The sequence below is a fragment of the Staurois parvus genome, unplaced genomic scaffold, assembly GCF_062004578.1.
Source record: "Staurois parvus isolate SC_StPar_1 unplaced genomic scaffold, SC_StPar_1.0 ptg003432l, whole genome shotgun sequence".
Lineage (NCBI taxonomy): Eukaryota > Metazoa > Chordata > Amphibia > Anura > Ranidae > Staurois > Staurois parvus.
Window position 1 is genome coordinate 22,594 of NW_028321228.1, and position 72,089 is coordinate 94,682.

The 72,089-nt window shown below is 47.2% G+C and overlaps 2 protein-coding genes and 1 long non-coding RNA gene across 3 annotated transcripts in view; 2 read left to right on the plus strand and 1 right to left on the minus strand.

Moving 5' to 3' along the window:
- LOC149428179 (uncharacterized) overlaps positions 1 to 1,217 on the plus strand; it is a 23,522-nt gene extending 22,305 nt beyond the window's left edge. Inside the window, exon 3 of the mRNA XM_089667624.1 lies at positions 1 to 1,217. This exon is cut by the window's left edge and continues 6,484 nt beyond it. The gene's annotated coding sequence lies outside the window, so the exon portion shown is untranslated.
- Positions 1,218 to 27,120: 25,903 nt separating this feature from the next.
- LOC149428180 (uncharacterized) lies at positions 27,121 to 37,608 on the plus strand. The gene is made up of 4 exons (XM_089667623.1): positions 27,121 to 27,328; positions 30,447 to 30,573; positions 35,089 to 35,175; positions 35,250 to 37,608. The coding sequence occupies exons 1-4, from the start codon at positions 27,302 to 27,304 to the stop codon at positions 37,535 to 37,537; spliced, it is 2,529 nt and encodes an 842-aa protein (XP_089523749.1). The 5' UTR covers positions 27,121 to 27,301; the 3' UTR covers positions 37,538 to 37,608.
- Positions 37,609 to 42,168: 4,560 nt separating this feature from the next.
- LOC149428181 (uncharacterized) lies at positions 42,169 to 59,989 on the minus strand. Its single transcript, XR_016310848.1, has 4 exons — positions 59,794 to 59,989; positions 49,295 to 49,411; positions 47,994 to 48,057; positions 42,169 to 42,337 (listed from the first exon to the last, which is right to left on the minus strand). It is a non-coding gene; the product is annotated as an uncharacterized LOC149428181 (long non-coding RNA).
- Between the last annotated feature and the right edge of the window lie 12,100 nt (positions 59,990 to 72,089).

Below are 72,089 nucleotides of genomic sequence, written 5' to 3' on the forward strand. Positions count from 1 at the left end.
ATAGAGTAAAATATATGGAACATGGGAGATTCCTCGAAGAGTTGGAGCAGGTGGGCGGAGATGGGAATCTAGGTGCAGAGATCTCACTATTGGAGTCCCAGGGTGATGGGAAAACCTGGTAGGCGATCCAGCCCTCTGGAATGAAATGTCAATGTTGGAGGTTGTGGCCTCCTAAAGGGTTATTCACTTGCTGCTTCCCATTACATTTTAGGTCCTCCAGTAGTAAGATGTTCCATCTGGTGTTATGGTGCCCAATGGTGCCTCATGGCACACTGCTGTCCCTATTTATAGAGTAAAATATATGGAACATGGGAGATTCCTCGAAGAGTTGGAGCAGTTGGGCGGAGATGGGAATCTAGGTGCAGAGATCTCACTATTGGAGTCCCAGGGTGATGGGAAAACCTGGTAGGCGATGCAGCCCTCGGGAATGAAATGTCAATGTTGGAGGTTGTGGCCTCCTAAAGGGTGATTCACTTGCTGCTTCCCATTACATTTTAGGTCCTCCAGTAGCGAGATGTTCCAATCTGTGTTCTGGTGCCCAATGGTGCCTCATGGCACACTTCTGTCCCTATTTATAGAGTAAAATATATGGAACGTGGGAGATTCCTTGAAGAGTTGGAGCAGTTGGGTGGTGCCCAATGGGGCCTCATGGCACACTTCTGTCCCTATTTATAGAGTAAAATATATGGAACGTGGGAGATTCCTTGAAGAGTTGGAGCAGTTGGGTGGTACCCAATGGGGCCTCATGGCACACTTCTGTCCCTATTAATAGAGTAAAATATATGGAACATGGGAGATTCCTCGAAGAGTTGGAGCAGTTGGGTGGTGCCCAATGGGGCCTCATGGCACACTTCTGTCCCTATTTATAGAGTAAAATATATGGAACATGGGAGATTCCTCGAAGAGTTGGAGCAGTTGGGTGGTGCCCAACGGTGCCTCATGGCACACTTCTGTCCCTATTTATAGAGTAAAATATATGGAACATGGGAGATTCCTCGAAGAGTTGGAGCAGTTGGGCGGAGCTTGGAATCCAGATGCAGAGATCTCACTATTGGAGTCCCAGGGTGATGGGAATAGCTGGTAGATGATCCAACCTTCGGGAGTGAAATGTCAGTGTTGGAGGTTGTGGCCCCCTAAGGGGTTTCATTTGTTTTTGCTGCTTAGTTGGTGAATGATTCCTCTGGTCAGCCCTGACAATAAAAGCTGCATTTATTAGATGTATCCGCCTCTTCACTTCATCTGAGACATAAACCTGTGAGGCACATCCATGTTCTAGGAACTGGAAAAAGGGATGGATTGTAGGTGTGGTTTATTTAATGACCAAGTTAAGCCCCTCCCCTCGTGTGACTTCCAAAACTATTCTCCCCCCATCTCCTGCTGTATATTATCAGAGCAGCTCTGGAGGCTCCGTGATCACCCAACAAGTCCTACAAGACTTGACTCCTCCAGCTCCCCTTCTGTAGGTGTCCTTGTCTCCGTAAATCCATCCCTCTCCCTATGTCTGTCGTATCCCAACCTCCCAAAACCTAACCTCCCAGCACTGGGAAGAAATCGGTGAAAATGTTACAAGAAATCAAGGCAGAGAGCATACTTCTAATTCTTCATTTGGGAAACAAACCTGAACAAGATAAAGTCTAATCACAAACTCCGTAAGGCAGCCTCTCTCAACCTTTACCCCCGGGGAACCCTTCAAATATTTTCCAGGTCTTGGGAAACGCCTAAAATAATATATGTACAGTGCGTGGGACATTTCCCCGATCACTAAATTGTGGAACGTCTTTAATAATATGGCATAGATAGCAAATTTGACACCCTGGGCGGATCTTTTTTTAAACTTTCTTACCCCATACAGGGGAGGGGCCTCTTCCATTGGTGGTCAGTGGAGACAGAAGATCAAATCGCTATTGCTTACTGCTCAAGGGACTCAAGGGTCTCAGAAGGGCATCCTAGTTGAGGGACTCAAGGGTCTCAGAAGGCATCCTAGTTGAGGGACTCAAGGGTCTCAGAAGGGCATCCTAGTTGAGGGACTCAAGGGTCTCAGAAGGCATCCTAGTTGAGGGACTCAAGGGTCTCAGAAGGCATCCTAGTTGAGGGACTCAAGGGTCTCAGAAGGCATCCTAGTTGAGGGACTCAAGGGTCTCAGAAGGCATCCTAGTTGAGAAAGGCTGCCTTAAGGGGCTCATTCAAACCTATGCGCTGAAAAATAAATAATGTACATTACCACACGTGCCTTTGTGCCTAATGGTGCTAGCTTAAGTGCTTAGTTACTATATATATATATATATACACACAGTGAAGGAAATGCATATTTGCTCCCCGGCTGATTTTGAATATTTGCCCACTCACAAAGAAACGATCGCTCTAAAAATCGAATGTTCGGTGTAACACTGAGAGACAGAATACAACAACAAATTCAGCAGAAATGCGTCTAACAAATGATGACGGATCTGCATGTTCATGAGGGAAAGAAGGATTTGATCCCCTTCACAAAACATGACTTAGTACTTGGTGGCAAATCCCTTGTTGGCAATCACAGAGGTCAGACGTCTCCTGGAGTTGGCCCCCAGGTTCGCACACATCTCAGGAGGGATTTTGGCCCACTCCTCTTGGCAGATCCTCTCCAAGTCATTAAGGTTTGGTGGCTGACGTTTGGCAACCCGAACTTTCAGCTCCCTCCACAGATGTTCAATCAGATTAAGGTCTGGAGACTGACTCCAGGACCTTAATGTGCTCCTTCTGGAGCCCCTCCTTTGTTGCCTTGGCCGTGTGTTTTGGGTCATTGTCATGCTGGAACACCCATCCACCACCCATTTTCAATACCCCGGCTGAGGGAAGAAGGTTCTCACCCAAGATTTGAGGGTACATTGCCCCGTCCATCGTCCCTTTGATGCGGTGCAGTTGTCCTGTCCCCGTAGCAGAAAAACTCCCCCAAAGCAGAATGTTTCCACCACCATGTTTCACAGTTGGGGTGGCGTTCTTGGGGTCATAGGCAGCATTCCTCCTCCAAACACAGCGAGTTGAGTTGATGCCAAAGAGCATCCTCCTGGTGCACGATAATGCCCGGCCTCATGTGGTGAGAGTATGCAGGTAGTTCCTGGAGGATGAAGGAATTGATACCACTGAATGGCCCCCACACTTGCCTGACCTAAATCCAATAGAACACCTCTGGGATGTCATGTTTCGGTCCATCTGACACCGCCAGGTTGCACCTCAGACTGTCCAGGAGCTCAGTGATGCCCTGGTCCAGATCTGGGAGGAAATCCCCCAGGACACCATCCATGGTCTCATTAGGAGCCTCCCCCGATGTTGTCAGGCATGCATACAAGCACGTGGGGGGCCACACAGACTACTGAGGACCATTCTGAGTTGCTGTAATGACATTTCAGCAAAATGGGTCAGCCTGCTGCATCATTTTTTCACTTTGACAGTGGCAGGGGGGACTAGAATATAAGGCCGTGGTATGGCATGGATTCAGCCCTGACAGTCTCCAGGGGCCACAGAAGATAAGTCCATGGTATGGTGTGGATCTAGCCCTGACTATGACAGGGGGCCATGGTAAGGTGTAGATCCAGCCCTGACAGTGACAGGAGGGCATAGAATCTTGATATGGTGTGGATCCGGCCCAGACAGTGACAGTGGGAATGGAATATAAGGCCATGCTATGGTGTGGATCCAGCCGTGACAGTGACAGTGGGAATGGAATATAAGGCCATGATATGGTGTGGATCCGGCCCAGACAGTGACAGTGGGAATGGAATATAAGGCCATGCTATGGTGTGGATCCGGCCCAGACAGTGAGAGTGGGAATGGAATATAAGGCCTAGGTATGATGTGGATCCAGCCCTGACAATGACAGGGAACATAGACAATAAGGCCAAGGTATGGTGTGGATCCAGCCCTGACAGTCTCCAGCGACCATGAAAGTTAAGGCCATGGTATGGTGGGGATCCAGCCCCGATAATGATGGGACCATGGAAGATAACGCCATTGTATGGTGTGGATCCAGCCCTGACAGCCTACAGGACCATAGAAGATAAGGCCATGGTACGGTGTAGATCTAGCCCTGACAATGATAGAGGACCATGGTAGGGTGTGGATCCGGCCCTGGCAGTCTCCAGCGGCCATGAAAAATAAGACCATGGAATGGTGTGGATCCAGCCCTGACAGTCTCCAGGGCCATAGAAGATAAGGCCATGGAATGGTGTGGATCCAGTCCTAACAATGATGAGGACCATGGAAGATGAGGCCATGGTATCATGTGGATCCAGCCCTGTCAATCTCCAGTGGCCATGGAAGATAAAGCCATGGCATGGTGTGAAATTATTCCAGCTCTGACAATGACAGGTGACCATAGATGATAAGGCCATGGTACGGTGTGGATTCAGCCCTGACAGTTACAAGAGGACATAGAAGATAAGGTCATGGTAAGGTGTGGATCCAGCCCTGAAAATGACAGTGGGACCAGAATATAAGGTCATGGTAAGGTGTGGATCCAGCCCTGACAATGATGGGGGCCATGGAAGATAAGGCCATGGTACGGTGTGGATCCAGCCCTGACAATGATGGGGGCCATGGAAGATAAGGCCATGGTAAGGTGTGGATCCAGCTCTGGTAATGTCAGGGGGCCATAGAAGATAAGACCATGGTACGGTGTGGATCCAGCTCTGACAATGACAGGGGGCCATGGAAGATAAGGCCATGGTACGGTGTGGAATTATTCCAGCTCTGACAATGACAGGGGGCCATGAAGGTAAGACCATGGTAAGGTGTGGATCCAGCTCTGACAATGACAGGGGGCCATGAAGGTAAGACCATGGTAAGGTGTGGATCCAGCTCTGACAATGACAGGGGGCCATGGAAGATAAGGCCATGGTATGGTGTGGATCCAGAACAAAACAAAAAATGGCAACTGCCCCAGGCTATAACTGGCTTTTGCAGCAAGGATACGTGAACCGGGCGACGCATGTCAAAACAAGAAAAAGAGGAAGGTTCAATGATCAACTTGCCAGCCAGTTTGCCAACAACCGAATTAACCTAACAGTATGCGTTAAAAACGGGTTTAGTTAGCACACATTTGCAAATACATACATAAACCACAGAGCCACATCACTGCACCCTGGTATTCTGTGGTCCTAACTCTACAAATTTTGAGAGCCCCCATAGTAGAGGCACATGTATTTAAAGGATAGATCAAGGGCAGGTGAACCTGAGGGAGCCCACCCCTCTTAAAGGTACAGGAGTGCATTGGACACCCAGCATGAAGCACAGTGGCAGCCAAGGTGTCCTAATGCACTTATTCCCCTAAAATTTAACAATACAAAAATTGGCAACTGCCCCAGTCTATAACTGGCTTTTGCAGCAAGGATACGTGAACCGGGCGACGCATGTCAAACAAGAATAGAGGATCCAGCCCTGACAGTCTCCAACGGCCATGGAAAATACAGCCATGATAAGGTGTGGAATTGTTCCAGCCCTGACAATGATGGGGGCCATGGAAGATAAGGCCATGGTAAGGTGAGGATCCAGCCCTGACAATGATGGGGGCCATGGAAAATAAGGCCATGGTAAGGTATGGATCCAGCCCTGACAATGATGGGGGCCATGAAAGATAAGGCCATGGTAAGGTGTGGATCCAACCCTGAGAATGATGGGGCCATGGAAGATAAGGCCATGGTAAGGTATGGATCCAGCCCTGACAATGATGGGGGCCATGGAATAAAAGGCCACGGTAAGGTGTGGATCCAGCCCTGAGAATGATGGGGGCCATGGAAGATAAGGCCACGGTAAGGTATGGATCCAGCCCTGACAATGATGGGGGCCATGGAAGATAAGGCCATGGTAAGGTATGGATCCAGCCCTGACAATGATGGGGGCCATGGAAGATAAGGCCATGGTAAGGTATGGATCCAGCCCTGACAATGATGGGGGCCATGAAAGATAAGGCCATGGTAAGGTGTGGATCCAACCCTGACAATGACGGGGGCCATGGAAGATAAGGCCACGGTAAGGTATGGATCCAACCCTGACAATGACGGGGGCCATGGAATAAAAGGCCACGGTAAGGTGTGGATCCAGCCCTGACAATGATGGGGGCCATGGAAGATAAGGCCACGGTAAGGTGTGGATCCAGCCCTGACAATGATGGGGGCCATGGAAGATAAGGCCACGGTAAGGTGTGGATCCAGCCCTGACAATGATGGGGCCATGGAAGATAAGGCCACGGTAAGGTGTGGATCCAACCCTGACAATGATGGGGGCCATGGAAGATAAGGCCACGGTAAGGTGTGGATCCAGCTCTGACAATGATGGGGGCCATGGAAGATAAGGCCACGGTAAGGTGTGGATCCAACCCTGATGGAGACAGGAGGACATTTTGGATAGTAAGGAAGGGTTCTAACCTGTCCCTTAGTGAGAGGAAATCCCCGGTTGTCACCAGAACTAGGATCCCCATTGGAAGATGTTCTCTCTATTCTTGTTCTGCTGACAACCCAAAATGTGGGACTTTCCTTCACTCTTGTTAATGACAGAAATATAGAGAGGGTGAGTCTCAATAACAGCGGTACAGACAGCAATAAAAACCTGACAGGGGTTCTCATCCCTCTCCACTCCATCCAAAACGAAAAAACGTTTTACATTCAGATATATTTTAAAATTAAAACACCAACAAAAAAAAAGTCCCTCCGCAGATTAGTCTCGGGTACCAACAATCATGTCTGGATGACCTTTGCGTCGACCACGCAAGCATCAAATCCTCATAAAATCCAACGCAAAAAAAATAGGGAAGTCGCCATCGCTCTTATCTGAGCCCTCGCCAGCCGGACTGAATCCGATCTTCAGGTAACAAGCAACGAAAATGCGTTTGTCGCAGCGTAGCGGGGAATAAAGAAAACGCACCCCTCAATATGCGATGTACCCTTCCCCCACATTGTCGCAGTAATGGAATATTTTATTCCACAGAACTTTCTGTAATATCTGGAGGGAGATATCAGGTAGAAATGTACAATTACATAAATGGTGCATTGGGGGAAATGACAGGAAAATGCATTCTTTCTATTTTATTGCAATTAATCCCAACAAAAAAATATATATGTATAACGAATCAGATAATAAATCAAAACCTGATCTACACTAAAAAAAAAATATAGATAATACGTTCGGGTGACAAAAAAACCTAAAAGATTAAATCTAAAGAACCGAAAGATCACCAATACAGAGAACTGTCTGTGACTACAGAGGTTCAGGACCTGAATATATAAATACAATGAATGGAGATTCCTTCCTCAGAAGAGATACAATGTATAGAGATGATGGGGATACAATGTATAGAGATGATGGGGATACAATGTATAGAGATGATGGGGATACAATGTATAGAGATGATGGGGATACAATGTATAGAGATGATGATGGGGATACAATGTATAGAGATGATGATGGGGATACAATGTATAGAGGTGATGGGGATACAATGTATAGAGATGATGATGGGGATACAATGTATAGAGGTGATGGGGATACAATGTATAGAGGTGATGGGGATACAATGTATAGAGGTGATGGGGATACAATGTATAGAGGTGATGGGGATACAATGTATAGAGGTGATGGGGATACAATGTATAGAGGTGATGATGGGGATACAATGTATAGAGGTGATGATGGGGATACAATGTATAGAGGTGATGATGGGGATACAATGTATAGAGATGATGATGGGGATACAATGTATAGAGATGATGATGGGGATACAATGTATAGAGGTGATGATGGGGATACAATGTATAGAGGTGATGGGGATACAATGTATAGAGGTGATGGGGATACAATGTATAGAGATGATGGGGATACAATGTATAGAGATGATGGGGATACAATGTATAGAGATGATGATGGGGATACAATGTATAGAGGTGATGATGGGGATACAATGTATAGAGATGATGATGGGGATACAATGTATAGAGATGATGGGGATACAATGTATAGAGATGATGGGGATACAATGTATAGAGATGATGGGGATACAATGTATAGAGATGATGATGGGGATACAATGTATAGAGGTGATGATGGGGATACAATGTATAGAGATGATGGGGATACAATGTATAGAGGTGATGGGGATACAATGTATAGAGATGATGGGGATACAATGTATAGAGGTGTAGGGGATACAATGTATAGAGGTGATGGGGATACAATGTATAGAGATGATGATGGGGATACAATGTATAGAGGTGATGATGGGGATACAATGTATAGAGGTGATGATGGGGATACAATGTATAGAGGTGATGATGGGGATACAATGTATAGAGATGATGATGGGGATACAATGTATAGAGGTGATGATGGGGATACAATGTATAGAGGTGATGATGGGGATACAATGTATAGAGGTGATGATGGGGATACAATGTATAGAGATGATGATGGGGATACAATGTATAGAGATGATGATGAGGATACAATGTATAGAGATGATGGGGATACAATGTATAGAGATGATGGGGATACAATGTATAGAGATGATGGGGATACAATGTATAGAGGTGATGATGGGGATACAATGTATAGAGGTGATGATGGGGATACAATGTATAGAGGTGATGGGGATACAATGTATAGAGGTGATGATGGGGATACAATGTATAGAGGTGATGATGGGGATACAATGTATAGAGATGATGATGGGGATACAATGTATAGAGGTGATGATGGGGATACAATGTATAGAGGTGATGATGGGGATACAATGTATAGAGGTGATGATGGGGATACAATGTATAGAGGTGATGATGGGGATACAATGTATAGAGGTGATGATGGGGATACAATGTATAGAGGTGATGATGGGGATACAATGTATAGAGATGATGGGGATACAATGTATAGAGGTGATGATGGGGATACAATGTATAGAGATGATGATGGGGATACAATGTATAGAGATGATGATGAGGATACAATGTATAGAGATGATGGGGATACAATGTATAGAGATGATGGGGATACAATGTATAGAGATGATGGGGATACAATGTATAGAGGTGATGATGGGGATACAATGTATAGAGGTGATGATGGGGATACAATGTATAGAGATGATGATGGGGATACAATGTATAGAGATGATGGGGATACAATGTATAGAGGTGATGATGGGGATACAATGTATAGAGATGATGGGGATACAATGTATAGAGATGATGGAGATACAATGTATAGAGGTGATGATGAGGATACAATGTATAGAGATGATGGGGATACAATGTATAGAGATGATGGGGATACAATGTATAGAGATTATGGGGATACAATGTATAGAGGTGATGATGGGGATACAATGTATAGAGGTGATGATGGGGATACAATGTATAGAGATGATGATGGGGATACAATGTATAGAGATGATGGGGATACAATGTATAGAGATGATGGGGATACAATGTATAGAGATGATGATGGGGATACAATGTATAGAGATGATGGGGATACAATGTATAGAGATGATGGGGATACAATGTATAGAGGTGATGATGGGGATACAATGTATAGAGGTGATGATGGGGATACAATGTATAGAGGTGATGATGGGGATACAATGTATAGAGATGATGATGGGGATACAATGTATAGAGGTGATGATGGGGATACAATGTATAGAGGTGATGATGGGGATACAATGTATAGAGATGATGATGGGGATACAATGTATAGAGGTGATGATGGGGATACAATGTATAGAGATGATGGGGATACAATGTATAGAGATGATGGGGATACAATGTATAGAGGTAATGATGAGGATACAATGTATAGAGATGATGATGGGGATACAATGTATAGAGATGATGATGAGGATACAATGTATAGAGGTGATGATGGGGATACAATGTATAGAGATGATGACGGGGATACAATGTATAGAGATGATGGGGATACAATGTATAGAGATGATGGGGATACAATGTATAGAGATGATGATGGGGATACAATGAATAGAGATGATGATGGGGATACAATGTATAGAGATGATGATGGGGATACAATGTATAGAGATGATGATGAGGATACAATGTATAGAGGTGATGATGGGGATACAATGTATAGAGATGATGGGGATACAATGTATAGAGATGATGGGGATACAATGTATAGAGATGATGATGGGGATACAATGAATAGAGATGATGATGGGGATACAATGTATAGAGATGATGGGGATACAATGTATAGAGATGATGGGGATACAATGTATAGAGATGATGATGGGGATACAATGAATAGAGATGATGATGGGGATACAATGTATAGAGATGATGGGGATACAATGTATAGAGATGATGATGGGGATACAATGTATAGAGATGATAGGGATACAATGTATAGAGGTGATGATGGGGATACAATGTATAGAGATGATGGGGATACAATGTATAGAGATGATGGGGATACAATGTATAGAGATGATGGGGATACAATGTATAGAGGTGATGATGGGGATACAATGTATAGAGGTGATGAAGATACAATGTATAGAGATGATGATGGGGATACAATGTATAGAGATGATGGGGATACAATGTATAGAGATGATGATGGGGATACAATGTATAGACGTGATGATGGGGATACAATGTATAGAGATGATGATGGGGATACAATGTATAGAGATGATGGGGATACAATGTATAGAGGTGATGATGGGGATACAATGTATAGAGATGATGATGGGGATACAATGTATAGAGGTGATGGGGATACAATGTATAGAGGTGATGATGGGGATACAATGTATAGAGATGATGATGGGGATACAATGTATAGAGGTGATGGGGATACAATGTATAGAGATGATGATGGGCATACAATGTATAGAGGTGATGATGGGGATACAATGTATAGAGGTGATGATGGGGATACAATGTATAGAGGTGATGATGGGGATACAATGTATAGAGGTGATGGGGATACAATGTATAGAGATGATGGGGATACAATGTATAGAGGTGATGATGGGGATACTATATATAGAGGTGATGATGGGGATACAATGTATAGAGGTGATGAGGATACAATGTATAGAGATGATGATGAGGATACAATGTATAGAGGTGATGATGGGGATACAATGTATAGAGGTGATGATGAGGATACAATGTATAGAGATGATGATGGGGATACAATGTATAGAGGTGATGATGGGGATACAATGTATAGAGGTGATGATGGGGATACAATGTATAGAGGTGATGATGAGGATACAATGTATAGAGATGATGATGGGGATACAATGTATAGAGGTGATGATGGGGATACAATGTATAGAGGTGATGATGGGGATACAATGTATAGAGATGATGGGGATACAATGTATAGAGGTGATGATGGGGATACAATGTATACAGATGATGATGAGGATACAATGTATAGAGGTGATGATGGGGATACAATGTATAGAGGTGATGATGGGGATACAATGTATAGAGATGATGGGGATACAATGTATAGAGATGATGATGGGGATACAATGTATAGAGATGATGATGGGGATACAATGTATAGAGATGATGGGGATACAATGTATAGAGGTGATGATGGGGATACAATGTATAGAGATGATGGGGATACAATGTATAGAGATGATGATGGGGATACAATGTATAGACGTGATGATGGGGATACAATGTATAGAGATGATGATGAGGATACAATGTATAGAGGTGATGATGGGGATACAATGTATAGAGATGATGGGGATACAATGTATAGAGGTGATGATGGGGATACAATGTATAGAAATGATGGGGATACAATGTATAGAGATGATGGGGATACAATGTACAGAGGTGATGATGGGGATACAATGTATAGAGATGATGATGGGGATACAATGTATAGAGATGATGATGGGGATACAATGTGTAGAGGTGATGATGGGGATACAATGTGTAGAGGTGATGATGGGGATACAATGTATAGAGGTGATGATGGGGATACAATGTGTAGAGGTGATGATGGGGATACAATGTGTAGAGGTGATGATGAGGATACAATGTATAGAGGTGATGATGGGGATACAATGTATAGAGGTGATGATGGGGATACAATGTATAGAGGTGATGATGGGGATACAATGTATAGAGATGATGATGGGGATACAATGTATAGAGGTGATGGGGATACAATGTATAGAGGTGATGGGGATACAATGTATAGAGATGATGATGGGGATACAATGTATAGAGGTGATGATGAGGATACAATGTATAGAGGTGATGATGGGGATACAATGTATAGAGATGATGGGGATACAATGTATAGAGGTGATGAGGATACAATGTATAGAGGTGATGATGGGGATACAATGTATAGAGGTGATGATGAGGATACAATGTATAGAGATGATGAGGATACAATGTATAGAGATGATGGGGATACAATGTATAGAGGTGATGATGGGGATACAATGTATAGAGGTGATGATGGGGATACAATGTATAGAGATGATGAGGATACAATGTATAGAGGTGATGATGGGGATACAATGTATAGAGGTGATGATGGGGATACAATGTATAGAGATGATGGGGATACAATGTATAGAGATGATGAGGATACAATGTATAGAGGTGATGATGGAGATACAATGTATAGAGATGATGGGGATACAATATATAGAGGTGATGATGGGGATACAATGTATAGAGGTGATGATGGGGATACAATGTATATAGATGATGATGGGGATACAATGTATAGAGGTGATGATGGGGATACAATGTATAGAGGTGATGATGGGGATACAATGTATAGAGGTGATGATGGGGATACAATGTACAGAGGTGATGATGGGGATACAATGTACAGAGGTGATGATGGGGATACAATGTATAGAGATGATGATGGGGATACAATGTATAGAGATGATGATGAGGATACAAAGTATAGAGGTGATGATGAGGATACAATGTATAGAAGTGATGATGGGGATACAATGTATAGAGGTGATGATGGGGATACAATGTGTAGAGGTGATGATGAGGATACAATGTATAGAGGTGATGATGGGGATACAATGTATAGAGGTGATGATGGGGATACAATGTATAGAGGTGATGATGGGGATACAATGTATAGAGATGATGATGGGGATACAATGTATAGAGGTGATGGGGATACAATGTATAGAGGTGATGGGGATACAATGTATAGAGATGATGGGGATACAATGTATAGAGGTGATGGGGATACAATGTATAGAGGTGATGATGAGGATACAATGTATAGAGGTGATGATGAGGATACAATGTATAGAGGTGATGATGGGGATACAATGTATAGAGGTGATGATGAGGATACAATGTATAGAGATGATGAGGATACAATGTATAGAGATGATGGGGATACAATGTATAGAGGTGATGATGGGGATACAATGTATAGAGGTGATGATGGGGATACAATGTATAGAGATGATGAGGATACAATGTATAGAGGTGATGATGGGGATACAATGTATAGAGATGATGGGGATACAATGTATAGAGATGATGAGGATACAATGTATAGAGGTGATGATGGGGATACAATGTATAGAGATGATGGGGATACAATGTATAGAGATGATGAGAATACAATGTATAGAGGTGATGATGGGGATACAATGTATAGAGGTGATGATGAGGATACAATGTATAGAGATGATGAGGATACAATGTATAGAGATGATGGGGATACAATGTATAGAGGTGATGATGGGGATACAATGTATAGAGGTGATGATGGGGATACAATGTATAGAGATGATGGGGATACAATATATAGAGGTGATGATGGGGATACAATGTATAGAGGTGATGATGGGGATACAATGTATAGAGATGATGATGGGGATACAATGTATAGAGATGATGATGGGGATACAATGTATAGAGATGATGATGGGGATACAATGTATAGAGATGATGATGGGGATACAATGTATAGAGATGATGATGGGGATACAATGTATATAGATGATGATGGGGATACAATGTATAGAGGTGATGATGGGGATACAATGTATAGAGGTGATGATGGGGATACAATGTATAGAGGTGATGATGGGGATACAATGTATAGAGATGATGGGGATACAATGTATAGAGGTGATGATGGGGATACAATGTATAGAGGTGATGATGGGGATACAATGTATAGAGGTGATGATGAGGATACAATGTATAGAGATGATGAGGGGGATACAATGTATAGAGGTGATGATGGGGATACAATGTATAGAGATGATGAGGATACAATGTATAGAGATGATGATGGGGATACAATGTATAGAGGTGATGATGGGGATACAATGTATAGAGATGATTGGGATACAATGTATAGAGATGATGATGGGGATACAATGTATAGAGATGATGGGGATACAATGTATAGAGATGATGATGGGGATACAATGTATAGAGGTGATGATGAGTATACAATGTATAGAGATGATGAGGATACAATGTATAGAGATGATGGGGATACAATGTATAGAGGTGATGATGGGGATACAATGTATAGAGGTGATGATGAGTATACAATGTATAGAGGTGATGATGGGGATACAATGTATAGAGATGATGGGGATACAATGTATAGAGATGATGGGGATACAATGTATAGAGGTGATGATGGGGATACAATGTATAGAGGTGATGATGAGGATACAATGTATAGAGGTGATGATGGGGATACAATGTATAGAGGTGATGGGGATACAATGTATAGAGGTGATGATGGGGATACAATGTATAGAGATGATGGGGATACAATGTATAGAGGTGATGATGGGGATACAATGTATAGAGGTGATGATGGGGATACAATGTATAGAGATGATGGGGATACAATGTATAGAGATGATGATGGGGATACAATGTATAGAGGTGATGATGGGGATACAATGTATAGAGGTGATGGGGATACAATGTATAGAGGTGATGAGGATACAATGTATAGAGATGATGGGGATACAATGTATAGAGATGATGAGGATACAATGTATAGAGGTGATGATGGGGATACAATGTATAGAGATGATGGGGATACAATGTATAGAGGTGATGGGGATACAATGTATAGAGGTGATGATGGGGATACAATGTATAGAGGTGATGGGGATACAATGTATAGAGATGATGGGGATACAATGTATAGAGATGATGGGGATACAATGTATAGAGGTGATGATGGGGATACAATGTATAGAGATGATGGGGATACAATGTATAGAGGTGATGGGGATACAATGTATAGAGGTGATGATGGGGATACAATGTATAGAGGTGGTGATGGGGATACAATGTATAGAGATGATGGGGATACAATGTATAGAGATGATGGGGATACAATGTATAGAGGTGATGATGGGGATACAATGTATAGAGGTGATGATGGGGATACAATGTATAGAGATGATGGGGATACAATGTATAGAGATGATGATGGGGATACAATGTATAGAGATGATGGGGATACAATGTATAGAGATGATGATGAGGATACAATGTATAGAGATGATGGGGATACAATGTATAGAGGTGATGGGGATACAATGTATAGAGGTGATGATGGGGATACAATGTATAGAGGTGATGATGGGGATACAATGTATAGAGGTGATGGGGATACAATGTATAGAGATGATGAGGATACAATGTATAGAGGTGATGATGGGGATACAATGTATAGAGATGATGGGGATACAATGTATAGAGGTGATGATGGGGATACAATGTATAGAGATGATGGGGATACAATGTATAGAGATGATGGGGATACAATGTATAGAGGTGATGATGGGGATACAATGTATAGAGGTGATGATGGGGATACAATGTATAGAGATGATGATGGGGATACAATGTATAGAGATGATGGGGATACAATGTATAGAGATGATAATGAGGATACAATGTATAGAGGTGATGATGGGGATACAATGTATAGAGATGATGATGGGGATACAATGTATAGAGGTGATGATGGGGATACAATGTATAGAAGTGATGATGGGGATACAATGTATAGAGATGATGATGGGGATATAATGTATATAGATGATGATGTGGATACAATGTATAGAGATGATGGGGATACAATGTATAGAGGTGATGATGGGGATACAATGTATAGAGGTGATGATGGGGATACAATGTATAGAGATGATGATGGGGATACAATGTATAGAGATGATGGGGATACAATGTATAGAGATGATAATGAGGATACAATGTATAGAGGTGATGATGGGGATACAATGTATAGAGATGATGAGGATACAATGTATAGAGATGATGATGGGGATACAATGTATAGAGGTGATGATGGGGATACAATGTATAGAGGTGATGATGGGGATACAATGTATAGAGGTGATGATGGGGATACAATGTATAGAGGTGATGATGGGGATACAATGTATAGAGGTGATGATGGGGATACAATGTATAGAGATGATGATGGGGATACAATGTATAGAGATGATGATGGGGATACAATGTATAGAGATGATGATGGGGATACAATGTATAGAGATGATGGGGATACAATGTATAGAGATGATGATGGGGATACAATGTATAGAGATGATGATGGGGATACAATGTATAGAGATGATGATGGGGATACAATGTATAGAGATGATGATGGGGATACAATGTATAGAGATGATGAGGATACAATGTATAGAGATGATGATGGGGATACAATGTATAGAGATGATGATGGGGATACAATGTATAGAGATGATGATGGGGATACAATGTATAGAGATGATGAGGATACAATGTATAGAGATGATGATGGGGATACAATGTATAGAGGTGATGATGGGGATACAATGTATAGAGGTGATGATGAGTATACAATGTATAGAGATGATGAGGATACAATGTATAGAGATGATGGGGATACAATGTATAGAGGTGATGATGAGTATACAATGTATAGAGATGATGATGGGGATACAATGTATAGAGGTGATGATGGGGATACAATGTATAGAGGTGATGATGGGGATACAATGTATAGAGGTGATGATGGGGATACAATGTATAGAGGTGATGATGGGGATACAATGTATAGAGATGATGGGGATACAATGTATAGAGATGATGATGGGGATACAATGTATAGAGATGATGATGGGGATACAATGTATAGAGGTGATGATGAGTATACAATGTATAGAGGTGATGATGGGGATACAATGTATAGAGATGATGATGGGGATACAATGTATAGAGGTGATGATGGGGATACAATGTATAGAGGTGATGATGAGTATACAATGTATAGAGATGATGAGGATACAATGTATAGAGATGATGGGGATACAATGTATAGAGGTGATGATGAGTATACAATGTATAGAGATGATGATGGGGATACAATGTATAGAGATGATGGGGATACAATGTATAGAGATGATGGGGATACAATGTATAGAGGTGATGATGGGGATACAATGTATAGAGGTGATGATGGGGATACAATGTATAGAGATGATGGGGATACAATGTATAGAGATGATGGGGATACAATGTATAGAGGTGATGATGGGGATACAATGTATAGAGGTGATGATGGGGATACAATTTATAGAGATGATGATGGGGATACAATGTATAGAGGTGATGATGGGGATACAATGTATAGAGGTGATGATGGGGATACAATGTATAGAGATGATGGGGATACAATGTATAGAGATGATGAGGATACAATGTATAGAGATGATGATGGGGATACAATGTATAGAGGTGATGATGGGGATACAATGTATAGAGGTGATGATGGGGATACAATGTATAGAGATGATGGGGATACAATGTATAGAGGTGATGATGGGGATACAATGTATAGAGATGATGATGGGGATACAATGTATAGAGGTGATGATGGGGATACAATGTATAGAGGTGATGATGGGGATACAATGTATAGAGATGATGGGGATACAATGTATAGAGATGATGATGGGGATACAATGTATAGAGATGATGAGGATACAATGTATAGAGATGATGATGAGGATACAATGTATAGAGGTGATGATGGGGATACAATGTATAGAGATGATGATGGGGATACAATGTATAGAGATGATGATGGGGATACAATGTATAGAGGTGATGAGGATACAATGTATAGAGATGATGGGGATACAATGTATAGAGGTGATGATGGGGATACAATGTATAGAGGTGATGATGAGGATACAATGTATAGAGGTGATGATGGGGATACAATGTATAGAGGTGATGATGGGGATACAATGTATAGAGGTGATGATGGGGATACAATGTATAGAGATGATGGGGATACAATGTATAGAGATGATGAGGATACAATGTATAGAGATGATGATGGGGATACAATGTATAGAGGTGATGATGGGGATACAATGTATAGAGGTGATGATGGGGATACAATGTATAGAGATGATGGGGATACAATGTATGGAGGTGATGATGGGGATACAATGTATAGAGGTGATGGGGATACAATGTATAGAGGTGATGATGGGGATACAATGTATAGAGGTGATGATGGGGATACAATGTATAGAGATGATGATGGGGATACAATGTATAGAGGTGATTATGGGGATACAATGTATAGAGGTGATGATGGGGATACAATGTATAGAGGTGATTATGGGGATACAATGTATAGAGGTGATGGGGATACAATGTATAGAGGTGATGATGGGGATACAATGTATAGAGATGATGATGGGGATACAATGTATAGAGATGATGATGGGGATACAATGTATAGAGGTGATGATGGGGATACAATGTATAGAGGTGATGGGGATACAATGTATAGAGGTGATGGGGATACAATGTATAGAGATGATGATGGGGATACAATGTATAGAGGTGATGATGGGGATACAATGTATAGAGATGATGAGGATACAATGTATAGAGATGATGATGGGGATACAATGTATAGAGGTGATGATGGGGATACAATGTATAGAGATGATGAGGATACAATGTATAGAGATGATGATGGGGATACAATGTATAGAGGTGATGATGGGGATACAATGTATAGAGATGATGGGGATACAATGTATAGAGGTGATGATGGGGATACAATGTATAGAGATGATGATGGGGATACAATGTATAGAGGTGATGATGGGGATACAATGTATAGAGGTGATGATGGGGATACAATGTATAGAGGTGATGATGGGGATACAATGTATAGAGGTGATGATGGGGATACAATGTATAGAGATGATGGGGATACAATGTATAGAGATGATGGGGATACAATGTATAGAGGTGATGATGGGGATACAATGTATAGAGATGATGAGGATACAATGTATAGAGGTGATGATGGGGATACAATGTATAGAGATGATGATGGGGATACAATGTATAGAGATGATGGGGATACAATGTATAGAGATGATGGGGATACAATGTATAGAGGTGATGATGGGGATACAATGTATAGAGGTGATGGGGATACAATGTATAGAGGTGATTATGGGGATACAATGTATAGAGGTGATGATGGGGATACAATGTATAGAGATGATGATGGGGATACAATGTATAGAGGTGATGGGGATACAATGTATAGAGGTGATGATGGGGATACAATGTATAGAGATGATGATGGGGATACAATGTATAGAGATGATGATGGGGATACAATGTATAGAGGTGATGATGGGGATACAATGTATAGAGGTGATGGGGATACAATGTATAGAGGTGATGGGGATACAATGTATAGAGATGATGATGGGGATACAATGTATAGAGGTGATGATGGGGATACAATGTATAGAGATGATGAGGATACAATGTATAGAGATGATGATGGGGATACAATGTATAGAGGTGATGATGGGGATACAATGTATAGAGATGATGGGGATACAATGTATAGAGATGATGATGGGGATACAATGTATAGAGATTATGGGGATACAATGTATAGAGATGATGGGGATACAATGTATAGAGGTGATGATGGGGATACAATGTATAGAGATGATGATGGGGATACAATGTATAGAGGTGATGGGGATACAATGTATAGAGGTGATGATGGGGATACAATGTATAGAGGTGATGATGGGGATACAATGTATAGAGGTGATGATGGGGATACAATGTATAGAGGTGATGATGGGGATACAATGTATAGAGATGATGATGGGGATACAATGTATAGAGATGATGATGGGGATACAATGTATAGAGGTGATGATGGGGATACAATGTATAGAGATGATGGGGATACAATGTATAGAGATGATGATGGGGATACAATGTATAGAGATGATGGGGATACAATGTATAGAGATGATGATGGGGATACAATGTATAGAGGTGATGATGGGGATACAATGTATAGAGGTGATGGGGATACAATGTATAGAGGTGATGATGGGGATACAATGTATAGAGATGATGATGGGGATACAATGTATAGAGATGATGGGGATACAATGTATAGAGGTGATGATGGGGATACAATGTATAGAGATGATGGGGATACAATGTATAGAGATGATGATGGGGATACAATGTATAGAGATGATGGGGATACAATGTATAGAGATGATGAGGATACAATGTATAGAGATGATGATGGGGATACAATGTATAGAGGTGATGATGGGGATACAATGTATAGAGGTGATGATGGGGATACAATGTATAGAGATGATGGGGATACAATGTATAGAGGTGATGATGGGGATACAATGTATAGAGGTGATGGGGATACAATGTATAGAGATGATGATGGGGATACAATGTATAGAGGTGATGATGGGGATACAATGTATAGAGGTGATGGGGATACAATGTATAGAGGTGATGATGGGGATACAATGTATAGAGGTGATGATGGGGATACAATGTATAGAGGTGATGATGGGGATACAATGTATAGAGATGATGATGGGGATACAATGTATAGAGATGATGATGGGGATACAATGTATAGAGGTGATGATGGGGATACAATGTATAGAGGTGATGGGGATACAATGTATAGAGGTGATGGGGATACAATGTATAGAGATGACGATGGGGATACAATGTATAGAGGTGATGATGGGGATACAATGTATAGAGATGATGAGGATACAATGTATAGAGGTGATGATGGGGATACAATGTATAGAGATGATGGGGATACAATGTATAGAGATGATGATGGGGATACAATGTATAGAGATGATGGGGATACAATGTATAGAGATGATGGGGATACAATGTATAGAGGTGATGATGGGGATACAATGTATAGAGATGATGGGGATACAATGTATAGAGGTGATGATGGGGATACAATGTATAGAGATGATGGGGATACAATGTATAGAGGTGATGGGGATACAATGTATAGAGGTGATGGGGATACAATGTATAGAGATGATGGGGATACAATGTATAGAGATGATGGGGATACAATGTATAGAGGTGATGATGGGGATACAATGTATAGAGATGATGATGAGGATACAATGTATAGAGGTGATGATGGGGATACAATGTATAGAGATGATGGGGATACAATGTATAGAGATGATGATGGGGATACAATGTATAGAGATGATGGGGATACAATGTATAGAGGTGATGATGGGGATACAATGTATAGAGGTGATGATGGGGATACAATGTATAGAGATGATGGGGATACAATGTATAGAGATGATGGGGATACAATGTATAGAGATGATGATGGGGATACAATGTATAGAGATGATGGGGATACAATGTATAGAGGTGATGATGGGGATACAATGTATAGAGGTGATGATGGGGATACAATGTATAGAGATGATGGGGATACAATGTATAGAGGTGATGATGGGGATACAATGTATAGAGATGATGGGGATACAATGTATAGAGGTGATGGGGATACAATGTGTAGAGGTGATGGGGATACAATGTATAGAGATGATGGGGATACAATGTATAGAGATGATGGGGATACAATGTATAGAGGTGATGATGGGGATACAATGTATAGAGATGATGATGAGGATACAATGTATAGAGGTGATGATGGGGATACAATGTATAGAGATGATGGGGATACAATGTATAGAGATGATGGGGATACAATGTATAGAGGTGATGATGGGGATACAATGTATAGAGATGATGGGGATACAATGTATAGAGGTGATGATGGGGATACAATGTATAGAGATGATGATGATGGGGATACAATGTATAGAGGTGATGATGGGGATACAATGTATAGAGGTGATGATGGGGATACAATGTATAGAGGTGATGATGGGGATACAATGTATAGAGGTGATGATGGGGATACAATGTATAGAGATGATGGGGATACAATGTATAGAGGTGATGATGGGGATACAATGTATAGAGATGATGATGGGGATACAATGTATAGAGATGATGGGGATACAATGTATAGAGATGATGGGGATACAATGTATAGAGGTGATGATGGGGATACAATGTATAGAGGTGATGGGGATACAATGTATAGAGATGATGATGGGGATACAATGTATAGAGGTGATTATGGGGATACAATGTATAGAGGTGATGATGGGGATACAATGTATAGAGGTGATGATGGGGATACAATGTATAGAGGTGATGGGGATACAATGTATAGAGGTGATTATGGGGATACAATGTATAGAGGTGATGGGGATACAATGTATAGAGGTGATGATGGGGATACAATGTATAGAGATGATGATGGGGATACAATGTATAGAGATGATGATGGGGATACAATGTATAGAGGTGATGATGGGGATACAATGTATAGAGGTGATGATGGGGATACAATGTATAGAGGTGATGGGGATACAATGTATAGAGATGATGATGGGGATACAATGTATAGAGATGATGGGGATACAATGTATAGAGGTGATGATGGGGATACAATGTATAGAGATGATGGGGATACAATGTATAGAGATGATGATGGGGATACAATGTATAGAGGTGATGATGGGGATACAATGTATAGAGATGATGGGGATACAATGTATAGAGATGATGATGGGGATACAATGTATAGAGATGATGGGGATACAATGTATAGAGATGATGATGGGGATACAATGTATAGAGGTGATGATGGGGATACAATGTATAGAGGTGATGGGGATACAATGTATAGAGGTGATGATGGGGATACAATGTATAGAGATGATGATGGGGATACAATGTATAGAGATGATGGGGATACAATGTATAGAGGTGATGATGGGGATACAATGTATAGAGATGATGGGGATACAATGTATAGAGATGATGATGGGGATACAATGTATAGAGATGATGGGGATACAATGTATAGAGATGATGAGGATACAATGTATAGAGATGATGATGGGGATACAATGTATAGAGGTGATGATGGGGATACAATGTATAGAGGTGATGATGGGGATACAATGTATAGAGATGATGGGGATACAATGTATAGAGGTGATGATGGGGATACAATGTATAGAGGTGATGGGGATACAATGTATAGAGATGATGATGGGGATACAATGTATAGAGGTGATGGGGATACAATGTATAGAGGTGATGATGGGGATACAATGTATAGAGGTGATGATGGGGATACAATGTATAGAGGTGATGATGGGGATACAATGTATAGAGATGATGATGGGGATACAATGTATAGAGATGATGATGGGGATACAATGTATAGAGGTGATGATGGGGATACAATGTATAGAGGTGATGGGGATACAATGTATAGAGGTGATGGGGATACAATGTATAGAGATGATGATGGGGATACAATGTATAGAGGTGATGATGGGGATACAATGTATAGAGATGATGAGGATACAATGTATAGAGGTGATGATGGGGATACAATGTATAGAGATGATGGGGATACAATGTATAGAGATGATGATGGGGATACAATGTATAGAGATGATGGGGATACAATGTATAGAGATGATGGGGATACAATGTATAGAGGTGATGATGGGGATACAATGTATAGAGATGATGGGGATACAATGTATAGAGGTGATGATGGGGATACAATGTATAGAGATGATGGGGATACAATGTATAGAGGTGATGGGGATACAATGTATAGAGGTGATGGGGATACAATGTATAGAGATGATGGGGATACAATGTATAGAGATGATGGGGATACAATGTATAGAGGTGATGATGGGGATACAATGTATAGAGATGATGATGAGGATACAATGTATAGAGGTGATGATGGGGATACAATGTATAGAGGTGATGGGGATACAATGTATAGAGATGATGGGGATACAATGTATAGAGATGATGATGGGGATACAATGTATAGAGATGATGGGGATACAATGTATAGAGATGATGGGGATACAATGTATAGAGGTGATGATGGGGATACAATGTATAGAGATGATGGGGATACAATGTATAGAGATGATGGGGATACAATGTATAGAGGTGATGATGAGGATACAATGTATAGAGGTGATGATGGGAATACAATGTATAGAGATGATGATGGGGATACAATGTATAGAGATGATGATGGGGATACAATGTATAGAGATGATGATGGGGATACAATGTATAGAGATGATGATGGGGATACAATGTATAGAGGTGATGGGGATACAATGTATAGAGATGATGGGGATACAATGTATAGAGATGATGATGGGGATACAATGTATAGAGATGATGGGGATACAATGTATAGAGATGATGATGGGGATACAATGTATAGAGATGATGGGGATACAATGTATAGAGATGATGATGGGGATACAATGTATAGAGATGATGATGGGGATACAATGTATAGAGGTGATGATGGGGATACAATGTATAGAGATGATGATGGGGATACAATGTATAGAGGTGATGATGGGGATACAATGTATAGAGGTGATGGGGATACAATGTATAGAGATGATGATGGGGATACAATGTATAGAGATGATGATGGGGATACAATGTATAGAGATGATGGGGATACAATGTATAGAGATGATGATGGGGATACAATGTATAGAGATGATGGGGATACAATGTATAGAGGTGATGATGGGGATACAATGTATAGAGGTGATGATGGGGATACAATGTATAGAGATGATGGGGATACAATGTATAGAGGTGATGATGGGGATACAATGTATAGAGGTGATGATGGGGATACAATGTATAGAGATGATGATGGGGATACAATGTATAGAGGTGATGGGGATACAATGTATAGAGGTGATGATGGGGATACAATGTATAGAGGTGATGATGGGGATACAATGTATAGAGGTGATGATGGGGATACAATGTATAGAGGTGATGATGGGGATACAATGTATAGAGATGATGGGGATACAATGTATAGAGGTGATGATGGGGATACAATGTATAGAGGTGATGATGGGGATACAATGTATAGAGATGATGGGGATACAATGTATAGAGATGATGGGGATACAATGTATAGAGATGATGATGGGGATACAATGTATAGAGATGATGAGGATACAATGTATAGAGATGATGATGGGGATACAATGTATAGAGGTGATGATGGGGATACAATGTATAGAGATGATGGGGATACAATGTATAGAGATGATGGGGATACAATGTATAGAGATGATGATGGGGATACAATGTATAGAGATGATGAGGATACAATGTATAGAGATGATGATGGGGATACAATGTATAGAGATGATGAGGATACAATGTATAGAGATGATGATGGGGATACAATGTATAGAGGTGATGATGGGGATACAATGTATAGAGATGATGGGGATACAATGTATAGAGGTGATGATGGGGATACAATGTATAGAGATGATGGGGATACAATGTATAGAGGTGATGATGGGGATACAATGTATAGAGGTGATGATGGGGATACAATGTATAGAGATGATGATGGGGATACAATGTATAGAGATGATGGGGATACAATGTATAGAGGTGATGATGGGGATACAATGTATAGAGGTGATGATGGGGATACAATGTATAGAGGTGATGATGGGGATACAATGTATAGAGATGATGGGGATACAATGTATAGAGGTGATGATGGGGATACAATGTATAGAGGTGATGATGGGGATACAATGTATAGAGGTGATGATGGGGATACAATGTATAGAGATGATGATGGGGATACAATGTATAGAGATGATGATGGGGATACAATGTATAGAGATGATGGGGATACAATGTATAGAGGTGATGATGGGGATACAATGTATAGAGATGATGGGGATACAATGTATAGAGGTGATGATGGGGATACAATGTATAGAGGTGATGATGGGGATACAATGTATAGAGGTGATGATGGGGATACAATGTATAGAGATGATGGGGATACAATGTATAGAGGTGATGATGGGGATACAATGTATAGAGATGATGAGGATACAATGTATAGAGATGATGATGGGGATACAATGTATAGAGGTGATGATGGGGATACAATGTATAGAGATGATGGGGATACAATGTATAGAGGTGATGATGGGGATACAATGTATAGAGATGATGAGGATACAATGTATAGAGATGATGATGAGGATACAATGTATAGAGATGATGGGGATACAATGTATAGAGGTGATGGGGATACAATGTATAGAGATGATGGGGATACAATGTATAGAGGTGATGATGGGGATACAATGTATAGAGGTGATGATGGGGATACAATGTATAGAGGTGATGATGGGGATACAATATATAGAGGTGATGATGGGGATACAATGTATAGAGATGATGGGGATACAATGTATAGAGATGATGGGGATACAATGTATAGAGGTGATGATGGGGATACAATGTATAGAGATGATGATGGGGATACAATGTATAGAGGTTCCTTCCTCAGAAGAGATACAATGTAATCATTCTCATTCTAGTCTATAGTGCCGTCCTCCTCCGTGGCGCAGTACAAAGTGATCAGATCTCGGGGTCACATCTCTCCTTGCAGCCAATGAATTCTCAGTCGCAGAGACTTCTGGGAGTTGTAGTTGTGATGCAGAGGGAAGGGGTCATGTGACCGGCAGGGTGTGCAGTGTGGAGGCAGCAGGATCTACAGGAGGGGGGGAGGGGGGTCATGTCACCCAGATCTGTGTACATCCCAACTGCCTCTGTCAGCGATATTGTCCCACGGTATCGGTCACTGACTCTCAGATCTCGGCTCCCACTGGGGCCCCGAGTACCTCGAAGGGTTAATGATGTCTGGAAGGGCTCGGTGGTCGGTGAGTATTCGCTATTCACATGTGGCGTCACACTGGCGTTGCGTCGCGTCTTCAACCGTTTTTCCAGCTGCAGCAAACAGCAGAACGCGACAACCTGAACAACCAATCAGGTTGAAGCTTTTGCAGTGTTACCTCGTGCCACGTGGGGTGTGGCTCTCTGATTGTACAATCCGGTTGCATGGTGAGCATATGACAATGTGTGAGCCTCAATCTGCCGAGATCGGAAGACACGGGAAATGGAATATTAAGAAACGATTGTGTGAGACGGAATAAACGTCACCGAACTATTGTGTGTGCGATTCTACAGAGAGTGAGATCAGAGTCTGTGTGTGTGTGGCCATACACTATACAATCTGATTGGACAATTTCCTTTCTGGAGTTACCAAAGCTATGCAAGGCTCACCATACATGTTACAATCTTTGGACAATCAATTTGTACAGAGATTGTATAGTGTGTGTCCCCCTGACAGGAGATTGTACAGAGATTGTATAGTGTGTGTCCCCCTGACAGGAGATTGTACAGAGATTGTATAGTGTGTGTCCCCCTGACAGGAGATTGTACAGAGATTGTATAGTGTGTGTCCCCCTGACAGGAGATTGTACAGAGATTGTATAGTGTGTGTCCCCCTGACAGGAGATTGTACAGAGATTGTATAGTGTGTGTCCACCTGATAGGAGATTGTACAGAGATTGTATAGTGTGTGTCCCCCCTGACAGGAGATTGTACAGAGATTGTATAGTGTGTGTCCACCTGACAGGAGATTGTACAGAGATTGTATAGTGTGTGTCCACCTGATAGGAGATTGTACAGAGATTGTATAGTGTGTGTCCCCCCTGACAGGAGATTGTACAGAGATTGTATAGTGTGTGTCCCCCCTGACAGGAGATTGTACAGAGATTGTATAGTGTGTGTCCCCCTGATAGGAGATTGTACAGAGATTGTATAGTGTGTGTCCACCTGACAGGAGATTGTACAGAGATTGTATAGTGTGTCCCCCCCTGACAGGAGATTGTACAGAGATTGTATAGTGTGTGTCCACCTGATAGGAGATTGTACAGAGATTGTATAGTGTGTGTCCACCTGATAGGAGATTGTACAGAGATTGTATAGTGTGTGTCCCCCCTGACAGGAGATTGTACAGAGATTGTATAGTGTGTGTCCCCCTGACAGGAGATTGTACAGAGATTGTATAGTGTGTGTCCCCCTGACAGGAGATTGTACAGAGATTGTATAGTGTGTGTCCCCCTGACAGGAGATTGTACAGAGATTGTATAGTGTGTGTCCACCTGATAGGAGATTGTACAGAGATTGTATAGTGTGTGTCCACCTGACAGGAGATTGTACAGAGATTGTATAGTGTGTGTCCCCCTGACAGGAGATTGTACAGAGATTGTATAGTGTGTGTCCCCCTGACAGGAGATTGTACAGAGATTGTATAGTGTGTCCCCCCCTGACAGGAGATTGTACAGAGATTGTATAGTGTGTGTCCCCCTGACAGGAGATTGTACAGAGATTGTATAGTGTGTATCCACCTGACAGGAGATTGTACAGAGATTGTATAGTGTGTGTCCACCTGATAGGAGATTGTACAGAGATTGTATAGTGTGTGTCCCCCTGACAGGAGATTGTACAGAGATTGTATAGTGTGTGTCCCCCTGACAGGAGATTGTACAGAGATTGTATAGTGTGTGTCCACCTGACAGGAGATTGTACAGAGATTGTATAGTGTGTGTCCCCCTGACAGGAGATTGTACAGAGATTGTATAGTGTGTGTCCCCCTGACAGGAGATTGTACACAGATTGTATAGTGTGTGTCCCCCTGACAGGAGATTGTACAGAGATTGTATAGTGTGTCCCCCCCTGATAGGAGATTGTACACAGATTGTATAGTGTGTCCCCCTGACAGGAGATTGTACAGAGATTGTATAGTGTGTGTCCCCCTGACAGGAGATTGTACAGAGATTGTATAGTGTGTGTCCCCCTGACAGGAGATTGTACAGAGATTGTATAGTGTGTGTCCCCCTGACAGGAGATTGTACATAGATTGTATAGTGTGTGTCCCCCTGACAGGAGATTGTACAGAGATTGTATAGTGTGTGTCCACCTGACAGGAGATTGTACAGAGATTGTATAGTGTGTGTCCCCCTGACAGGAGATTGTACAGAGATTGTATAGTGTGTGTCCACCTGACAGGAGATTGTACAGAGATTGTATAGTGTGTGTCCACCTGATAGGAGATTGTACAGAGATTGTATAGTGTGTGTCCCCCCCTGACAGGAGATTGTACAGAGATTGTATAGTGTGTGTCCCTGACAGGAGATTGTACAGAGATTGTATAGTGTGTGTCCACCTGACAGGAGATTGTACAGAGATTGTATAGTGTGTGTCCCCCCTGACAGGAGATTGTACACAGATTGTATAGTGTGTGTCCCCCTGAAAGGAGATTGTACAGAGATTGTATAGTGTGTGTCCCCCTGACAGGAGATTGTACAGAGATTGTATAGTGTGTGTCCCCCTGACAGGAGATTGTACAGAGATTGTATAGTGTGTGTCCACCTGACAGGAGATTGTACACAGATTGTACACTTTGAAATCTGTACAATCTCCTTTAGATCCACCAATAGGTAGGTAGTGGACGGGCCTGCCAGATTGGATACAATTGGATTGGATAGTCAGGTAGGTCCTCAAATGTATCGTTTTTGTAGATCTAAACTAAAGTTGATGAATTGATGGCTGACCATACACCATGCAATCCGATTGTACAATCTACCTTAGATCTACTGTGTAGCACATGGGGCCTCCTGATCTGACACAAACGGAATGGATTGTATAAGTTCGTCCTCATGTTACATAGGGAGATTATACAATTTCTGTACAATCAGATTGTAGAGTGTATGGCCAGAACATTTCTGAAATCTGATCACTTTCAGGGGTGCGGCCAGGACCGGATCTCCCGTTAGGCCCTGCAGGCGTGTGCCTATAGACCACAGAACCGAAGGGGCAGATTTTCCCTGTATGGTCATTGGGCGCCCATTCATGGCCCTCAATCAGCAGACATACCGACTTCTCTCCCGTGACCGTACAAGCATGCTCTCAGTGTTGTCTTCTGCTGTGCAGGTCCCCATTACCTTCGATGAGGTGGCCGTGTATTTCCTGGAGGAGGAATGGCGCCATCTAGAGGCGTGGCAGAGACAGCTATACCAGGAGGTGATGAGGGACAATCTGGAGGCCGTAATATCGTTGGGTACGTCCCGATTCATATTGTATACCGTCCTGAGCTCAGGACAGACGGGAAATCTGTGCTAAACCCGGTCCCATGTATGGGGGATGGTCAGGACTGGTACCATGTATGGGGGATGGTCAGGACTGGTCCCATGTATGGGGGATGGTCAGGACTGGTACCATGTATGGGGGATGGTCAGGACTGGTACCATGTATGGGGGGATGGCCAGGACTGGTACCATGTATGGGGGATGGTCAGGACTGGTCCCATGTATGGGGGATGGTCAGGACTGGTACCATGTATGGGGGATGGTCAGGACTGGTACCATGTATGGGGGATGGTCAGGACTGGTACCATGTATGGGGGGATGGTCAGGACTGGTACCATGTATGGGGGGATGGTCAGGACTGGTACCATGTATGGGGGATGGTCAGGACTGGTACCATGTATGGGGGATGGTCAGGACTGGTACCATGTATGGGGGATGGTCAGGACTGGTACCATGTATGGGGGATGGTCAGGACTGGTACCATGTATGGGGGATGGTCAGGACTGGTACCATATACAGTTGCAAGAAAAAGTATGTGAACCCCTTGGGATTACGTGGAGTTTTGCATGAATTGGGCATAAAATGTGCTCTGAACGTCATCTAAGTCACAACAATAGAAGAACACAGTCTGCTAAACATAATACTACACAAACATTAGATGTTGCCATGGTTTCATTGCACATAACATGTAAACATTCACAGTGCAGGGAGGAAAAAGTATGTGAAGCCCTAGCTTAATGACTTCTCCCAGAGCTAATTGGAGCCAGGAGTGAGCCAACCTTGACTCCAATCAGTGTGATGATATTGGATGTGTTGCTGACACCTGTTTTGGGTTTACTGGTTTCAAGAAGCACTGTCTGATGTGACCCATGCCTCGCAGAAAAGAGCTCTCAGAAGACCTACCATCAAGAATTGTTGACTTGCATGAAGCTGGAAAGGGTTACAAAAGTATCTCCTTGAGCCTTGATGTTCCTGTGTCCACGGTAAGACTGACTGTCTACAAATGGAGAAAGTTTAGCACTGTTGCTACTCTCCCTAGGCGTGGTCGTCCTGTAAAAATGACTGCAAGAGCACAGCGCAGAATGCTGCATGAGGTAAAGAAGAATCCCAGAGTGTCAGCTAAAGACCTACAGAAATCTCTGGCACATGCTAACATTTTTAAAAACATGAAACAAGAATGGAGTACATGGGAGGACACCACGGAGGAAGCCATTGCTGTCCAAAAAGAAGATTGCAGCACGTTTGAAGTTTACAAAAGAGCACCTGGATGTTCCACAGCACTACTGGCAGAATATACTGAGGACAGATGAAACCAAGATTGAGTTGTTTGGGAAGAGCACACAACACTATGTGTGGAGAAAAAAAGGCCCAGCACACCAACATCAAAACCTCATCCCCACTGTGAAACATGGCGGAGGGAGCATCATGGTTTGGGGCTGCTTTGCTGCCTCAGGGCCTGGAGGGATTGTTGTCATTGATGGGAAAATGAATTCCAGAGTTTATCAAGACATTTTGCAGGAAAACGTACGACCATCTGTCCTCCAACTGAAGCTCCGCAGAGGATGGGTGATGCAACAGGACAATGATGACCCAAAGCATACAAGTCATTCAACAAAACAATGGCTGCAACAGCACAGAATACGCCTTCTGGAGTGGCCCAGTCAGAGTCCTGACCTCAACCCCATTGAAATGCTGTGGCATGACCTTAAGAGAGCGATTCACACCAGACATCCCAAGAATATTGCTACACTGAAACAGTTTTGTGAAGAGGAGTGGTCCAAAATGACTCCAGATCGTTGTGCAGGTCTGATCTGCAACTACAGGAAACGTTTGGTTGAGGTTATTGCTGCCAAAGGAGGGTCAACCAGTTATTAAGTCCAAAGGTTCACATACTTTTTCCTCCCTGCGCTGTGAATGTTTACATGTTATGTGCAATTAAACCATGGCAACATCTAATGTTTGTGTAGTATTATGTTCAGCAGACTGTGTTCTTCTATTGTTGTGACTTAGATGACGTTCAGAGCACATTTTATGCCCAATTCATGCAAAACTCCACGTAATCCCAAGGGGTTCACATACTTTTTCTTGCAACTGTATGGGGGGATGGTCAGGACTGGTACCATGTATGGGGGGATTGTCAGGACTGGTCCCATGTATAGGGGGATGGCCAGGACCGGTACCATGTATGGGGGGAAGGGCAGGACTGGTACCATGTATGGGGGGAAGGGCAGGACTGGTACCATGTATGGGGGGATTGCCAGGACCGATACCATGTATGAGGGGAAGTTCAGGACTGGTACCACATGTGGAGGGGATGACCAGGTCCGGTACCATGTATGGGAGGATGGCCAGCACTGATACCATGTATTGGGGGATGGCCAGATCCAGTACCATGTATGAGGGGATTACCAGTGCTGGTACCATGTATGAGGGGAAGTCCAGGACTGGTACCATGTGCAGGGGGGAAGGCCAGAACCGGTACCATGTATGGGTGGATGGCCAGGTCTGGTACCATGTATGGGGGGATGGCAAGGTCTGGTACCATGTATGGGGGGATGGCCAGGTCTGGTACCATGTATGGGGGGATGGCCAGGTCTGGTACCATGTATGGGGGGATGGTCAGGACTGGTATCATGTACAGGAGGGAAGGCTAGGACCAGTATACAGTTTGTATGGGAGAAGGTCAGGACCAGTACCATGTACGGGGGGATGGCTTGGACTGGTACCATGTACAGGGGATGGTCAGGACTGGTACCATGTATGGGGGATAGCAGAACTTGTACCATGTATGGGGGGATTGCCAGGATCGGTACCATGTACAGGGGGAAGGACATGACCAGTACCTTATACAGGGGGATAGCCAGGACTGGTACCTTATACGGGGGGGTTGCCAGAATTTATACCATGTATGGGGGGATGGCAAGACTTGTACCACGTATGGGGGAATGGCAAGGACCGGTACCATATATGGGGGATGGCCAGGATTTGTACCATATATGGGGGATGGCCAGGATTTGTACCATATATGGGGGATGGCCAGGATTTGTACCATATATGGGGGATGGCCAGGATTTGTACCATGTATGGGGGATGGCCAGGACTGGTACCAGGCACAGAGAGCCCATTGGTATCATGCACAGGGTGCCCGCCATGTACAAGGTGATCACCACAATCATTTACAAGGTAAGTGCCAGGACCAATACCATGCACAGGGTGCCTACCAGGACCAGTATCACGTACGGGGGAATGGCAAGGAATGGTAACTTGTACAGAGTGATTGCTAGGACTGGTACCATGTGCAGGGTGCATTCCTGGACCAGTACCATGTACAGGGTGCCCGCCGGGACCAAGAACATACACTCAGTGTGTAGGCAGTCACATCAGAATCAGAATAGTGGGAAGTGAAGTTCCTCCAGACCCCATATGTGTCACCCACCAGGCCAGTGAGGTAGGTACCCCGGGGCTAGTCTCTCACTTCTCCTCAGGTGTACACAGGATGACGTGGCTCTCCTCAAAGTCTGCACTTTGCTCTCTCCTCCACCCCACCCCCCGGAGATGTGAACCCAGAACTGCCAGTACTCCCAAGACCAAATCAGGCTGTCCATAGTGCTGCCTGGTGACAACTCATCACCGTAGCAATCGTTGGGGTTTCTCTGAAGCTTTCCACATTTCCATGTTCCATATTGGATTCTAATGAATCCCTTTAATTGAAAGGTAAAGGGGACCTCTAGCCAAAATGTGTTGTCCTGTTTGGGAGTGACAACCATGTGTCCTGTCACTGATAACTGTCACTGGCACTGATAGAGGGGTGAATCCTCCTAGCAGGGTCACTGACAGCCATTCCAACAATTCCACACTCCATCCAAAACCAAACATAAGTGAAGGAGTAGACTGGAGAGTCTTGGGAAGGTCCTCCTAGTTAGGATACTTATGAGGTTAGGATACATTTAGGTTTTTGTTTGGGATTCTTTGTTATCAGTGGAGCAGAGTGTGATTATTTGTGGCTGTTGGGTCCTGCTGGTTGCAGGCTCAACTACCTCCCCCGCCCCCAGCCTTCTAGTGGGTTCTAGATTGTAGTGGGCTGGAGGAGGCAGGCCCTGGACTTGAATATTCATACCACCTCAGCAAATCACTGGAGAGAAGAGGATGCCCAGTGGTGGGCTGAGGGGTGTATACATAGTCTGGGGCCTGGAAGAGCGGGGTCCTTGTCCTGGAGGAGAAGACCCAACCTGAAGGGCTGCTGCCCTTCTGGGCAGATTACCTATAGTCTGCAGGAGATCATCGAAGTCCCAGCTCAGGACTCACCTCATTTCCTGGCTGGAGGAAATTCAACATCATCCAGGCTGAATAGGAACATCTCCTCCTCCAGACTGACACCCACCAATCAAGGCATTTTGATAGTTGCATAACTCCACATAAATGTGTTTTAGCTTTACATACCTGAATATGGTGGTGTGGCTCACTAAAAATGGCATCTTTCTTCGCAGGATACGAGTATCGCCATCCCCCTCCCTCACCGAGGGTCTTCACAGAAGATGATAAATGGACATTCCGACATTCTGAAGACCCCTTGGGTAAGTGAAGCTATGTCCTCGGGTCTTCAGTCTACCATCGAAGAAGCAAGTGATTTGATTATTTGTCGTTTCAGAGGCAGATGAAGAGAAGGAGCCACACATCAAGGTTCAGAGAACGTTCCAGAATCATTCTCCCGGTTCTTCAGGACATCTAACAAATGGAGTCACCCAGCATGAGGACCAGAAGCCTCCATCTGCTAAGAAACCTCACCGGTGTTTGGAGTGTAAGATGATCTTCGGTAGCTGGTCCCAATTTGCTGCACATAGACGGACCCATGACCAGGTGAAGGCCAAACATGCCAAAACAAGACAAGCCCTAAAACCAGCAGATTCCCAGAAGCGGGCTCGTGACCAGAGAAAAGTCCTGGGTCCAAGTGACACAGTAAAACCAGTTACCTCCCAGTCTGTTGCTCCTGACGGAAAGGTCTTCAAGTGCAATAACTGCGACAAAACCTTTATCAATAGGTCGGTCCTCTCTCTGCACCAGAGGACGCACACTGGGGAGAAAATCTTCAAGTGCCTTGAATGTGGGAGGAGCTTCACTAAAAGGGCGCAGCTGGTGGTGCACAGAAAATGCCACATAGAAGACAGGCCATACAAATGTACGCTTTGCGAGAAAAGCTACAACCAACGCTCGAAGTTGGTGGAACACCACAGAACTCACACGGGAGAGAAACCATTTCAGTGCTCAGTGTGTGGGAAAGGCTTCACCAAGAGGTCCCACCTTAAAGAACACCTGCGGATCCATAACGGCGATAAACCCTATAAATGCGACCAGTGCGACAAGACTTTCCACTACCCATCCAACCTGGTGGAGCACCAGAGGACTCATTCTGGTGACAGACCATTCCAGTGCACTGAGTGCGATAAGAGCTTCATTAAAATGTCCAAACTTATTGTCCACCTCCGGGTACACACCGGGGAACGACCCTACAAGTGTCCTGAGTGCGGTAAAAGCTTCAGCCAGCAGTCTAACCTGGTTGGCCACCAACGGACACATACCAGACAAAAACCATTCAGGTGTGACATATGCAATAAGAGTTTTAGCCACCATTATGCTCTTGTGGTCCACCAAAGATCCCACTCAGGGGAAAAACCCTACAGATGTTCTTTATGTGAGAAAGCCTTCAGCCAGAATTCCAACCTTAAGCTTCATATGAAGGTTCATGAGCCAGAAAGGGACCAATACAAGCGCCTGAAGACCAGGCATGAGCCACAACCTCCAGATATTTATGATGTACGCATGAAGAACAATCATGAACCTCAACCATCCAGTGACCTTGATGTATGCAAGAAGAACAATCATGACTCTTTAGGTGTTTATAATTCATACAAAAAGACTTTTTCTGTGAAAGAACATAATATCCTGGACATATGCAAATCCCAACATGACCCGCAACCAATGAATGTCCTTGACTTGCGTAAGAGTAACTTTCGAGAGCCTAAGCCAAAGAAAGGACCTGACATTTGCAAGAAGCCCCATAATGAACCACCCGAGGTGAACACGCATGGAATACAGAGGAAAACAACCAATATTTGTAGGAAAACTTGCCATGAATCACAACCACCTAATGACACAGACCTATGCAAGAAGACTTCTCCTGAGCTCCAACCAATGAACAGCCCTGAGGTATACAAAAAGACCTATCAAGCACCACAACAAAAGAACCATCATGAACTTTCCAGGAGGACAACCCATAAATCACAACTGCGAAACTGCACTAATTTAAAAGAGAAGACCTTCAAAAAAGAACACCTGGACCATCAAAGCTCCTGCTCTGAGGATTCCACCAAAGGACCTGAGAGTGGAACGGAACCTATACCGACTCGAACAGCATATACCGAGAATGATCCAGATGTCACAGAGGACTTAGAAGATGCGTATCTTCCATGGTCCCCCTTGAGTCAGTACCTGGCGGCTGTGTGGCCCCCAGAGAAGCAGTATAGCTGCAGCGAGTGTGACAAAACTTTCTTGGAGAAATCCAAGTTTGTCATCCACCTTCGCACGCACACCGGGGAGCGCCCCTTCAAATGCTCACAGTGCGGGAAGGCCGTCATCCAATGGTCCCGCCTGACGGAGCACCGCAAAACCCACACCGACGAGAAGCCTTACGTGTGCGGAGAATGCGGCAAAAGCTTCATCAAACGCTCCAAGCTGACCATCCACCAGAGAATTCACAGCGGGGAACGCCCTTACGCCTGCCCCGAGTGTGGCAAACGGTTCAGCCAGCAGTGCAACATGGCCGTCCACCAACGCATCCACACCGGGGAAATGCCCTTTAAATGTACAGAGTGCAATAGGTTGTTCAGGTACCAGACCGCGCTCAACAGACATAGGCGGAGCCACGCATCTGAGACGTAGCCCCGCCCCGATGTCAGACATGTATAGGTGAAAGAAAATAAATCATTTTAAATCTACAAAAAGATACAAAATGAATCATTTGTGTACAAGTAAAGATTGTGTGAAATTTGTCTTGTTTATAGTTGTGCTGAAAGGTCTGCCCCCCGCTGGAGAATCGGGAATATACAGGATGGACTGAGAGTGAGCCGGCAGAACCCATTCCTTCTATTTCTGACGGGATTCCTATTCTGTAAATGGAGATGATAACAGAATGGGCCAATCAGAAACCAGATAATGGCAACCAGTAAACCAATGAAATGCCCCCCCTGTTCAATAGTCTGCACCCCCTTAGTTCTTTGTCCTGTGTGTCGCCCCCTTCAGCACCAATGACAGCGTTCCATCTTCTGTAATAGTTGTCTATGAGACCCCTCGAATTCCTGCAGGTGGTTGAGCCTCCCATTAGTCTCGACAAAATGCCTCCAGGTCATGCAACTCTTTTGGTGGTCTTGCATGGACCGCACGTTTGAGATCTCCCCAGAGCGGCTTGATGATATGAAGGTCAGGAGACTGTGATGGCCACTCCAGAACCTTCACCTTTTTCTACTCTAACCACTGGAGGGTCAGCTTGGCCTTGTACTTGGGGTCATTGTTGTGCTTGAAAGACTAAGAGCATCCCATGAGCAGCTTTCCTGCAGAACACAAATTGTCTCCAGGACCAAAAAGGCCGATGACTGCATGAGAAAAGTCCTTGGTGGTCTTGCATGAACCACACGTTTGAGATCTTCCCAGAGCGGCTCGATGATATGAAGATCAGGAGACTGTGATGGCCACTCCAGAACCTTCACATTTTTCTGTTGTAACCACTGGAGGGTCAGCTTGGCCTTGTGCTCGGGGTCATTGTTGTGCAGGAAAGACCAAGAGTGTCCCATGAGCAGCTTTCCTGCAGAACACAAATTGCCTACAGGACCAAAACGACCAATGACTTTCCATGAGAAAAGTCTTTGGTGGTCTTGCATGAACTGCATGTTTGAGATCTCCCCAGAGTTGATATTGAGGTCAGGAGACTGTGATGGTAACTCCAGACCTTTTTCTGCTCTAACCACTGGAGGGTCAGCTTGGCCTTATGCTTGGGGTCATTGTTGTGCTGGAAAGACCAAGAGTGTCCCATGAGCAGCTTTCCTACAGAACACAAATTGCCTCCAGGACCATGTGCAAAGTCTTTGGTTGTCCTGCATGACCCGAATGTTGGTGACCTCCCCAGAGCAGCTCGGTGATATTAAGGTCAGGAGACTGTGATGGCAGTGATGAGCAGCTTTCCTGCAGAACCCAAATTGTCTCCAGGACCAAAACGACCAATGACTTTGCATGAGCAAAGTTCTTGGTGGTCTTGCATGAACCGCATGTTGGAGATCTTCCCAGACCGGCTCGATGATATGAAGGTCAGAAGACTGTGATGGTCACTCCAGAACCTTCACCAAGTCCAAGAGCATCCGATGAGCAGAAGAATGCAAATTGTCTGCCAGTATTTTCCGATAACATGCTGCATTCATCTTGTCATCAATTTTCACAAGATTCCCCGTGCCTTTTAGATCTCACAAGCTCCCAAAACATCAGTGAGCCACCACCATGCTTCACAGTGGGGATGGTATTTTTGTCATTGTAGGCCTTGTTGACCCCTCTCCAAACATAACGCTTAGGGTTGTGACCATAAAGTTCTATTTTGGTCTCGTCACTCCAGATTACACTGTGCCAGAAGGTGCGAGGAGTGTCAAGGTGTTGCCGGGCATGGTGAAGCCGGGCTTTATTGCAGCATTGGAACAGTAAAGGCGTCTTTCTGGCAACTCAACCATGCAGCTCATTTTTGTTCAAGTGTCGTCTTGTTGTCCCCCGTCCCATACTCCCCCTTCCTTTAAATTGTAAGCTCCACGGGCCGGGCCCTCCTATTCTTTCTGGACTGAAATGTATTGTAATTGTACCGCCCCCCTTATATTGTACAGCGCTGCGCAGACTGTTGGCGCCATAAATCCTGTATAATAATAATAATATTGTGCTCCTTGAAACACCCACACCGTCTTTTTCCAGAGCAGCCTGTATACCTCCTGAGGTCACCTGTGGGGGGCTTTTCTTTGTATCCCAAACAATTCTTCTGTCAGTTGTAGCCGCCATCTTTCTTGGTCTACCTGACCTTGGCTTGGTATCAAGAGATCCCCGAATTTTCTACTTCCTAGTAAGTGATTGAACTGACTGGCCTATTCAAGGCTTTGGACATCTTTTTATATCCTTTTCCATCTTTATAAAGTCCCATTACCTTGTTACGCAGGTCTTTTGACAGTTCTCTGCTCCCCATGGCTCAGTATCTAGCCTGCTCAGTGCATCCATGTGAGAGCGAAAAAACTCACTGACTATTTATACACTGACACCAGGGGCGGACTGACCAGTCATGGGCCCCCCCGGGCAATAGGGGATCATGGGGTCCCTGTGTCCTCACCCACACTCAAACCACACCCAAAAAAGCCTATGAAAGGTACCAGGGGCATCTCATGGGGCCCCCTACTGATCCCGGGCCCGAGTTCCCAAATGGTCAGTCCGCCCCTGACTGACACTAATTGCAATGTAAAAATCCACAGATGTGGGAAATTACCCTTTAGTGGCCATGGTACCCTGTGTCTGTCCCCTTGTGTGCCTGTACCAAGGCTGGACATTCCAGGGGGCGGAAACTTTTGATCTGGGGGCGGGGACTTCTGATCTGGGGGCGGAGACTTCTGATCCGGGAGTGAAGAGTTTTGATCCAGGGGGTGGAGACTTCTTATCCGGGTGCGGAGACTTCTGATCCGGGGCAGAGACTTCTGATTCGGGGGTGGAAACTCCTGATCTTCCAGTGAAGGGAACTCTTAAGCTGACATTTTGGACAATTTCATGCTCCCAACTTTGTGGGAGGAGTTTGGGGATGGCCCCTTCCTGTTCCAACATGACTGCCCCCCAGTGCACAAAGCAAGGTCCATAAAGACATGGAGGAGCCAGTTTGGGGTGGAGGAACTTGACTGTCCTGCACAGAGTCCTGACCTCAACCCCATAGAACACCTTTGGGATGAATTAGAGTGCAGACTGCGAGCCAGGCCTCCTCCCCCGACATCAGTGCCTGACCTGACAAATGTGCTTCTGGAAGAATGGTCCAACCTTCCCATAGACACCCTCCTAAACCTTGTGGACGGCCTTCCCAGAAGATTTGAAGCTGTTATAGCTGCAAAGGGCGGGGCCAACTCCATATTGAACCCTACGGACTAAGACTGGGGGGCCATTAAAGGTCATGTGTGTGGAAAGGGCGGGGCCAACTCAATATCGAACCCTACGGACTAAGACTGGGAGGCCATTAAAGGTCATGTGCGTGGAAAGGGCGGGGCCAACTCAATATTGAACCCTACGGACTAAGACTGGGAGGCCATTAAAGGTCATGTGCGTGGAAAGGGTGGAGCCAACTCAATATTGAACTCTACGGACTAAGACTGGGGGGCCATTAAAGGTCATGTCCGTGGAAAGGGCGGGGCCAACTCAATATTGAACTCTACGGAGTAAGACTGGGGGGCCATTACAGGTCATGTGTGTGGAAAGGGCGGGGCCAACTCAATAGTGAACCCTACGGACTGAGACTGGGGGGCCATTAAAGGTCATGTGTGTGGAAAGGGCGGGGCCAACTCAATATTGAACCCTATGGATTAAGACTGGGAGGCCATTAAAGTCTACGTGTGTGGAGAGGCCTGTGGCCTAATATTGAACCCTACGGACTAAGACCGGGGGGCCATTGAAGGTCATGTGTGTGGAAAGGCCGGCGGCCTGATACTTGGGGCAGTATGGTGTATATATATTTTTTATACATTTGTATAGATTGGGGTTGTTCCTCTCTGTGACATTCTGGCTCCCCCAGTGCATCTGTGTAATCTGATGATCTTTGTAAGTGTGGAACATATAAGGGGGGAATATGACGTTTTATTTGCACCCTTATAGAAAACTAAACTAAAAATGAATAGAACTCATATTTCTAGGATTCTTCTTGCTGATTTTCCTCCTATGCGGTGGTCCCCGGGTTATCCCACACTCCTGGCCGGCTCTTTGGTGAGGTTCCTTCCATCTCGGTGACCCCTCTCTGTGGTGGACCATTTGTGGAGTGGAGGTCTGGTTGTGGGCGGGGTTCTCACCTTTGCATATGATGTACTTACCATAGTGAACAGTATTTTATATCTCACACCTATTATTGTATTTTAGTTGGTATCCTGTATGCGTTCTTCCTGAAGGAGCCACGAGGAGAAACATGTAGAAGAACATGCATAGAGGACCTCGCCAACATGTCTGTACCAACTGGAGAGGAAATCCATCAAAGCCGTCTCTGGGAAATGTTTCTCTGGTTTTAATATGGATTTGTAATGAATATTACTGGTTTATGATAGTTTATGTTTGGTTTATGCATCTTACATATAGTCCCTGCACCATATTGGGAGATGCCCCTCCCCCCATGTGAGGATCTGTCACCTTCCTTCCATGGTGTCCCCCGTGCTATCATTTCCTTCTCTTTGTACCATCAGCATGGAAACATTTCACCTTCCTGCCCAATAACCTCCTGAACTCCGGGCAGATAGAAGACACAACCAATGCCGCGCTCTGCTCACCAATCACACATTTTTATTGGGCAAAAAAAGAAATGTTAGTAAAGCGATACAAGTCAGCGCGTCGTTTCCGGATGTCGGTCCCTGAAGAGCTGTGCAGACCTATGAAGAGCGATAAGAGGATCAAAGCGGCTTGGAGAGGGCGGAGTCACGGCTTAAATGCCTGGAAGGGAAGGAAGAAGAAGAAAGAGGTTATTTATAGCGGACCTTCCAACCAATAGAAGTCATTTTGCACCTGGCTCCTCCCCCTTCCTCCTACACAATTATATTTAACCCCTCCCCCTCTCACCCTCCAGGGATCGGAGCGATTTGTACGTTTCTGATATGAACCTGTTCATTCGGCGATGAGGTCGTCATTACTGAAGATAACAAGGTAACGCATGTATTGTTGTTTAACCAGCTGCAGACTCTGGGCGTGCTACACACGTCCACAAATATGTCATCATTGTACACAGGGAATGTGTAGCACGTCCAGTCCTTCTGCCCTGAGGCCAGGAACCCCCCCATCCCAGTACTCAGCAATTCAGCTCTGACTAATCACAGCGGCATTCAGGGCCGGATCTACCCTATCTGATCTGGGGGTGCAGTAAAAAAAAAAACGTTCCATCAAAGTCCCCCTTACATCAGATGTCCCCATCAGAGCGCCCTCTTACATCAGGTGTCCCCAGCAGAAATCCCCCTTACATCAGGTGTCCCCATCAGAGTGCCCTCTTGCATCAGGTGTCCCCATCAAAGATTCCCCTTACATCAGATGTCCCCATCAGAGTGCCCTCTTACATCAGGTGTTTCCATTAAAGTGCCTCTTTGATGGGGTCCTCTTCTGGCAGGTGTCCCCATTGAGGTCCCTCCTAACATCACAGTCTACAGCAGAGTCCATCTTAGGAGCCCTGCTTCACATCTGGGTCTCCATCCAAGCCCACCCTACATCCAGGTCCCCATCAGAGCTCCCCTTACTTCTAGGTCCCCATTAGAGTCCCCCCTTACATCAAGTGTCCCCATCAGAGTGCCCCGTTACATCAATGTCCTGATCGAGATTTCCTCTAGCACAGTCTACATTAGAGTACATCTTAGGAGCCCCCCTTCACATCCATGTCTCCATCAGAACCACCTTTACTTCCAGGTCCTCATCAGAGTGCCCCCTTACATCAGGTGTCCCCATCAGAGTGCTCCTTACATCAGGTGTCCCCATCAGAGTGCCCCCTTACATCAGGTGTCATCAGAGTGCCCCCTTACATCAGATATCTACTTCAGATGTCCCCATCAGAGATCCCCCTTACATCACGTGTCCCCATCAAAGTGTTCCCTTACATCCGGTGTCCCCTTTAGAGTGCCCCCGTTCATCAGGTGTCTCCATCAGAGATCCCTCTTACATCAGGTGTCCCCATCAGAGTCCCCCTTACATCAGATGTCCTCATCAGGGTCCCCCCTAACATCAAAGTCCATCTTAGGAGCCCCCCTTCACATCTGGGTCTCCATCCAAGCCCACCCTACATCCAGGTCCCCATCAGAGCTCCCCTTCTATGTCCCCATTAGAGTCCCTCTGCGCATCAGGTTTCCAATAAGATTCTCCCTTCCATCATATATCCCCATCAGAGTGCCCCCTTACATCAGGTGTCCCATCAGAGTGCCCCCTTACATCAGGATCCCAATCAGAGTGCCCCCCTTACATCAGGTGTCCCCATCATTGTGTCCCTTTACATCAGGTGTCCCCATCAGAGTGCCCCCCTTACATCAGCATCCCCATCAGAGTGCCCCCTTACATCAGGTGTCCCCATCAGAGTGCCCCCTTACATCAGCATCCCCATCAGAGTGCCCCCTTACATCAGATGTCCCCATCAGAGTGCCCCCTTACATCAGCTCTCTGCATCAGACTGGCTCATGGATCAGTGGATAAGGAGCTCTCGGAGACTTGGGAGGGGCACAGCTAAAATCTCGGGGGCACAGCCGACCCCAGCACCCCCCTAGATCCGGCCCTGGCGACACTGCCCAGTACACAGAACGTTCTGACAGCTGAACCAGTCAAAAAAAATCAGCCTGCCACTAATTATCACCAATACAGAAAGGTACAAAGTAACATTGTTTCATTTTGTATCTTTCTGTTTATTCATCTGCAGATGATTCTTCTCTCTTTTTTTGTTCATCTCTATCCTACTAACTAATAATATTTAAACGTCTTTTTATATATTTACAAGTTTCACATTTAAAAAAGCGCAAAGTTGAAGAAATAAAACCCGGAACCCTTTCCTTCATCTGTCAATCACTTTGCGATGCTTTGTAGCAGAATCGTCATTTTAGGGTCATTATAAACAGAAGAAATCCCGGAAATAAATGCGCACTTTTCATGCAGCAACGCTGTTTGTTTGTAAACGGACACCCATCAAACACAGAAACAGCGCGTTTTGTTACGTTTACTGGTTTACGGGGAAAAAAACTCATCCGGAAAACAATAGCTGAGGAGAGAAGGAGACGAAGGAGTTAATTCGGGCTGATTGGGGTCACTAAGGGTTAATAAGGGATAAACACAGGAACAGTTTTTGTAAAAAAAAAAGGAAACAAACTTGTCCGGTTGCTTTTACTGACATCCTTTACAGATCTAAGTTCAGCCCATTGATCTGCAGATGAATGAACAGAAAGATACAAAAGTAACAATAGGTAACATTGTATCTTTGTATATTCTCAGTCTGGTGCTGTGTTGTTTATAAGCACAGAGTCAGACCGGCTGGCCACGCCTTCTCTGAGTATACAGGGGTACCTGCCGACCGCCTACCTGGAAATGTACGTCAGGATATAGTAGTGGAGTTCCGGGGTCTATGGCTGCAGCTGGATGCCACATTCCTGCAATTAGACTTTTCAGCAGCCGCTGCTCTTTCTCCTAAAAGTGATCCGAGCCGCTGAATAGCCGCTGGATCACTAACAGAAGTGACGGGAGGGGTCGCCCCCTTTCCTTCTACTGCTTTCCAGTGGTTCTTGGGCTTAGCTGGCACATCGGTGTTGCGGTGGCTGGTCATAGAGATGATCAAAGGAAAAATGGGCTCATCTCTATGACCTAGGAGGACCAGAGCAACGTCATGACGTCACTTCCATTTCCAGACTGGTGTAAACAAGGCCATTTTTTTTTGGAAAGCACTAGATCAACTTTTTTTTTTTTTAAATCTGATGCTTTCCAGCATAGAGGAGAGATGTGGGGTCTTATTCAGAGAGACTGGATGTGCTACACATGTCCTGTGTACAGTATATACTGGTAGAAGGGTCCCTGCTGCAGGACAGAGATTGGATATACTACACATGTCCTGTGTACAGTATACTGGGAGAGGGGTCCCTGCAGCAGGACAGAGAGACTGGATGTGCTACACATGTCCTGTGTACAGTATACTGGTAGAGGGGTCCCTGTGGCAGGGCAGAGAGACTGGATGTGTTACACATGTCCTGTGTACAATACACTGGGAGAGGGGTCCCAGCAGCAGGACAGAGAGACTGGATGTGCTACACATGTCCTGTGTACAATACACTGGGAGAGGGGTCCCAGCGGCAGGACAGAGAGACTGGATGTGCTACACATGTCCTGTGTACAATACACTGGGAGAGAGGTCCCAGAGGCAGGACAGAGAGACTGGATGTGCTACACATGTCCTGTGTACAGTATACTGGTAGAGGGGTCCCTGTGGCAGGGCAGAGAGACTGGATGTGCTACACATGTTCTGTGTACAATACACTGGGAGAGGGGTCCCAGCGGCAGGACAGAGAGACTGGATGTGCTACACATGTCCTGTGTACAATGATGACATTTCCTGGGGCCTGTGTAGCACGCCCAAAGTCTGCAACTCGTTAAAAAATGTTTTGAACTTCTTTTGCCTTAACCTGCGGTTGACCCATAACCAGCCCACCATCTGTCCCTGTGCCTCTCAGGAAGGGAGGGGGTAGGGAATAAAGGATTGAGGAATACTTCTAATAAAAAAGGGGAACTCCGCGTCCAACTCTGATGAGCAAGTTTGCTACACCTGTCACCGGCCCCTTCCGGCCCCTCCCCCCCCACCATCGTCCTGGAAGTTTTCTCAGCGATTTGATTTCTGTTTTTACCTGTAAAATCCTCCCCGACGAAGACACCAGAAAAGCTCTCAGACAGCTGCTGGGTGGCGCCATCCATTGTCCATTGTGGTGTATTGCCATGAATGTGCGCCTACAGTGCGCCACGCCCCCGCCATTGTTCCCGGGGTTGTCCAGCTCCCAGGGCGAGGATCCAGAACTGCGCCCCCCTCCCCCACTGTACATACATGTCATAGAATGGGGGTACCACTCTGCGTCCATTCTCTGACCCCCTCCCCCACTGTCCATACATGTCATAGAATGTGGGTACCACTCTGCGTCCATTCTCTGCCCCCTCCCCCACTGTCCATACATGTCATAGAATGTGGGTACCACTCTGCGTCCATTCTCTGCCCCCTCCCCCACTGTGCATACATGTCATAGAATGGGGGTACCACTCTGCGTCCATTCTCAGCCCCCCTCCCCCGCTGTACATACATGTCATAGAATGTGGGTACCACTCTGCGTCCATTCTCTGCCCCCTCCCCCACTGTGCATACATGTCATAGAATGGGGGTACCACTCTGCGTCCATTCTCAGCCCCCCTCCCCCGCTGTACATACATGTCATAGAATGGGGGTACCACTCTGCGTCCATTCTCAGCCCCCCTCCCCCACTGTGCATACATGTCATAGAATGGGGGTACCACTCTGCGTCCATTCTCTGCCCCCTCCCCCACTGTACATACATGTCATAGAATGGGGGTACCACTCTGTGTCCATTCTCAGCCCCCCTCCCCCGCTGTACATACATGTCATAGAATGTGGGTACCACTCTGCGTCCATTCTCTGCCCCCCTCCCCCGCTGTACATACATGTCATAGAATGTGGGTACCACTCTGCGTCCATTCTCTGCCCCCCTCCCCCGCTGTACATACATGTCATAGAATGGGGGTACCACTCTGCGTCCATTCTCAGCCCCCCTCCCCCGCTGTACATACATGTCATAGAATGGGGGTACCACTCTGCGTCCATTCTCAGCCCCCCTCCCCCGCTGTACATACATGTCATAGAATGGGGGTACCACTCTGCGTCCATTCTCAGCCCCCCTCCCCCGCTGTACATACATGTCATAGAATGGGGGTACCACTCTGCGTCCATTCTCAGCCCCCTTGCCTCCCTGTGCCCGGGGCACCTCCCCCTTCTGCCCCCCCCCCCTTGTCCCGGCCCTGATTGCTCATCACAACACAGCAGCAGATTTCTCCAGCATTGGGCCCCGCCTGGGTTTTCACGCTTTCACCACCAATGAATGGGCGGCCTAATCCAACGTGGGAACCCAGGAGAGGACTCTGATGTAAGAGGGACATATATAGGGGGACTCTGATGGAGGCTCTGATGTAAGGGGGACATATATAGGGGGACTCTGATGGAGGCTCTGATGTAAGGGGGACATATATAGGGGGACTCTGATGATGTTTGTATCAGCCATCAATGTTAGTGAAATGTACGGTGTGGCCCCGTCTCTGCACAGCTTGGTGCCCTCAGGCCCCCCGCATGTTCCCTGGATCCTCGGACTTCCTGTTGTGACCGCGGGACAGGAAGTGAAGGGGAATCTCCTGACCGGGGATACAGCCCCTCCCCTCCCCCCAGCCCTGGGTTGTACAGTAAGTAGTAGGTAGGGATGTATGAAGGGATCATTCTACTAGACAATGAAATATCACTCCGAGGGGGAGGGGCAGAATTTCTGGATGCCCCCCCTCCCATCCCCGGGAATATCACACATAGAACCCGGATTACCTGTCCATCAGTGGCGATACAATTGGTCAGGTGGCAAGTCAAATGATCCTGCACCCGCACATTTCTGCGGAGAGAGAAGAGGAGAGGAGAGGAGGGAAGAGAGGAGAGAAGAGACGAGATGAGACCAGAAGAGAAGAGAAGGGATGGGAAGAGAAGAGAAGAGAAGAGAGGAGAGGAGAGAAGAGAGGAGAGAAGAGAAGAGAAGAGAAGAGAAGAGAGGAGAGGAGAGAAGAGAAGAGAAGAGAGGAGAGGAGAGGAGGGAAGAGAAGAGAAGAGTGGGATTAGTACAGTGACCGGCGTGTCAGAAGATGGCGGCAGATGACCCCACAGACAGGAGACATGACGCCTCTATTTATAGAAGATGTACAGCTATTCGTCCAGCAAAGTCTCATGTACATTCGTTCTGGGCGAGTTGGTTGTGAGAATGGGGCAGAATCGGGGGGGTTTCTTCTGGTCGTAGTTTTTACCCCCTTACTGCCCCCACAGTATGAATAAATGGGCGGAGTGGTGGATGTCTGTTTCTGGAGTGCCGTGTAGACACATGACCTCAGAGACAGCCCTCTGGGGGCCAGTTCACCCGTTCATGTGTGTGAATGGAGCCATCCTCGGACACTGTGTACAGAGCCCATCCGACAGGCACTGTACCTGACCCTGCCAGCTTCTGCTGCTCCCTTCACCAGCATTGACAGGAAGGAAGCTGCCATATACAGTACAGTGATGGCGGAATACATGACAGCCGGGTCCCGCCAAAGTGGGAAAAGATTGGGCGTTCAGATGAAGGCCTGGACAAGTAATGTTCTGTGTGAACCTGTGTTCCCACCAAGGACTCATCACTACCAACCATCATCACCACTCCATGGGATCATCATCACCAGTCCATGGGATCATCATCACCAGTCCATGGGATCATCATCATCACCACTCCATGGGATCATCATCACCAGTCCATGGGATCATCATCACCAGTCCATGGGATCATCATCATCACCACTCCATGGGATCATCATCACCAGTCCATGGGATTATCATCATCATCACCAGTCTATGGGATCATCATCACCATCACCAGTCTATGGGATCATCATCATCACCAGTCTATGGGATCATCACCATCACCAGTCTATGGGATTATCATCACCATCACCAGTCTATGGGATCATCATCACCATCACCAGTCTATGGGATCATCACCATCACCAGTCTATGGGATCATCATCACCATCACCAGTCCATGGGATCATGGGATAGTTCTGGAGATTCTTTTATAAATAAACCCCAAAGTGTCATCTCCAATACCGTACCCTGCAAGGTTTCCTTATTGGCCATCGGCAGCACGGGAGATTATCCCGGGTTTCCCTTATGCGGCTCTCAGTGGGTCCTGCTGGGGCCATCAGATCTCTGGAGTCCATCGACTTCTTCTACAGAATCAAACAAAGATTTATAATTCAGCGGAGATATGGAAAGGACGGGACCGGCTATTCTTCTACAATGAGAATCATCACTTTTAAAGGAAAATAACAGAGCGTGTCCTCCAACCCCTCCCCCTCCATAGATATACACTTTTCAAAAGTATTGGCCCCGCCCTCCATATCATGTGATTCAGGTGTTCCAATCCCCTCCATATCATGTGATTCAGGCATTCCAATCCCCTCCCAATCATGTGATTCAGGTGTTCCAATCCCCTCCATATCATGTGATTCAGGTGTTCCAATCCCCTCCATATCATGTGATTCAGGTGTTCCAATCCCCTCCCAATCATGTGATTCAGGTGCTCCAATCCCCTCCAATCATGTGATTCAGGTGTTCCAATCCCCTCCCAATCATGTGATTCAGGTGTTCCAATCCCCTCCCAATCATGTGATTCAGGTGTTCCAATCCCCTCCGTATCATGTGATTCAGGTGTTCCAATCCCCTCCATATCATGTGATTCAGGTGTTCCACTCCCCTCTATATCATGTGATTCAGGTGTTCCAATCCCCTCCATCTCATGTGATTCAGGTGTTCCAATCCCCTCCATATCATGTGATTCAGGTGTTCCAATCCCCTCCATATCATGTGATTCAGGTGTTCCAATCCCCTCCCAATCATGTGATTCAGGTGTTCCAATCCCCTCCATATCATGTGACTCAGGTGTTCCAATCCCCTCCATATCATGTAATTCAGGTGCTCCAATCCCCTCCATATCATGTAATTCAGGTGCTCCAATCCCCTCCATATCATGTGATTCAGGTGCTCTAATCCCCCTCCATGGACACAGGTGTATACAATCAAGCCCCTAGGCATGCAGACGGCTTCTACAAACATTGGTGAAAGAATGGGTCGCTCTCAGGAGCTCAGTGACTCCAAGCGTGGTCCCGTGATAGGTGGCCACCTGGGCAGTAAGTCCATCCGTGACATTTCCTGGCTACTAAATATTCCACGCTCAACTGTTAGTGGGATTATAACAAAGTGGAAGCCACTGGGAACAACAGCCACTCAGCCACCAAGTGGTAGGCCACGTCACATGACAGGGCGGGGTCAGCGCATGCTGAAGTGCACAGTGCGCAGAAGTCACCAACTGTCTGCAGAGTCAATAGCTAAAGACCTCCAAACTTGGTGTGGCCTTCAGATGAGCCCAACAACAGTGTGTAGAGAGCTTCATGGAATGGGTTTCCATGGCCGAGCAGCTGCATCCAAGCCTTCCATCACCAAGTGCAATGCAAAGCGTCAGATGCTGTGGTGTAAAGCATGCCGCCACTGGACTCTAGAGCAGGGGAGACATGTTCTCTGGAGGGACCAATCACGCTTCTCTGGCCAACAGATGGACATGTCTGGGTTTGGTGGTGGCCAGGAGAACGGTACTTGCCTGACTGCATGTGCCACGTTTAAAGTTTGGTGGAGGAGGGATTATGGTGGAGGGTTGTTCTTCAGGGGTTGGGCTTGGCCACCTAGTTCTAGTGAAGGGAACTCTTAAGGCGACATTTTGGACAATTTCATACTCCCAACTTTGTGGGAGGAGTTTGGGGATGGCCCCTTCCTGTTCCAACATGACTGCCCCCCAGTGCACAAAGCAAGGTCCATAAAGACATGGAGGAGCCAGTTTTGGGGTGGAGGAACTTGACTGTCCTGCACAGAGTCCTGTCCTCAACCCCATAGAACACCTTTGGGATGAATTAGAGCGGAGACTGCGAGCCAGGCCCCCTCCCCCGACATCAGTGCCTGACCTGACAAATGTGCTTCTGGAAGAATGGTCCAACCTTCCCATAGACACCCTCCTAACCTTGTGGGGGGCCTTCCCAGAAGAGTTGAAGCTGTTATAGCTGCAAAGGGCGGGGCCAACTCAATATTGAGCCCTACGGACTAAGACTGGGGGGCCATTAAAGGTCATGTGTGTGGAAAGGGCGGGGCCAACTCAATATTGAACCCTACGGACTAAGACTGGGGGGCCATTAAAGTTCATGTGCGTGGAAAGGGCGGGGCCAACTCAATATTGAACCCTACGGACTAAGACTGGGGGGCCATTAAAGGTCATGTGCGTGGAAAGGGCGGGGCCAACTCAATATTGAACCCTACGGACTAAGACTGGGGGGGCCATTACAGGTCATGTGTGTGGAAAGGGCGGGGCCAACTCAATATTGAACCCTACGGACTAAGACTGGGGGGCCATTAAAGGTCATGTGTGTGGAAATGGCGGGGCCAACTCAATATTGAACCCTACGGACTAAGACTGGGGGGCCATTAAAGGTCATGTGCGTGGAAAGGGCGGGGCCAACTCAATATTGAACCCTACGGACTAAGACTGGGGGGCCATTAAAGGTCATGTGCGTGGAAAGGGCGGGGCCAACTCAATATTGAACCCTACGGACTAAGACTGGGGGGCCATTACAGGTCATGTGCGTGGAAAGGGCGGGGCCAACTCAATATTGAACCCTACGGACTAAGACTGGGGGGCCATTACAGGTCATGTGCGTGGAAAGGGCGGGGCCAACTCAATATTGAACCCTACGGACTAAGACTGGGGGGCCATTACAGGTCATGTGTGTGGAAAGGCCGGGCCCCAATACTTGGGGCAATATGGTGTATATCTATCATTACCTTGAACAGAATGATATTTCCATCAATTTGCGGCACGGTGATCACCGCACACGCATGGATGGCAGGGGGAGGGGTCATAAGGAGTAATGGCCAGCATGTCAAAACCCCACCTCCAGTCTGGCCCAAGAACGCGCCTCCAATGGACACAATGACGGGAATCTACAAAGACTAGGGCAGCTGTGCACGGCAACCAATCAGCTTCTATCTTTCATTTTCAAAGCTTAACTGAACAATCTGAAGCTAGAAGCTGATTGGTTGCTCTGCATAGCTGCTCCAGCCTTGGTAGATCCCGCTCATTGCTGATCTGTAGGTTTTGGTGCTCAGCTGGAGGGGAATAGCCCGCCGCTCCCATCGTTCTCCATCTAAATATACATAGAAGTATCCAATCCATCCAACTACATCACAAATGATACAATACGATTGGAACAATCAGAATCTGCTGTAACCATAGATACCAGACATACACCTGACCTCCGGACATTGGGGGCGTGGTTTACCGACATTCCCATGATGGCATCACAAAGCGTCCGTACTCAACGCATTGCATCACAATACCACTTCCTCGGGGGCGGTGCTTGTGGTTGTCATGGTCTTAATACAAACATGCTGTCATCTGGGCAACTTTATATACAAAAAAGCCCCTCCCCCTTCCATTCACAATTAACCCTTCAATCTCCCAACATCGTTGAATCCCTCCACTGGAAGAAATGTTACAATCAATCTGTATGGCAAAGGCAACTTCCCCCAACTTCATGAAAATATTACCCCGGGTGGGGTGGGGGAGGTCCAAACACCTAAAGCTTCTGGGTCCATCCCATTGTCCGGTCCGGTACTGAGCATTCTGCTTCTGGTGAGAGTACTCTGCTGACCACAGCGGGTCCCTGGCACTCCAGTCCCTCCATTCACTAAGCAACTTGTGTTACGTTCAACGAATGTAAGGCACCCTGTGATTGGAGAAGGGTTGGAAAGAACATCACAATCTCCCCGCCTCCAATCACAGAACACCTTGCCTTCACTGAAAATAATCCAAGATATTTACTGAATGGAGGGGCTGGAGTGCGGGTCACCCGCTGTGGCCTGAGTGCTGTCCCGGGAATCAGACATTCAGCACCGGACGTGTAGAACTGAATATACTGTATGGGGGGGAGGGGAGGGGTACATGACGCCGCAGTCCAGACACACGGGACACATTCTATTAGCGTGGATGGATTTTAACAGCAACAAAAATCAGCTTCATACGTCAGGAGAAGCCGGATGACACCCACAAGAGACAGGAAATGAATACACATAAGAGGATCTGCTAGAGAACAATATCACACGTCAGCTCCCTCTAGTGGCCATAATGTTGTATTTCCTGAAATGCCTCAATCTGGAAAATAACCCATTTTGGCCACTAGATGGAGCTGATGATCATAAGAAATACAACATTGTTATTATATATACGGGACGGATACGTATCCATACACCGTCCTCGGTATACGTCTGCAGACATGGTATATATACGGGACAGATACGTATCCATACATCGTCCTCGGTATACGTCTGCAGACATCGTATATATACGGGACGGATACGTATCCATACATCGTCCTCGGTATACGTCTGCAGACATTGCTCGGTGATATGTAGGAATTGATGTGTATGGACATGTCTGGTTGGACAGCTGTGTCTATAGAACAGCGGTTCTCAACCTGGGGGTCGAACGACGCTTCCACAGGGGTCGCCTAAGACCATCGGAAAACACATATTTCCGATGGTCTTAGGAACCGAGACACCGCTCCTCGCCCCCGCCGCCGCCACCGCCGTCTCCAGGTGTGGGCGGGATGACATGCCGCCCCTGTCATCTGGACACACCTCGAGATCAATCCTCGCCTGTGATTGGCCGCCGGCACTGTAGCTCAGGAGAGGCACACAGGCGGCCAATCACCGGCGAGGAGGTGGAGCTTGGAGAGGAGGAGCCGAGCGGCACCGTGAAGATCGAGCGAGTGAAGAGGAGGAGAGCGGCCGGAGAAGGAAGACATCTGACAGGTAAGTGTCGGTACCATGGGAGAGGGAGGGAGCGAGCGAGCCCAGGCTGGAGCAGGGGTCTGCAAGGTAAGTATCATTGGTGTCAGTGGGAATAGTGCCCCATCATTGGTGTCACTAATACCAATGATGGGGCACTATTCCTCCCACTGACACCAACGATGGGACACTATTCCTCCCACTGACACCAACGATGGGGCACTATTCCTCCCCCAAATGACACCAACGATGGGGCACTATTCCTCCCCCACTGACACCAAGGATGGGGCACGATTCCTCCCCCCACTGACACCAACGATGGGGCACAATTCCTCCCCCCACTGACACCAAGGATGGGGCACTATTCCTCCCCCCACTGACACCAAGGATGGGGCACTATTCCTCCCCCCACTGACACCAAGGATGGGGCACTATTCCTCCCCCCACTGACACCTATGATGGGGCACTATTCCCCCCACTGACACCTATGATGGGGCACTATTCCCCCCACTGACACCAATGATGGGGCACTATTCCCCCCACTGACACCTATGATGGGGCACTATTCCTCCCCCCACTGACACCAATGATGGGGCACTATTCCTCCCACTGACACCAATGATGGGGCACTATTCCTCCCACTGACACCAATGATGGGGCACTATTCCTCCCACTGACACCTATGATGGGGCACTATTCCCCCCACTGACACCAATGATGGGGCACTATTCCCCCCACTGACACCTATGATGGGGCACTATTCCTCCTCCCACTGACACCAATGATGGGGCACTATTCCTCCCACTGACAGCAATGATGGGGCACTATTCCTCCCACTGACACCAATGATGAGGCACTATTCCTCCCACTGACACTGATGATGGGGCACTATTCCTCCCACTGACACCAATGATGAGGCACTATTCCTCCCACTGATACCGATGAAGGGGCACTATTCCTCACACTGATACCGATGACGAGGCACTATTCCTCCCACTGACACCAATGACGGGGCACTATTCCTCCCACTGATACCAATGACGGGGCACTATTCCTCCCACTGACACCAATGACGGGGCACTATTCCTCCCACTGATACCAATGACGGGGCACTATTCCTCCCACTGACACCTATGATGGGGCACTATTCCCCTTACTGACACCAATGATGGGGCACTATTCCTCCCCCCACTGACACCAATGATGGGGCACTATTCCTGCTCCCACTGACACCTATGATGGGGCACTATTCCTCCCACTGACACCAATGATGGGGCACTATTCCTCCCACTGACACCAATGACGGGGCACGATTCCTCCCACTGACACCAATGAAGGGGGCACTATTCCTCCCACTGACACCAATGACGGGGCACTATTCCTCCCACTGACACCAATGACGGGGCACTATTCCTCCCACTGACACCAATGATGGGGCACTATTCCCCCCACTGACACCAATGACGGGGCACTATTCCTCCCACTGACACCAATGACGGGGCACTATTCCTCCCACTGACACCAATGACGGGGCACTATTCCTCCCACTGACACCAATGACGGGGCACTATTCCTCCCACTGACACCAATGATAGGGCACTATTCCTCCCACTGATACCAATGATGGGGCACTATTCCTCCCACTGACACCTATGATGGGGCACTATTCCCCCCACTGACACCTATGATGGGGCACTATTCCCCCCACTGACACCAATGATGGGGCACTATTCCCCCCACTGACACCTATGATGGGGCACTATTCCTCCCCCCACTGACACCAATGATGGGGCACTATTCCTCCCACTGACACCAATGATGGGGCACTATTCCTCCCACTGACACCAATGATGGGGCACTATTCCTCCCACTGACACCTATGATGGGGCACTATTCCCCCCACTGACACCAATGATGGGGCACTATTCCCCCCACTGACACCTATGATGGGGCACTATTCCTCCTCCCACTGACACCAATGATGGGGCACTATTCCTCCCACTGACAGCAATGATGGGGCACTATTCCTCCCACTGACACCAATGATGAGGCACTATTCCTCCCACTGACACCGATGATGGGGCACTATTCCTCCCACTGACACCGATGATGGAGCACTATTCCTCCCACTGACACCGATGACGGGGCACTATTCCTCCCACTGACACCAATGACGGGGCACGATTCCTCCCACTGACACCAATGACGGGGCACGATTCCTCCCACTGACACCAATGAAGGGGGCACTATTCCTCCCACTGACACCAATGACGGGGCACTATTCCCCCCACTGACACCAATGACGTGGCACTATTCCTCCCACTGACACCAATGACGGGGCACTATTCCTCCCACTGATACCAATGATGGGGCACTATTCCTCCCACTGACACCTATGATGGGGCACTATTCCCCCCACTGACACCTATGATGGGGCACTATTCCCCCCACTGACACCAATGATGGGGCACTATTCCCCCCACTGACACCTATGATGGGGCACTATTCCTCCCACTGACAGCAATGATGGGGCACTATTCCTCCCACTGACACCAATGATGAGGCACTATTCCTCCCACTGACACCGATGATGGGGCACTATTCCTCCCACTGACACCAATGATGAGGCACTATTCCTCCCACTGACACCAATGATGAGGCACTATTCCTCCCACTGACACCGATGAAGGGGCACTATTCCTCACACTGACACCAATGACGGGGCACTATTCCTCCCACTGATACCGATGACGAGGCACTATTCCTCCCACTGACACCAATGATGAGGCACTATTCCTCCCACTGATACCGATGACGAGGCACTATTCCTCCCACTGACACCAATGACGGGGCACTATTCCTCCCACTGATACCAATGACGGGGCACTATTCCTCCCACTGACACCTATGATGGGGCACTATTCCCCCCACTGACACCAATGATGGGGCACTATTCCTCCCCCCACTGACACCAATGATGGGGCACTATTCCTGCTCCCACTGACACCTATGATGGGGCACTATTCCTCCCACTGATACCGATGATGAGGCACTATTCCTCCCACTGACACCGATGATGGGGCACTATTCCTCCCACTGACACCAATGATGGGGCACTATTCCTCCCACTGATACCAATGATGGGGCACTATTCCTCCCACTGACACCGATGACGGGGCACTATTCCTCCCACTGACACCAATGACGGGGCACGATTCCTCCCACTGACACCAATGACGGGGCACGATTCCTCCCACTGACACCAATGAAGGGGGCACTATTCCTCCCACTGACACCAATGACGGGGCACTATTCCTCCCACTGACACCAATGACGGGGCACTATTCCTCCCACTGACACCAATGACGGGGCACTATTCCTCCCACTGACACCAATGATGGGGCACTATTCCTCCCACTGACACCAATGATGGGGCACTATTCCTCCCACTGACACCAATGATGGGACACTATTCCTCCCACTGACACCAATGACGGGGCACTATTCCTCCCACTGACACCAATGATGGGGCACTATTCCTCCCACTGACACCAATGATGGGGCACTATTCCTCCCAATGACACCAATGATGGGGCACTATTCCCCCCACTGACACCAATGATGGGGCACTATTCCCCCCACTGACACCAATGATGGGGCACTATTCCCCCCACTGACACCAATGACGTGGCACTATTCCTCCCACTGACACCAATGATGGGGCACTATTCCCCCCACTGACACCAATGAAGGGGCACTATTCCCCCCACTGACACCAATGACGTGGCACTATTCCTCCCAATGACACCAATGATGGGGCACTATTCCTCCCACTGACACCAATGATGGGACACTATTCCTCCCACTGACACCAATGATGGGGCACTATTCCTCCCACTGACACCAATGACGGGGCACTATTCCTCCCACTGACACCAATGATGGGGCACTATTCCCCCCACTGACACCAATGATGGGGCACTATTCCCCCCACTGACACCAATGACGTGGCACTATTCCTCCCAATGACACCAATGATGGGGCACTATTCCTCCCACTGACACCAATGATGGGACACTATTCCTTCCACTGACACCAATGATGGGGCACTATTCCTCCCACTGACACCAATGACGGGGCACTATTCCTCCCACTGACACCAATGACGGGGCACTATTCCTCCCACTGACACCAATGATGGGGCACTATTCCCCCCACTGACACCAATGACGGGGCACTATTCCTCCCACTGACACCAATGACGGGGCACTATTCCTCCCACTGACACCAATGATGGGGCACTATTCCTCCCACTGACACCAATGATGGGGCACTATTCCTCCCAATGACACCAATGATGGGGCACTATTCCCCCCACTGACACCAATGATGGGGCACTATTCCCCCCACTGACACCAATGATGGGGCACTATTCCCCCCACTGACACCAATGACGTGGCACTATTCCTCCCAATGACAGCAATGATGGGGCACTATTCCTCCCACTGACACCAATGATGGGGCACTATTCCCCCCACTGACACCAATGATGGGGCACTATTCCCCCCACTGACACCAATGACGTGGCACTATTCCTCCCAATGACACCAATGATGGGGCACTATTCCTCCCACTGACACCAATGATGGGACACTATTCCTCCCACTGACACCAATGATGGGGCACTATTCCTCCCACTGACACCAATGACGGGGCACTATTCCTCCCACTGACACCAATGACGGGGCACTATTCCTCCCACTGACACCAATGACGGGGCACTATTCCTCCCACTGACACCAATGACGGGGCACTATTCCTCCCACTGACACCAATGATGGGGCACTATTCCTCCCAATGACACCAATGATGGGGCACTATTCCTCCCACTGACACCAATGACGGGGCACTATTCCTCCCACTGACACCAATGATGGGGCACTATTCCCCCCACTGACACCAATGATGGGGCACTATTCCCCCCACTGACACCAATGATGGGGCACTATTCCCCCCACTGACACCAATGACGTGGCACTATTCCTCCCAATGACACCAATGATGGGGCACTATTCCTCCCACTGACACCAATGATGGGACACTATTCCTCCCACTGACACCAATGACGGGGCACTATTCCTCCCACTGACACCAATGACGGGGCACTATTCCTCCCACTGACACCAATGACGGGGCACTATTCCTCCCACTGACACCAATGACGGGGCACTATTCCTCCCACTGACACCAATGACGGGGCACTATTCCTCCCACTGATACCAATGATGGGGCACTATTCCTCCCAATGACACCAATGATGGGGCACTATTCCTCCCACTGACACCAATGATGGGGCACTATTCCTCCCACTGACACCAATGATGGGGCACTATTCCTCCCACTGATACCAATGATGGGGCACTATTCCTCCCACTGACACCTATGATGGGGCACTATTCCTCCCACTGACACCAATGATGGGGCACTATTCCTCCCACTGACACCAATGATGGGGCACTATTCCTCCCACTGCAAAATTACAGTTATGAAGTAGCAACGAAAATAATTTTATGGTTGGGGGTCACCACAACATGAGGAACTGTATTAAGGGGTCGCAGCGCTAGAAAGGTTGAGAACCACTGCTATAGAAGGTCTTCTGATGGACGGAATGTTCCTGGATGTGTAGAGCCCTCACACCGTACAATCCCTCCCGGGAACTCACCTCTCCTCCATCCTGGGACACCCTCCGCTCACCGTTAGATGGGGTCACCAGCAGCCCAACGACAACGAGACCCCCCAAGATCAGCAGAGTCCTCATAACCGACCCGCAGCCCGATCCTCACTACAGCAAAGACGTTGTACAATGTGGGACCCCCGCCCTCCGTCTGCTTCACCGTGCTGATTGCACTTCTTATTTACCCCTGTTCCCCTCCCCCTCCCCTCTTCCTGGGACTGGCCGGCTGCGGGATCCAAGCCCACAGATGAGCCAACATCTTTCCCTATTCTACCTTCACATTGTCTTGTTTTTTAGTATTTCATTGTTTTCTATGAATGTATTATTCCTGGTATTTCTATACGGGGCTCCCGCCTAGGTGGGCGCTATAGTTGTAGATCCATTTCTCAGTGGGATCGGTGGATCCGGGTTTGGTTCTTGCTGGTTGTTCTGGGTTCTGTAGCTGCAGGTTCGCCTACGTTCTCTTGGATTCTAGTGAGGTCTGGAACATAGCGGTCTGGAGGGGGCAGAGACCCCGGGCTGAATACATACAGCCTCAGCCAAGAGTGACCAGCAGGGGGCCACAATCACCAGGCCAGGCTTGTGGGGAAGAGGTCCTTGTCTACATTGGTATGGGGGACACTGTCCCAACGCTGAGGGTACGTGGCCTGGTAAGACGCAGGGAGGGGGGCACTCATTAGTCCCCCCCCCCTTTACTGGCCTGCCAGGTCTGTGCTTGGATCAAGGGTCTGAAAGGAATTTAGGGGGGACCCTACACTGTTTTCCCCCATTTGTGGGAGGTGAGGTTCCCCTTCAAATCCTATCTGGCCTGGTATGGCTGTTAGGGGGAACCCCATGCATGTTAAAAATAAATGTAAACTGTGGGGCCCCTCCTATCCTTCCTACCAGATCTAAGGGTCTGGTAAGGATTAAGCGGGAGGGGGGGCCCCTACGCGGTCAGTCGTGCTGCAGCAGGTTCAATACAGTGTACAGATGTGCAACTTTGGAAGGGATTTAAGGGGACCCCCCCCAGGCATGATATTTAAAGGAATGTTTTTTTTTTTACTTTAAGCAGTGAAAAATGACTGCCCCTTTAAAAACGGTACTTTTTGAAAATAAATATTTCACTGATTCCTGTCCCTCAGGGCGGTCCCCGAGTCCCCATTCCCCTTTTATGGCCAATACCTTGCCCAGAAGCCTTCCAAATGGGCACCTTTGAATGTACAAGTTCGAGTCCCATAGACTTGCGTTGAGTTTGATGCTGGCGGTTGAACTTTCGTGAAGGTTGGAATGTTCGATCTCCAGCCGAGCACGGGGGGGGCTTCTGCCCATCACTAATATGGACCCTGCGTTCCCGTTTAATCTGCGAACCTATTTCTGTTCATTTACCCCGTAGAGTCGCTTTGTGCGTCGCCCACAAAATATCTGGGGTCACCGCGTCAGTCATGTTGCATCGGAAATATTCTACTACGTGCCGCTCGACTTCAGTGCAAAGGACGGTCCTCGCAGGGAGCATTTATTAATGTTATGGAACCGATCGTATGATCAGACCGAGCTGTATCCCGAATGGAGGGAGGAGCAAACCAGGGGCGGGCTGACAACTCATGGGGCCCCCGGGCAATAGGGGATCATGGGGCCCCTGTGTCCCTGCCCAAACTCAAAAAATCCTATGAAAAAGGTACCAGGGGCATCTCATGGGGCCCCCTACTGACCCTGGGCCCTTGGGCAGTGCCTGAGTTCCCGAATGGTCAGTCCGCCCCTGGAGAAAACATGGTCTATCCTGGAATACAATTGGTGGGGATGGGAGAAGCGGGTATAATCTCTCATAGTTGGGGGTTCCTCCCACCGGGCATCAATGAGCCCAAGAGGGGGGATGGGAGAAGTGGGTATAATCGCTCATAGTTGGGGGTTCCTCCCGCCGGCCATCAATGAGCCCAAGAGGGGGGATGGGAGAAGCGGGTATAATCTCTCATGGTTGGGTGTTCCTCCCGCCGGGCATCAATGAGCCCAAGAGGGGGGGATGGGAGAAGTGGGTATAATCGCTCATAGTTGGGTGTTCCTCCCGCCGGCCATCAATGAGCCCAAGAGGGGGGGATGGGAGAAGTGGGTATAATCGCTCATAGTTGGGGGTTTCTCCCACCGGGCATCAATGAGCCCAAGAGGGGGGATGGGAGAAGCGGGTATAATCGCTCATAGTTGGGGGTTTCTCCCACCGGCCATCAATGAGCCCAAGAGGGGGGATGGGAGAAGTGGGTATAATCTCTCATAGTTGGGGGTTTCTCCCACCGGCCATCAATGAGCCCAAGAGGGGGGATGGGAGAAGCGGGTATAATCTCTCATAGTTGGGCGTTTCTCCTGCCGGCCATCAATGAGCCCAAGAGGGGGGATGGGAGAAGCGGGTATAATCTCTCATGGTTGGGCGTTTCTCCCGCAGGGCATCAATGAGCCCAGGAGGGGGGATGGGAGAAGCGGGTATAATCTCTCATAGTTGGGGGTTTCTCCCGCCGGGCATCAATGAGCCCAAGTGGGGGGATGGGAGAAGCGGGTATAATCTCTCATGGTTGGGTGTTTCTCCCGCCGGGCATCAATGAGCCCAAGTGGGGGGATGGGAGAAGTGCACAAAGCAAGGTCCATAAAGACATGGAGGAGCCAGTTTGGGGTGGAGGAACTTGACTGTCCTGCACAGAGTCCTGACCTCAACCCCATAGAACACCTTTGGGATGAATTAGAGCGGAGACTGTGAGCCAGGCCTCCTCCCCCGACATCAGTGCCTGACCTGACAAATGTGCTTCTGGAAGAATGGTCCAACCTTCCCATAGACACCCTCCTAAACCTTGTGGACGGCCTTCCCAGAAGAGTTGAAGCTGTTATAGCTGCAAAGGGCGGGGCCAACTCAATATTGAACCCTACAGACTAAGACTGGGGGGCCATTAAAGGTCATGTGTGTGGAAAGGGCGGGGCCAACTCAATATTGAACCCTACGGACTAAGACTGGGGAGCCATTAAAGGTCATGTGTGTGGAAAGGGCGGGGCCAACTCAATATTGAACCCTACGGACTAAGACTGGGGGGCATTAAAGGTTATGTGTGTGGAAAGGGCGGGGCCAACTCAATATTGAACCCTACGGACTAAGACTGGGGGGCATTAAAGGCCATGTGTGTGGAAAGGGCGGGGCCAACTCAATATTGAACCCTACGGACTAAGACTGGGGGGCCATTAAAGGTCATGTGTGTGGGAAGGGTGGGCCAACTCAATATTGAACCCTACGGACTAGGAGTGGGGGGTCATTTAAGGTCATGTGTGTGGAAAGGGCGGGGCCAACTCAATACTGAACCCTACGGACTAAGACTGGGGGGCCATTAAAGGTCATGTGTGTGGGAAGGGTGGGCCAACTCAATATTGAACCCTACGGACTAGGAGTGGGGGGTCATTTAAGGTCATGTGTGTGGAAAGGGCGGGGCCAACTCAATATTGAACCCTACGGACTAAGACTGGGAGGCCATTAAAGGTCATGTGCGTGGAAAGGGCGGGGCCAACTTAATATTGAACCCTACGGACTAAGACTGGGGGGGGCCATTAAAGGTCATGTGTGTGGAAAGGGCGGGGCCAACTTAATATTGAACCCTACGGACTAAGACTGGGGGGCCATTAAAGGTCATGTGGGTGGGAAGGCCGGGGCCCAATACTTGGGGCAGTATAGTGTACGTGACACTCAGTGAGGTGACAATTTATATCTAGAAGGATGGGAGAATTTCATATATAGGTGTCAGTTGTGGTCCCCAGACCTGCTGGTTCCGTCCAACTTCTAATTGCAGAACCTCTGTCTGCTATTGGTTGGTGAATCCAGAGATGGCGGTGTCTCTGACATCACAGCATTAGACGATCGCACTACATTTACAGGTTATGTGGCATCTCAGCCATTGGTAAAATGACCCGACTTCATGGGCGGGTGCAGGCGGTGTGCTGGGCGTGCCTGGGCTCACCCTGATCACTCCGTGCGCATTAGCATTGTCGCTCTGTGCGCCGGCAGGGAGGGGGAAAAGATCTCCCACTGACCGCTTCTGCCAGGGACAAAGGGTGAAAGGGGGGACAAAGGACCAGGATGTAAAGGGAGGGACTGTGATGTGAAGGTTGGGGCTGTAACGGGTGGGGGCAGGGGCGTATCATCAAATCAGGGGGCCCATGTGAAAGATCCAAAGTGGGCCCTAGGTATGGATTAAAAACAAAAGTGGCGTGGAGAGCACTGCGTGCCCCATCATTGGTGTCAGTGGGAGGAATAGCGCCCCATCATTGGTGTCAGTGAGAGGAATAGTGCCCCATCATTGGTGTCAGTGGGAGGAATAGTGTCCATCATTGGTGTCAGTGGGAGGAATAGTGCCCCATCATTGGTATCAGTGGGAGGAATAGTGCCCCATCATTGGTGTCAGTGGGAGGAATAGTGCCCCATCATTGGTGTCAGTGGGAGGAATAGTGCCCCATCATTGGTGTCAGTGGGAGGAATAATGCCCCATCATTGGTGTCAGTGGGGGGAATAGTGCCCCATCATTGGTGTCAGTGGGAGGAATAGTGCCCCATCATTGGTGTCAGTGGGAGGAATAGTGCCCCATCATTGGTGTCAGTGGGAGGAATAGTGCTCCATTATTGGTGTCAGTGGGAGGAATAGTGTCCCATCATTGGTGTCAGTGGGAGGAATAGTGCCCCATCATTGGTGTCAGTGGGAGGAATAGTGCCCCATCATTGGTGTCAGTAGGAGGAATAGCGCCCCATCATTGGTGTCAGTGGGAGGAATAGCGCCCCATCATTGGTGTCAGTGGGAGGAATAGTGCCCCATCATTGGTATCAGTGGGAGGAATAGTGCCCCATTATTGGTGTCAGTGGGAGGAATAGTGCCCCATCATTGGTGTCAGTGGGAGGAATAGTGCCCCATCATTGGTGTCAGTGGGAGGAATAGTGCCCCATCATTGGTGTCAGTGGGAGGAATAGTGCCCCATCATTGGTGTCAGTGGGAGGAATAGTGCCCCATCATTGGTGTCAGTGGGAGGAATAATGCCCCATCATTGGTGTCAGTGGGGGGAATAGTGCCCCATCATTGGTGTCAGTGGGAGGAATAATGCCCCATCATTGGTGTCAGTGGGGGGAATAGTGCCCCATCATTGGTGTCAGTGGGAGGAATAATGCCCCATCATTGGTGTCAGTGGGGGGAATAGTGCCCCATCATTGGTGTCAGTGGGAGGAATAGTGCCCCATCATTGGTGTCAGTGGGAGGAATAGTGCCCCATCATTGGTGTCAGTGGGAGGAATAGTGCTCCATTATTGGTGTCAGTGGGAGGAATAGTGTCCCATCATTGGTGTCAGTGGGAGGAATAGTGCCCCATCATTGGTGTCAGTGGGAGGAATAGCGCCCCATCATTGGTGTCAGTGGGAGGAATAGTGCCCCATCATTGGTGTCAGTGGGAGGAATAGTGCCCCATCTTTGGTGTCAGTGGGAGGAATAGTGCCCCATTATTGGTGTCAGTGGGAGGAATAGTGCCCCATCATTGGTGTCAGTGGGAGGAATAGTGCCCCATCATTGGTGTCAGTGGGAGGAATAGTGCCCCATCATTGGTGTCAGTGGGAGGAATAGCGCCCCATCATTGGTGTCAGTGGAAGGAATAGCGCCCCATCGTTGGTGTCAGTGGGAGGAATAGTGCCCCATCGTTGGTGTCAGTGGAAGGAATAGCGCCCCATCGTTGGTGTCAGTGGGAGGAATAGCGCCCCATCATTGGTGTCAGTGGGAGGAATAGTGCCCCATCGTTGGTGTCAGTGGAAGGAATAGCGCCCCATCATTGGTGTCAGTGGGAGGAATAGTGCCCCATCATTGGTGTCAGTGGGAGGAATAGTGCCCCATCATTGGTGTCAGTGGGGGGAATAGTGCCCCATCATTGGTGTCAGTGGGGGGAATAGTGCCCCATAATTGGTGTCAGTGGGGGGAATAGTGCCCCATCATTGGTGTCAGTGGAAGGAATAGCGCCCCATCATTGGTGTCAGTGGGAGGAATAGTGCCCCATCATTGGTGTCAGTGGGAGGAATAGTGCCCCATCATTGGTGTCAGTGGGAGGAATAGTGCCCCATTATTGGTGTCAGTGGGAGGAATAGTGCCCCATCATTGGTGTCAGTGGGAGGAATAGTGCCCCATCATTGGTGTCAGTATGAGGAATAGTGCCCCATCATTGGTGTCTGTGGGAGGAATAGTGCCCCATCATTGGTGTCAGTGGGAGGAATAGTGCCCCATTATTGGTGTCAGTGGGAGGAATAGTGCCCCATCATTGGTGTCAGTGGGAGGAATAGTGTCCCATCGTTGGTGTCAGTGGAAGGAATAGTGCTCCATCGTTGGTGTCAGTGGGAGGAATAGCGCCCCATCATTGGTGTCAGTGGGAGGAATAGTGCCCCATCGTTGGTGTCAGTGGAAGGAATAGCGCCCCATCGTTGGTGTCAGTGGAAGGAATAGCGCCCCATCATTGGTGTCAGTGGGAGGAATAGTGGCCCATCATTGGTGTCAGTGGGAGGAATAGTGCCCATCATTAGTGTCAGTGGGAGGAATAGTGCCCCATCATTGGTGTCAGTGGGGGGAATAGTGCCCCATCATTGGTGTCAGTGGGGGGAATAGTGCCCCATCATTGGTGTCAGTGGAAGGAATAGCGCCCCATCATTGGTGTCAGTGGGAGGAATAGTGCCCCATCATTGGTGTCAGTGGGAGGAATAGTGCCCCATCATTGGTGTCAGTGGGAGGAATATTGCCCCATTATTGGTGTCAGTGGGAGGAATAGTGCCCCATCATTGGTGTCAGTGGGAGGAATAGTGCCCCATCATTGGTGTCAGTGGGAGGAATAGTGCCCCATTATTGGTGTCAGTGGGAGGAATAGTGCCCCATCATTGGTGTCAGTGGGAGGAATAGTGCCCCATCATTGGTGTCAGTATGAGGAATAGTGCCCCATCATTGGTGTCAGTGGGAGGAATAGTGCCCCATCATTGGTGTCAGTGGGAGGAATAGTGTCCCATCGTTGGTGTCAGTGGAAGGAATAGCGCCCCATCATTGGTGTCAGTATGAGGAATAGTGCCCCATTATTGGTGTCAGTGGGAGGAATAGTGCCCCATCATTGGTGTCAGTGGGAGGAATAGCGCCCCATCATTGGTGTCAGTGGGAGGAATAGCGCCCCATCATTGGTGTCAGTGGGAGGAATAGTGCCCCATCATTGGTGTCAGTGGGAGGAATAGTGCCCCATCATTGGTGTCAGTGGGAGGAATAGTGCCCCATCATTGGTGTCAGTGGGAGGAATATTGCCCCATCATTGGTGTCAGTGGGAGGAATAGTGTCCCATCGTTGGTGTCAGTGGAAGGAATAGTGCTCCATCGTTGGTGTCAGTGGGAGGAATAGCGCCCCATCGTTGGTGTCAGTGGGAGGAATAGCGCCCCATCGTTGGTGTCAGTGGGAGGAATAGCGCCCCATCATTGGTATCAGTGGGAGGAATAGCGTCCCATCGTTGGTGTCAGTGGAAGGAATAGCGCCCCATCATTGGTGTCAGTGGGAGGAATAGCGCCCCATCATTGGTGTCAGTGGGAGGAATAGCGCCCCATCATTGGTGTCAGTGGGAGGAATAGCGCCCCATCATTGGTGTCAGTGGGAGGAATAGCGCCCCATCATTGGTGTCAGTGGGAGGAATAGTGCCCCATCATTGGTGTCAGTGGGAGGAATAGTGCCCCATCATTGGTGTCAGTGGGGGGAATAGTGCCCCATCATTGGTGTCAGTGGGAGGAATAGTGCCCCATCATTGGTGTCAGTGGGAGGAATAGTGCCCCATCATTGGTGTCAGTGGGAGGAATAGTGCCCCATCATTGGTGTCAGTGGGGGGAATAGTGCCCCATCATTGGTGTCAGTGGGAGGAATAGTGCCCCATCATTGGTGTCAGTGGGAGGAATAGTGCCCCATCATTGGTGTCAGTGGGAGGAATAGTGCCCCATCATTGGTGTCAGTGAAAGGAATAGCGCCCCATCATTGGTGTCAGTGGGAGGAATATTGCCCCATCATTGGTGTCAGTGGGAGGAATAGTGTCCCATCATTGGTGTCAGTGGAAGGAATAGTGCTCCATCATTGGTGTCAGTGGGAGGAATAGCGCCCCATCATTGGTGTCAGTGGGAGGAATAGCGCCCCATCGTTGGTGTCAGTGGAAGGAATAGCGCCCCATTATTGGTGTCAGTGGGAGGAATAGTACCCCATCATTGGTGTCAGTGGGAGGAATAGTGCCCCATCATTGGTGTCAGTGGGAGGAATAGCGCCCCATCATTGGTGTCAGTGGGAGGAATAGCGCCCCATCATTGGTGTCAGTGGGAGGAATAGCGCCCCATCATTGGTGTCAGTGGGGGGAATAGCGCCCCATCATTGGTGTCAGTGGGAGGAATAGTGCCCCATCATTGGTGTCAGTGGGAGGAATAGTGCCCCATCATTGGTGTCAGTGGGAGGAATAGTGCCCCATCATTGGTGTCAGTGGGGGGAATAGTGCCCCATCATTGGTGTCAGTGGGAGGAATAGTGCCCCATCATTGGTGTCAGTGGGAGGAATAGTGCCCCATCATTGGTGTCAGTGGGAGGAATAGTGCCCCATCATTGGTGTCAGTGGGAGGAATAGTGCCCCATCATTGGTGTCAGTGGGAGGAATAGTACCCCATCATTGGTGTCAGTGAAAGGAATAGCGCCCCATCATTGGTGTCAGTGGGAGGAATAGTGCCCCATCATTGGTGTCAGTGGGAGGAATAGCGCCCCATCATTGGTGTCAGTGGGAGGAATAGTGCCCCATCATTGGTGTCAGTGGGGGGAATAGTGCCCCATCATTGGTGTCAGTGGGAGGAATAGTGCCCCATCATTGGTGTCAGTGGGAGGAATAGTGCCCCATCATTGGTGTCAGTGGGAGGAATAGTGCCCCATCATTGGTGTCAGTGGGGGGAATAGTGCCCCATCATTGGTGTCAGTGGGAGGAATAGCGCCCCATCATTGGTGTCAGTGGGAGGAATAGCGCCCCATCATTGGTGTCAGTGGGAGGAATAGCGCCCCATCATTGGTGTCAGTGGGAGGAATAGTGCCCCATCATTGGTGTCAGTGGGAGGAATAGTGCCCCATCATTGGTGTCAGTGAGAGGAATAGTGCCCCATCATTGGTGTCAGTGGGAGGAATAGTGCCCCATCATTGGTGTCAGTGGGGGGAATAGTGCCCCATCATTGGTGTCAGTGGGAGGAATAGTGTCCCATCATTGGTGTCAGTGGGAGGAATAGTGCCCCATCATTGGTGTCAGTGGGAGGAATATTGCCCCATCATTGGTGTCAGTGGGAGGAATAGTGCCCCATCATTGGTGTCAGTGGGAGGAATAGTATCCCATCATTGGTGTCAGTGGAAGGAATAGTGCTCTATCGTTGATGTCAGTGGAAGGATAATGAAGGGGGGAGATGATTGTAGATCCGAGATGACCATGTCATTGTTTTCTTGCTGATTTTTCGTTTCTTCTCTGGAAATCCATTTCCTCTTCTTTGCTGCTGATGTGGAAATACTTCTCAGGAATAATTCTCAAGAAAATGGAAATGTAGACAAATAAATAGTTTTGTGTCCACTTGCCGACCAGTCATGTTCCATGGTACATCCCGGGTCTTCAGGGGGTTGTAGGGGGGTGGTGCCCGGGAGGAATCCCCCGGGACTGGTTCTTAGAGCCCACCGTCGGCTTTCTTGGAATAGTAATCAGAGTGGCTGACTAGCTGCTGGATTGCTATAACGCCCCTCCCCCGCAGCCTTCCATGACTTCAATGGGAGCTCCTGTCCCACTGGGAGTCTCCATCTTCCTCAGGCTGGTGATGGAGCCGAGTGAAGACCGGATCAGCTTTGTTCGGCTCCATTAAATAATAAACTGGAAGTGATGACCTGACGCCACTTCTGGGTACTCGGTCTTGCTGGGATTGAATGCTTTTTAGGGCAGAGGAGGGATCTGGGGTCTTATAGACACCAGGTCCCTCCATAAAGAGGACCTGTCACTGCCTACAACTTCTCAGGCACCACCCTACTACCCACCCTGACGGCACCAGGTGCTTCTGCCCCCAGCATCAAATGTCCTTCACACCTCTCACACTGGAGCCTGCCCGCTCACTTTCATTGGCCCATCCACCTGTCCCATCTGATGGGGAAGGGAGACCCTGGGAATAAAGGAAGGTCCATGCTGGTTGGTGGACATCAGTACACAGGGTGGATGGCAGTTGGGGAATTTGAGAACTAGGTGTACAGTGGGGATGGAAAGTTTGGGCACCCCAGCTAAAAATGTGTATTAATGTGCATAAAGAAGCCAAGGAAAGATGGAAAAATCTCCAAAAGGCATCAAATTACAGATTAGACATTCTTATAATATGTCAACAAAAGTTAGATTTCATTTCCATCATTTACACTTTCAAAATAACAGAAAACAAAAAAATGGCGTCTGCAAAAGTTTGGGCCCCCTGCAGAATTTATAGCACGCACTGCCCCCTTTGCCAAGCTGAGACCTGCCAGTGTCATGGATTGTTCTCAATCATCGTCTGGGAAGACCAGGTGATGTCAATCTCAAAGGTTTTAAATGCCCCGACTCATCTGACCTTGCCCCAACAATCAGCACCATGGGTTCTTCTAAGCAGTTGTCTAGAAAACTGAAACTGAAAATAGTTGACGCTCACAAAGCTGGAGAAGGCTATAAGAAGATAGCAAAGCGTTTTCAGATGTCAATATCCTCTGTTCGGAATGTCATTAAGAAATGGCAGTCATCAGGAACAGTGGAAGTTAAAGCAAGATCTGGAAGACCAAGAAAAATATCAGACAGAACAGCTCGCAGGATTGTGAGAAAAACAATTCAAAACCCACATTTGACGGCACGATCCCTCCAGAAAGATCTGGGAGACACTGGAGTTGTGGTCACTATTCCACTATAAAGAGATACTTGTACAAATATGGTCTTCATGGAAGAGTCATCAGAAGAAAACCTCTTCTACGTCCTCACCACAAAAATCATCGTTTGAACTTTGCAAATGAACATATAGACAAGCCTGATGCATTTTGGAAACAAGTTCTGTGGACCGATGAGGTTAAAATTGAACTTTTTGGCCGGAATGAGCAAAGGTACGTTTGGAGAAGAAGGGGCACAGAATTGAATGAAAAGAACCTCTGTCCAACTGTGAAGCATGGGGTTGGATCAATCATGCTTTGGGGTTGTGTTGCAGCCAGTGGCACAGGGAACATCTCACGAGTAGAAGGAAAAATGGATTCAATAAAATTTCAGCAAATTTTGGATGGTGACTTGATGCCATCTGTGAAAAAGCTGAAGTTAAAGAGAGGATGGCTTCTACAAATGGATAATGATCCTAAACACACCTGGAAATCCACGGGGGATTACATCAAGAGGTGTAAACTGAAGGTTTTGCCATGGCCTTCACAATCTCCTGACCTCAACATCATTGAAAATCTATGGATAGACCTTAAAAGAGCCGTGCTGACAGACAGCCCAGAAATCTCAAAGAACTGGAAGACTTTTGTAAGGAAGAATGGGCAAAGATACCTCAAACAAGAACTGAAAGACTCTTGGCTGGCTACAAAAAGCGTTTACAAGCCGTGATACTTGCCAAAGGGGGCAGTACAAGATATTAACTCTGCAGGGGGCCCAAACTTTTGCAGACGCCATTTTTTTGTTTTCTGTTATTTTGAAAGTGTAAATGATGGAAATAAAATCTAACTTTTGTTGACATATTATAAGAATGTCTAATCTGTAATTTGATGCCTTTTGGAGATTTTTCCATCTTTCCTTGGCTTCTTTTTGCACATTAATACACATTTTTAGCTGGGGTGCCCAAACTTTCCATCACCACTGTATAGGAGGGGCAGTCTGGACTTCTCACTGCACAGCAGTGCAGAAGGGGATGGAAGCTTTGGGGAACTCGGTTCTCCTATAACGTCATGCAGTCTACGGGTGAACAGCTGCCTGATTGGACCTTGGTGCCCCCATAACCTTCACGGCCATCTTGGGTCAGGGCAGAGTCTATTTAAGGAACTGGTTTCCTGGGTTTGGCAAGCATTCTCCGAGTGGTCAAAGTAGGGACAAGTTCCTCGTCTGTCTTTGTCCTATCATGGCCTACCACTCTGGTCACCTCTTCAAACGTTGACAAGATAACGCGTGTGTCCTGAATCAGGAACCACTGTTGTGATGATGGTCCGGTGCTGCTGATGCAGTCGCTGCAGTATGGCCAACTGGAAGTTTCAACGCGGGGTATTGC

Bases quoted from the DNA above. Each gene is read 5' to 3' on its own strand.
- LOC149428180 (XM_089667623.1), top strand. From the start codon at position 27,302: ATGATGTCTGGAAGGGCTCGGTGGTCG. The intron at 27,329-30,446 runs GTGAGTATTCGC...TCTGCTGTGCAG, and splicing joins CTGGAAGGGCTCGGTGGTCG to GTCCCCATTACCTTCGATGA. The intron at 35,176-35,249 runs GTAAGTGAAGCT...TTGTCGTTTCAG, and splicing joins ACATTCTGAAGACCCCTTGG to AGGCAGATGAAGAGAAGGAG.